General features: G+C 43.2%; 1 protein-coding gene and 1 long non-coding RNA gene across 8 annotated transcripts; one reads left to right on the top strand and one right to left on the bottom strand.

The window, feature by feature from the left end:
* Positions 1–7,785: 7,785 nt before the first annotated feature.
* LOC109934722 (zinc finger protein ZFP2-like) lies at positions 7,786–18,736 on the bottom strand. Of its 4 annotated transcripts, XR_007262472.1 has the most exons (4): positions 18,408–18,736; positions 14,883–16,615; positions 9,252–9,390; positions 7,786–8,867 (listed from the first exon to the last, which is right to left on the bottom strand). XR_007262472.1 is itself a non-coding variant. In XM_048599092.1 (2 exons), the coding sequence occupies exon 2, from the start codon at positions 16,280–16,282 to the stop codon at positions 15,236–15,238; it is 1,047 nt and encodes a 348-aa protein (XP_048455049.1). In that variant the 5' UTR covers positions 16,283–16,615; positions 18,590–18,736; the 3' UTR covers positions 14,730–15,235. The 4 variants fall into 4 exon arrangements, 2 of the variants coding, with proteins under 2 accessions (XP_048455049.1, XP_048455048.1); XR_007262471.1 differs by lacking the exon at positions 9,252–9,390; XM_048599092.1 differs by lacking the exons at positions 7,786–8,867; positions 9,252–9,390 and having other exon boundaries at positions 14,730–16,615; positions 18,590–18,736.
* A 6,947-nt stretch (positions 18,737–25,683) lies between these two features.
* Positions 25,684–59,819, top strand: LOC109934721. 4 transcript variants are annotated; one of them, XR_007262524.1, is made up of 4 exons: positions 25,684–26,773; positions 30,525–30,643; positions 34,325–34,398; positions 58,750–59,819. It is a non-coding gene; the product is annotated as an uncharacterized LOC109934721 (long non-coding RNA). The 4 variants fall into 4 exon arrangements; XR_007262523.1 differs by having other exon boundaries at positions 25,684–26,437; XR_007262526.1 differs by lacking the exon at positions 58,750–59,819 and adding an exon at positions 45,595–45,642 and having other exon boundaries at positions 25,684–26,437.
* Positions 59,820–72,089: the final 12,270 nt, after the last annotated feature.

Raw genomic sequence — 72,089 nt, forward strand, 5'->3', positions numbered from 1 at the left:
TAGTTTTAACAAAAATTTCACCATCGGAACAGGGAGAGACTTTACATGCGGTCTGTGCATGAACAAGGTTCCAACTAATCATTCAAACAGAGAAATATCAATCTACCTACACCATGGAGAAATTGTGGAAATGTGGGGACTGTGGGAATGGATTCGATTATCCATTCGAGCTGTAAATCCATCAAAGCATTCAGACTTGGGAGAAGCCATTCGTGTGCACCGTGCGTGGGAAGGGATTTATTCAGACAACCAAACTTGTGTTTACACTGAGAGAGGCCATTGCACCTACTGTGCAAAGAGGATCAGATCTTCCTCTGACCTGAATATACACCAGTGAGTTCACAATGTGGAGAAGTCATTCAACTGCTCTGAGTGTGGGAAGAGATTCCCTCATTCATCCGGCCTTTGATCACACCAGCGAATTCACACTGAGCTGAAACCATTCAGTTGCACCTCCTGTGGTCAGAGGGTCAGACATTCTTCCATCCTCACTGTGCACCAATGTTCTCACACTGGGGAGAGGCAATTCACTTTCTCCTTGTGTGGGAAGTATTCACTTAGTCATCCAAACTGCTCATACACTAGTGAGTTCACACTGGAGAGAGACCATTGGCATGCTCCTTGTGCGGCAAGGGGTTTATTCAGAAATTCCACATGCTGACACACCAGAGAGTTCACAGCAGGGAGAAGCCATTCATCTGCTCTGTATGTGGACAGGGATTCACTCGGTTAACCAGTTTGCTGAGACACCAGTGACTCCACACAGGAGAGAGACCATTCACCTGTTCTGTGTGTGGCAAGGGGTTTGCTCAGAAGATGACCCTGTTGACACACCAACAAGGTCACACTGGAGAGAAACTATTCAGCTATGTTTCCTGTGGGGAGAATTTCAGGCAGAAGTCCATCCTCATCGTACAGCAGCAAGTTCACTCTGCTGTATGATTGGGAAGGGTTTCACCCTATCATCCGCCCTTAAGCCTCACCAGCTAATTCACACAGAGGAGAAGCCATCAGTGCATTTCCTGAGGGAAGAGTTTCAGGTGTTCATCCTCTCTCCTTGCTCACCAGCGAGTTCACACCAGAGAGACGCTGTTCATCTGCTCCATGTGTGGGGAGGGATTCATTCGGTCCGTCAACCTAATGACACATAAGTGAGTTCATAAGTGAACCCCAGTACCCCATGGACTGCTGCAGTTCAAGAATACAGTTCACCATCTTCTCAAGGGCAGTGAGGGATTGACAATAAATGCTGGCCCAGTCATGAAATAATTTTAAAAGACGAGCTGCAGGGGTTGGATTCTGGACAACAAGGTGCAGAGCTGGATGAACACAGCAGGCCAAGCAGCATCATAGGAGCAGAAAGGCTGACGTTTTGAGCCTAGACCCTTCTGTTGTTTTTTCTGTTCTTGTTTCAGAATGTTTTTAACACAGAAACCATCACATTCACAAAAGCAAAGGTTACAGAGAGCATTACAACAAATGCATTGTCCGGCAAAGCTCTACAGTCTGATCTTGTCATTCTGTCATGTATTGTGAAGTCTGATGCACCACACCTGACAGTTTCAGGATTAATAATGGAGTGAAAGAGGGCTGTGTATAATCCTTCACTTTGTTTGGTATTTTCTTCTCCATTTTCCTATCCTTGGTGTCCCCTGAAGATATGAAAGGAGTTTATCTGGACACCAGGTCAGACAGTAAGGTCGACAATTGTTCCAAACTGGAAACAAAGCCAAAAATACAACTCGTCTTTAGTCAGAAAATTGATCTGCACTGAAGATGCTGCATTAGTCACTCACACAGATACTCAGCTACAAAGCCTCATGAATTGTCTCCCTCTCTCCCTGCCTATGAAGGAGACTGTGTGGGACTGGGAATTACAGCTTTTTAAGAATTAGGGAGGAAAATTGTTTCATTAAAAACTGAAATTCTCTGTTCTGAATTTCTGTCCTTGACTGACAGTGTTGACTTGAGCAAACTCCTTTACAGAATATTAGAAGGGGAGGGTTGACAGGTCAGAATCTCAAATCAAATCTCAATGTCAAATGTTAACAGAACCACTTGATCCATCAGGGCTGGAATACCATTGGTCTTTGAATGTGGAAGGAGAAATGTTTGTTCTGTCTGCAGGAGAATGGATCAAATATCAGTGAAAATTACTGAGAGACACACATAACCTGAGTTAGAGGGTTTCAGTGCAGCACTAACTGTGGAAAGAGCTTTAACCAGTTACACAGCTTGAAAAATCATCACACCATCACAGCAGGGAGACACAATCCATGTGTTCTGTGGGGGGCCGGGGCTTCAACTGAATATCCAACCTGGAGAGACAGAGATACATTGGCACCATGGAGAAACCATGGAAATGTGAGCACTGCGGTAAAGGATTCATTTCTTCATATCGGCTGGATATGAAGTCTTTGACACAGTCTCAGTGGGGAGAAGCCATTCGTCATTTCTGTCTTGAAGTGATTTACTCAGACATCTGCCTGATGTCATACCAGAGAGTTCACACTGAAGAGAGGCCCTGCAATTGCATTTAATGTGCAAAGAAATTCAACAATTCATCGATCCTCACTGCACCCCAGTGAGTTCACATGGGGGAGAGACCATTCACCTGCTCTGTGGGTAGAAAAGAATTCACTCAATCATTCGAACTGGTTGGACACCAGGGAATTCACATGGTGGGGAGACCATTCACTTTCCCTGGTTGTGGAAAGGGATTGACTCAGTTGTTCGTTCTCCCATCAAAGCGTTGAGTTCACACTAAGGCTACTCTCATCTCTTGAAACAGTTTCAGGCAGTTATCCAAATCAGAAACAGAAATTGCTGGATTAACTCAGAAGGTCTGGCAACACCTGTGGAGAGAAAACAGAGTCAGCATTTTATCTGCTGTCTCCCTTCTTCATAAATCTCTCTATACACTAACACACTCTAACTAGGGAGATACTGTTTCCCTGTTCCGTGTTTGAGAAGGCATTCACTCAGTTGTGATTCCTTCTGATATATCAGCGAGTTCATAAGTGAAGATAGGATTTTGATTTTGCTGCTATTACTTGTGTTAATCACATGCAGGATTCATCCTGTGAATGTATTTGGTTGTTTCTGTTGCCATGAGCACCCCTATAACTGTCTGGAGTTTAATATTCTGGCTAACAGTGCTGATTTTTGAAGCTGCAGTGTGTCCCACTTTAAGGCTCAGTGTGAGATCTTTCCCCTTGATTCAAGAAATCTCAAAAACTTGTTCACAGTAAAATTACAAACTTTTACTTCAATTCTAAATGGACCTTTGATGGTAGATTTACAATTTGGTGTCTGAAAGGATGCAATTATGTACAACTCCAATGAGAAAGTGCTGATTAATCCTTGCTGACAATTTTCACTGATTTGCACATTCTTGAACATGGCACATCCATTTGAAATTAAGTTATGAAGGAGCATGAAACTGAAGAAGGAAGTATTTTACAGGCACATCATTGATATTGATGATGTTTGAAAGTTTCACAGTTTGATGTTTTCTAGCTAAGCTCTAACCCTATAACACTGGCCATAGCCAAGAGAATGATGCAAAAGGCAGACCAATACTCTGCAAACAATCACTGGGTCAGCCAATTCAAACTGACTGTGACAATGGAAATGTGGTGTTGTGTAGGATGGGATCAATTAGCACTTGGTCCAACCATCACTAATGTGCCCCCTCTCCCCCCACCATGAAAATCAGCAGATAGGGCAGTTCTCACTGACACAACTGATGTTCTGTTGGGTTGAACACGACTGTGAGCTGTCCTCCCGTGAGACAGATGTCTCTTAGTTTCTCTTTGAAACTCTCCTGCAGCTTCCTGACATGGTTGAGTTGGTCGAGAAACACTAAACCATGTAAACGTCATTAATCACTTCCCAAGCAGAGAGACAAAGATGGAACTCTAGCTGAACTGCTTAAGCACAGAAAGTCCCATCTCCCTCCCTGCCCCCAACCCTCATGACCTCCCCCTCCTCTTTTGGAGGTTGGGTCTGTTGCATAGGACAAGCATGATGCAAACATCATCTCAATTTATGTAAAGAAAGGTGTGACAGGAGATCACAACTAAGGGACATCTCATACAGCATCACAAGGAAAGCCTTCATGAGAATCATGTTTAAAAGATTTCATTCATCTTCAGACCAAGTGTGGTTTCTGTGCTGACAAATCAACAGCGGGTATGATCCTCTGAAAGCTATAGAAAAAGTGCAGGAAACAGGATTTCACTCCCTACCTCACTCTTGCAGATCTGCCTAAAGCATTATGATTGACAAGATTTTGGGTAAACGTAGAAACCAAAGGTTGATGGCGTTGTGGATGGTGTGGAGGGCTGTTGTAGGTTGCAACAAGACATTGACAGGATGCAGAACTGGGCAAAGAAGTGGCAGATGGAATTCAACCTGGAAAAGTGTGAAGTGATTCATTTTGGAAGGTCGAATTTGAATGCAGTATAGAGGTTTAATGGTAGGATTCTTGGCAGTGTGGAGGAACAGAGGGATTTCGGGGTCCACGTCCATAAATTCCTCAAAGTTGCCACCCAAGTGGATAGGGTGGTTAAGAAGGCGTATGGTGTGTTGGCTTTCTTTGGCAGGGGGATTGAGTTTAAGAGCTGTGAGGTTATGCTGCAGCTCTTTAAAACCCTGGTTAGACCACACTTGGAATATTGTATTAGTTCTGGTCGCCTCATTATAGGAAGGATGTGGAAGCTTTAGAGAGGGTGCAGAGGAGGTTTACCAGGCTGCTGCCTGGACTGGAGGGCAGGTCTTATGAGGAAAGATTGAGGGAGCTAGGGCTTTTCTCATTGGAGTGAAGAAAGATGAGAGGTGACTTGATAGAGGCATACAAGATGAGGAGAAGCATTGATAAACTGGATAGCCAGAGACATTTTCCCAGGGCGGAAATAACTATTATGAGGGGCCATAATTTCAAGGTGAGTGGAGGAAGGTATAGGGGAGATGTCAAGAGGTAGGTTCTTTACACAGAGAGTGGTGGGTGCGTGGAATGCACTGCCAGCAGTGGTAGTGGAGTCAGATACATTAGGGACATTCAGGCGACTCTTGGATAGGCACATGGATGATTGTAAAATGAAGGGTATGCAGGGTAGTTTGATCTTAGACTTGGATAATAGGACGGCACAACATTGTGGGCTGAAGGGCCTGTACTGTGCCGTACTGTTCTATGTTCCTAAAATAGGTGCAGGAGTAGGCCATTCAGCCCTTGGAGTCTGCACTACCATTCAACATTATCATGGCTGATCATGCAATCTCAGTATCCCATTTCTGCTTTCTCTCCATATTCCTTGAGTCCATCTAAAATATGCTGTCCACCAAGACTCTTCAGTCTGATCTGCGTTTTATACAACCACATGCCCTGTACAGTTTGTCAGCATCACATCCGACAGTTCCAGGGTGAGGAATAGAGTGAAACAAAACACCAACACCAAATCAACAAGGGTGCCTGATAACTCATGGAGTCCACACTGAGCCTCCCACATAGGCTCACCCTCTACCCTAATCCTATAACCCTGTATTTCCCATGGCTAAACCACCTAACCTGCATATAGAAACAGACCTTTTGGTCCAACCAGTCCATGCCAAACAAAATTCCGAACTAAACTAGTCCCACCTGCCTGCTCCTGGCCCATATCATTGTGGGGGGAAACCAGAGCAGCTGGAGGAAACCCACACAGACACGGGGAGAACGTTCACACAGTCATCCAAGGGTGGAATTAAGCTGGGTGACTGGTGTTGTGAGGCAGCAGTGCTAGCCACTGTGCTGCCCGTGATTAATGATAACTTCTGTCAGGGAGATAGAACATGTGACAGTGAATGACAAAGTAAGGAATGAGATCAGTGCAATTAAAGTCTAGAAAGGGATTGTGTTAAATCACTGCTTCCCAAAATGTTTCCAGTGTGACCCCTTTTAATGCCTCAGAATCTGTGTAACCCAATAGTAAAAATTTTTTGGGAGGGGGTCTGAGAATTGCTAATCTCTGGGGGAAGGGGAGGCATGTATTTGGACTGGGGTGATCAATACAATCCAGAATATTTATCTTTTACAATCTGCAAATGACTTCAATGTAACAGGACTCTGACCATTATTGAATAGGGCTCCGATTATTCATTATAATAATTTTGTTATTTTACATGAGTGGTGAAATTATTCCCAATTATTGAAGGAGGAAGCAACTGATTGTTAATGAAACAGGAACTGTGTAAATAGTTAAATCCTGACTCATTATAAACACATGCAATAAAGCTTGAGAGTACAGAAGGTGGCCATTTGACCCATTGTCAGCATTTTCAGAGACAGTGCATGTACAATTTGTCCCACTCCCCTCCTCCTTCTCCCTTGCCCGGTAAAACTTTCCTTATTGAGGAAAATTCTAAGTCACTTTTGCACATTACTCCTGGATCTGCTTCCACCAGACTTTCAGATAATGTCCTCCAGATCATCAGAACTCACTGAGTAAGATCATCTCCCCTCATCTTTACCTGGATTTTTGCCACTTACCTTGAAGCTGTGTTCTGTGGTTACAACCATCCTGCAGTGGAAACAGTTTCTCCCCATGGAGATGAAAGCTCCTAAAATATTTCTACACCTCGATAAAATTACTCTTTAATCTCTGTGCTCAAAGGCAAATAACCTGTTTCTCTCAGTGATATGTGATCAGAAGCTCATTTTGAGGTTAAATTTAACACCAAGATTGTGTGTAGTTGAGCCTGAGACATTTCCCAGGGAGAGGAATGAACTTGGTAGCTAAAGTGACTGAAGTTAATGGCTTTGCCTTCTCCATTTTTACTTGGAGGAAATTTGTGCTCATCTGTCACTGTCTGTGCAATAGTCAGTTTGATAATTTAGTGTCAGTGGAGGAATGGAGATGGATGGTAGTGAGATGGAGCCAAACTATATCAGCATACATGTGTAAAAGAACACTGTATTCAGAAATTGCTGCCCAGTGATGAGAAATACGAGGGGCCCAGGAGAGATCCTTGGAAGATACCCTAGGAATCCACTTCAGGGACTCAGAAGTGAGTCAAATGGACAATTGAACACTGACAGGACATGTCAGGAGATAGGAGAAAAACTGGATAATAATACGAGTTGAATGTTCAAAGAACGTTAGAGGCCATTTGTCCTGGTGAGCTAGGGGAAGGGAGGAAGATGGCAGAGGCAACTGATCAGATGGTCTTACTCCTAGTGACCAAGTCTATCAGCTCCTCGCTCATTGTTGGATTTGAGATGATGGGAAAAGCCCTTCAACACAGATCGGGAGTGGACCATTTGGCCGCTGGGCCTTCCCTGCCTTTCAGTTAGATCATGGCTGATCCTTTTTCACCTGCAGTATTCCCATTTCTCATTATGTCATTTGTCTGTGGGAATCTGTTGAGTTATAACTTGAATATCTGCAATGATTGAGGTTCCATGAAGCTCTGGGTAGAGGATTCTGAAGATTCAACCCCTTCTGAATGGTCTTAAATGTCCTACGTCTTATTCTGAGACTGTGTCCCCTTGTTTTAGACTCAGTAGCCAGGGGAGAAATTTGATCTATATCCACCTGTAAGAATCTAATAAATTTCAGTCAGATCGCCACTCATTCTCCAAATGGTATGACCTCAGTTGAGGTAATACTGCACTAGCCAGATCTCTGAGTGAAGCCTGGTTTGATAGATCATATGTTTTATGTTTGCAATTTAGTTAGGATGATGGTTAATTATTGAGGCTGCCAATGTTCTTTCAATAAAACAGCACAAGTTTTTTGCATAAAATAATAAAAGGCTTTGTTTCATTACAAAGCTATTTATTTTAGTTTTATCCAGAATATTAACAATTCAAACTGAGCAGGGGTTTATTAACCAATGAACATGGTTCAGTCCTGGATATGACTAACAGCAAAGGCCAACTCCTGTAGTTACATGTGAACTCACTGGTGAATGAGGAGGGCTTTCCAAGTGAATCCCTTCCTTACTCAGTATAGGTGAACAGCCTCTACCCCTTGTGAGCTCACTGGTGTACTGTGAAGTGAAATGGTTGTTTGAATGCAGATCCACACATAGACAGCATCTGAAAGGTACTTCTTCTTTATGAACGCATTAATGGTTCATCAGATAGTCAGACTCTGAAAGCACTTCCCACACTCTGGGCAGTTAAAATGTCTCGCCTCAGTGAAGATTCGCTAGTATATTGTGAGGTGCGATGACCAAGTGAATACCTTCCCACACACACTCTGAATTCTCTGGTGTACAGTGAATTCAGATGACGTCTTGAACCCTTTCCCACAGTAAGAGGATCTGAACGGACTCTCCTCAGTGTGAACATGGTGATGGGACAGCATTTCCTTTGAAAATTTGTCACACTTCTTGCAGTCTGTGCATTTAAAAGGAATCTCCCCAGTGTAAACTCACTGGTGGGTCATAAGGTAGGAAGAGTGAATAAATCTTTTTACACACTCAGAGCACATGAATGGTGTCTCCCCATTCTGCGCCAATGGATCTCCAGCTTAGGCAGGAATGTTAATTCTTCATCACAGTCCCTACATTTCCATGGCCTGTCTGCAGTGTGGCTGCTTTGGTGAATTTCCAGCTTGGATTGGTCACTTAATTGCTTCCCACAGTGTCCACATTTCCATGGTCTCTACACACAGTAACTGCACTTGTGCCTTGACAGGCCAGACGATAGGCTTAAGCCTTGTCCACACATAGAACATATGTTGGTTTTCTCTTCACTGCATACTGTGTTCTTTCCATCCATGTTCACAATCCAATTACATTTTGGTTGTGATTAATTGGAAGCTTCCATCAGATTCTGAGGTGCTGCTGGATCTGTGATCCCTTTCTGGCACCCTCTGAAACTGTTTTAAAACAGAGAAAAAAAAGAGTATGAGAGAACACCCACAGAAAAAAAGACTGTGACACTGAACTGAATTAATATGGTCATTTCTGTTTTGAGGAAGGGTCACTGGATCCGAAATGTTCACTCTGCTTTCTCTCCACGGATGCTGCCAGACCCACTGAACTTTTCCAGCAGTTTCTGTTTTTGTTTTTGAATATAGCAATTGGTTGGATCAGCTATGAGAGAAATTCATCATGAAACTTGTCAGAATGTCCTAAAAACCTAATGCTTGCTAATGTCCATCAGGAAGGGAATCTGCCATCCAGTATGAACCTGGACAAGACTCTGGCCTCTAAGGGATGAAGCAAAGAGAGAAGTGAGAAAGACAGCTGTATGCACTTACAGCTCGACCAGCTCTTGGACAGAATCTCCTAAACTCTCAATCTTCACCATCTCGAAGGTTCAGGATAAGAGATGTGGACACCATTACCTCCATGTTCCTTCCAAATCTCTCACCCTCCTGATGTGTCCGACATCCAGCACTGGAAGAGCAGAAATATCCTCCATTGAAACACTAGGAAGTTGAAACATTCAATCTCTGTTACAAACTCTACTTCCTCCTGCACAACATCATCTCTCTCTCTTGCAACTGTGTAATGCTAAAACAGACTGGTCAGAATAACAATGTTATGCCCAGACTAAACTTTAAACATTTTATTCACATCATCAAAAAGACCTTCCATCTACTTCCACCTCAGTGATTTCGCCTATCTCCACCCTAGTCTCAGCTCATGTGGCTTTGTTTCTTCTCCATTCACTTATTATCTTTAGATTTAACCATCCTCCTGCTCTCTCAGCTGGCCTCACACAGTCAACTTCTCAGTAATTTTGAGGTGATCCAAAATTCTGCTGCTTGTGTTTTTACTCCTAATAGGTCTACCTGTGTTTCTATACTTGGTTGTAAATTTTCAGATGCTGGAAATCTAAAACAAAAAGAGAAAATAATGGGAATAATCAGCAGGTCAGGCAATATCTGTGGAGTGAAAAACAGAGTGATATTTCAGGATGTGCTGAATAAATTACAGGGAATAAAAATGCTGCAGAATTTGACTGTCTACATAAGCTCAGAAGCAGAAATGAGCTCCAGTGGAGGAAAAACAGTTGCTGATGATGGGAAAGTAAATCTGGTAAACCAGCAGCACACTGGCAGTGGAAACTTCATTTGGACACAATTTTTAGAAACAACAAAATAGTAAACACGGTTAAAGTACAAAGTTGAGTAGAGGCAGAGGAAGTTAGACAAGGGGAGAGCAGTGATCAAAAAGGACAGAGATGTTACAAAGCAATGGATAGATATGGATTTGGTTCCGCAATAATATAGCCTCATCAGCTCCAGAGCCATGGATGAGGAGCATAGAACTAAAGCTTCCAATTGCAATCGAAAGCTCAATAATTCTAACCTCCGAAATAATTTCATTATCTTCAATTTTAAAATCTCTGGCTGCATCCTGTATCTTGAAAGATATCAGAAACATGGGAGACAGAGCACAATCTCTCTGTCTTCCTTCTAACTCCCTGTAAAAGACAGCAAAAGTCATGAGTATCAATAGAAGACAGAACTTGAGAGACCTTTCTACTGATTTGAGTTTGCAAAGTGTAAATAATGCCCCTTCCCTCCCCCATGCAAGAGGGGTTTCTAAAAGCATTCTCTATCAATCCAGGATAGAAATGCACAACATGGGCTTTCTGCTTACGGGTGAGCACGTGCTCAGTTTCTGTACAGTTGGCAACCATCAAACCCCCCAGATTTCTCAATGATTTTCTCATGGTAGCAAATTAAATTAAATAAATCATTATGAGCAAAGATATAGTGTACAAACTAAGGGAACTAAATTACAAGAAACCCCTCAGATTATGGACTTCCATGACAGAATTTTCAAAAACGAGCAGCAGAGACAGTGATTCTTCTGGAGATTCACTGGGACACAATAGCCCACTGTTCCCTCACCAAGATGTCTGCTAATGTGAGCAGTATAAGCAACAAGCCCAATTAAATATGACATTCATTAGGTTACAACTTGAGTCTTGTGTGCAGGCTGATCATCTCATTACAGAATTGGACTTAATCTCAGCGATGCTTGCAACAGGGTGAAAATCCTGGAATTCCCTCCCTCATTGCATTGCGGGTCTACCTACAGCACAAGGACTGTAGTGGTTCAGGAAGGCAGCTCACACCACCTTCTCTAGGACATCTGGGGACAGGCAATAAATGGTGATGCAGCCAGCAAGGGCCACATCCACAGATTATGTTCAAATTCCATCTGCGGTGAAGTGTGTCATCTCATGTCTGGATAGAGAGATTAAAAGAAAATATGTAATTGCACTGGTGAGGGGACAGTTGGTAGGAGTGGAAAATTGCAGCTATGAGGAAGAGGTGGCTAGGCTGAAATTGCGTTCCCTGAAATAGAGGAGACTGGAAGGGAGTTTCTTTTATGTACTCATGGGATGTAAGCATCACTGGCTGGGCCAGCATTTATTGCCCATCCCTAATTGCCTAGAGGGCAGTTAAGAGTCAACCACATTGCTGTGTATCTGGAGTCACGAGTTGTTCAGACTGGGTAAGGATGTTAGTGAACCAGATAGGTTTTCTTTTCCGACAATCGACAATGGTTTAAATGTCAACATTAGATTCTTTAATTCCAGATTATTTTTACTGAATTCAAATTCAGGATTTGAACCTGGGTCCACAGAATATGAGCTGAGATTCTGGATTAATAGTCGAGTGATAATACCAGTAGGCGATTGCCACCTTTTAAGGTGTATTAGATTGAGGTGTCTCAGTCTGCGTGAGGCCTGGATGGAATGGATGAGAAGGAGCTGTTTCCCTCAGCACAGAGCTCAGTGACTTGGTGGTGGAGATTAGATTGAGGTGTCCCAGCCTGTGAGGGGCCTGGATGGAGTGGATGAGAAGGAGATGTTTCCCTCAGCACAGGGCTCGCTGCGAGGTTGAGTCCTCACCCTTTGTGCTGTCACAATAGTGGTCAGTTCCCTGGGTAACGGTACATAACCTCGAAAACCCCATCCCGACTCCATCACCTGCCCACAGGTAAACATAGGGTCACTGTGGGGCTTATATTCGGGGTTCTAAGGCCTCCCACTGGACTTTACAAACTTGCCCAGAGTCCCCTCCCGACATTTCCATTCCTAACCTGTCTCACAATCTCTTTTCGCCTTCCACATTTCTTTAGTCTATGCCATCCTGTTAGCATTGTTAGCAACCAACAGTCCCCACTAACAGCTATTCACCTTCCTAGCCAGCTGGTAATCCACTCGTTTGTCTGTCCAAGTGTTCTTCTCTCTCTTTGGGGTCTATCCCTATCTATCGTTTACTCCTTACCCCTTACCCGCTACCAAGTCTTCTGCATAAAAACTGACATTTTCCTAGCTACCATCAGTTTTGAGGAAGGGTCACTGGACCCAAAACGTTAACTGTGATTTCTCTCCACAGATGCTGCCAGACTAGCTGAGCTTTTCCAGCAATTTCTGTTTGTGTTTATGCTCAGAGCACAGCCCAGTTCTGCAACTGTGCACTGAGTTCAGGCTGAGAAGGCTGTACATCATTGGAGGTTAGTGCGCAGGCGCAGGACCAGGACCGCTGGGTGTCCCATCCTGTGACAGCAACTGAACATGGTTCATATCAAAGGATGGGGGAGAGGGGTGAATACATGAGATGATGCATCTGGGGAGGAAAACAACGAGGCCCAGATCAAGAAGCTGGCAGGTGGGAGGAGGGTGGGGTGATGGTGGTAGGGAGAGGATTCACAAACATCCCCTGGAGACCACAGATGCCGAATCAGAATCATTAATTTGATTCTCAATCTGCAGACAACATTTGGAGAACTGAAGCCAAGCAGAGGAGATGGAGGGTGGGAGCAGAGTGGGAGCGGAGAGAAGAGATGGTGGAGACGGATTTGGATTTCAAGCCAGGAGGAGGGAGAGTGTAGTACCAGGATTAACAGATTTGGGATAATAGGACAGAAAAATTTGTTAAAATGAGAGGAGAATTTCTACTAAAACAAAGTTGCTGGAAAAGCTTAGCAGGTCTGGCAGCATCTGTGAAGGAAAAAACAGAGTTAACGTTTCGGATCTGGTGACCCTTCCTCAGAACTGACTGTGGCTGGGAAAACGTCAGTTTATATGCAGAAAATAGGAAGGTGGGTGGGGTAGGGAGTAAACAATAGGATAGAGCCCAAAGAGAGAGAAAGACGGTTGGACAGACAAAGGAGTTGCTAATGATCAGGCTGGGAGGGTGAATAGTTGTTAACGGGGCCTGTTAGTGACTAATAACAGTGGGTGTGTAATGCCAGGCTATGTGGTAACAAGGCCTGGTTTATGGGTAGGGGCTGGGACATGGGAGAGTTTAGACCCTAAAATTATTGAACTCAACATTGAGTGCTGAGGGCTGTAGGGTCCCCAAGCGGAAAATGAGGTGTTGTTCCTCCAACTTGCGTTGGGCTTCGCTGGAACACTGCAGCAAGCCAGAAACAGAGATGTTGGCCAGGGAGCAGGATGGTGCGTTAAAGTGGCAGGCAACAGGTAGCTCAGGGTCTTTTTTGTGAGCAGAGCATAGATGTTCTGCCAAGTCTACACTTTGTTTCCCCAATGTAGAGGAGACCACATTGTGAGCAATGAATGCAATAGACCAGATTCTGGGAAGTGCAGGTGAAGTGTTGCTTCACCTGGAAGGTATGTTTGGGCCCTTGGATACTGGGGAGGGAGGGAGGTAAATGGGCAGGTGTTGCACCTTCGCCGGTTATAGGGGAAGGTGCCGTAGGCTGTGGGGATGAAGGAGGTGTGGACCAGGGTGTCCCAGAGGAAATGGTCCTTGCGGAAGGCGGACAAGGGAGGGGAGGGGAATATGTGTCGTGGCATCTCTCTGGAGGTGGCGGAAATGGCGTCTGTGGATGCTGGTGGGATGGTAGGTGAGGATAAGGGGAGCCCTATCGCTGTTGTGGGAGGGAAGAGAAGGGGTGAGGGCGGAAGTGCGGGAGATGGGTTGGACCTGATTGAGGGCCCTGTCGACAACGGAGGTGGGGAATCCTCGGTTGAGAAAGAAGGTGGACATTTCAGAGGCTCCCTTGTCGAAGTTGGCCTCATCTGAACATAGGCAACTGACGTTTTCCCAGGGTCACCGGACCCGAAATGTTAACTGTGTTTTTCCTTTCCAGATGCTGCCAGACCTGCTGAGCTTTTCCAGCAACTTTGTTTTAGTTCCTGATTTACAGCATGTGCAGTTCTTTCGGTTTCTATTTTGCTTTGAATTTCTATCTTGTGCTGACACTGATGAAGCTTGTGAAGTCTTACACAATTTTAGAAGAGAAGTATTTGCAGATGTTAAACACAAACCAAATTTCCTGTCAAGATCCTTGACCAAGAGCAGTTTCCTCTGTCTGGTGAGCACCCACAATTTGAGAGTCAGCCAAACACAGTCATAGCTTTCTCTGCTCTTAATGATTGGTCACAATTGCTGAGCACTTCCAGCAGGGAGTTAGTATGTCACCTTGTCCCGGAACCTCAGTTTTCCTGACACTTACAGCAAAGAAAAATACATTACAGACACTGGGGAAAGGATCACAAGTCATTGGAGAAGAGAAGGGAGGGATCATTTAGATCCCAACTTGTGTGCTCAAAGATCTGTGGTTTGAGAATTGGCTTGTTTAGTCACATGAAGACCCATAACTGAAACAAGTCATTCTCGTACTGAGGGACACTCAACATCTGGCTAAAACTGGACGAGGTCATGAACTGTAGCAGTGGCTGGGAGTTTCTGTGCTTGTGCAATTTTTCTGGATGGATTGAACTCAACGATATCCAAACTTCATCAATGTGAATGCTGATCAGTGAAGCTTTTATTGACATTGCTGTGAAATATTTCACTATTCTGTTTCATGTTTCTTGATAATTTAATTTAATTTTGAAATGCAGGTGCCACTTTAATGAATGTGCAAGTTAGCAAGAGCTAATTAGCACTTACTAATTAGGAAATGTTCATCAGCGGATCCTTTCAGATTCTGAACAGTAGACTTTGCACCAAGGGTCAATTTACAATACAAACTTTTACTTCTAAATGTTTTGAGATTGAATTCCAGATGAGAGTTCTTGAATTAACAGTAAGGATTACAGGTAGCACTTCTTTTAAAAAATGGAAATCTGCCCATAAAATTAAACTCTGGCCTGTTATAACATTGTGTAGTCAGAAGAAACATTCTTGATATTATCAGACTTCCAAACTTGAATGTGATTCACAGAATCAATAACAGTAGAATCTTCCTTCTGCAGTTATTTATGAACTCGCACATGTGCCGCTAGGTTGAAGGACCTATTGAATTATTTCCCACACATAGAGCAGGTAAATGGTCTCTCTCCAGTGTGAACTCCCTGGTGAATGAGGAGAGTAGATGAACACCTGAAACTCTTTCCACAGTAAGTGCAGCTGAATGGCTTCTCTTCTGTGTGAATTTGCTGGTGAGACTTGAGAGTTGATGATGCAGTGAATCCCTTCCCACACACAGTGCAGGTGAATGGTTTCTCCCCTGTGCGAATTTGCTGGTGAGTTACCAGATTGTGAGACTTTGTGAATGTCTTCCCACACACTGAGCAAGTGAACAGCCCCTCCCCAGTGTGAACTCGCTGGTGGTCACTGAGGCTGTGTGAATGTTTGAACCTCTTTCCACAGTGAGTGCAGCTGAACGGCCTTTCCTCAGAGTGAACACGTTGGTGAGTCACCAAGTTGGATGTCTCTGAGAATCCTTTCCCACACACAGTGCAGGTGAATGGTTTCTCCCCTGTGTGAATTCGCTGGTGAGCTGCCAGATTGAGAGGTTTTGTAAATGTCTTCCCACACATGGAGCAAGTGAACAGCCCATCCCCAGTGTGAAGTTGCTGGTGGTCACTGAGGCTGCATGAATGTTTGAATCTCTTTCCACAGTGAGTGCAGCTGAACGGCCTCTCCTCAGAGTGAACGCGTTGGTGAGTCACCAAGTTGGATGTCTTTGAGAATCCCTTCCCACACGTGGAGCAGGTGAAGGGCCTCTCCCTAGTGTGAACTCGCTGGTGTTGACTGAGGTTGGATGAAGACCTGAATGTTTTTCGACAGTGAGTACAGCTGTACGGCCTCTCCTCGGTGTGAATTCGCTGGTGTACCATGAGAGAGGATGACCGAGTAAATCCTTTCCCACATATGGGACAGGTGCATGGCTTCTCCTTGGTGTGAACTTGCTGGTGTGAACAAAGGCTAGAAGGTCGAGCGAATCCCTTCCTGCACACGGAGCAGGTGAATGGTTTCTCCCCAGTGTGACTGCGTCGATGGACTTCCAACCGAGATGGGTAACTAAATCCTTTCCCGCAGTCCGCGCATTTCCATGCTTTCTCCATGTTGTGGGCGTCCTTGTGTCTCTCCAGGGGAGATGATCAGTTGAAGCCACATCCACACACAAGACATATGTATGGGTTTTCCCCACTGTGAATGTTGTGATGTTTTTCAGATTATGTAAGTGATTAAAGCTCTTTCCATAGTCATCTTACTGGCACATTCTTACTTAGGTCTCTGTTTGTGCATCTCTGTACCTCAGTCTCACTGATGTTTGAAATCTTTTTCCAGAGACAGAACAGAGAAACACTTTTCCTTCCACATTCAGGGGCTGACGAGATTCAGCTCTTGATATTTTGTTTGAGATTCCCATCTGAAAATTTCTTACTTTCAAAAACCTGTAAATATAAAAATGTCATCACTGTCAGTACAGCATAGGATTCAGACAATTCCAGTCTGTATGGAATATTGCTTCCTCTCTGTGGCCCAAACCTGTTTATCCCAATCCCACACACTGTCCCTTCTCTCTGGGCTGAAATCCAAACTCATCTCTCTATTTACTTCTTCCACTTCCAGGTTTCCTTCTCAATCCTGAGTATGTCCAGAGCATAGTCCAATTTTGCATGATTTCCAAGTGCTGTATTGTCTGCAAACTTTGAATTATATTGTGTAATTCACAGTCTCAGTTATTAACACACATTAGGAGAAACAAGGGTCCAAACACTCACCCCGAGAATCTCCATCGCAAACTATCCTCCAACTGAAAAACATCCGTTAATCTTTGGACCAATACACTAATCACCACATTTGTTTCCTGTCACTCAGAATCCAAGTTGTTACTAAACCTTTACTTCTTTGAGCTACCACTTTTCTCACATGTCTGTTGTGCAGCACTGTATCAACCACCTTCTGGAAGTCCATGCACAAATCAACAGAACTGCCTTCATCACCTCCATTATCTCTTCAAATTACAACACATGACTTCCCTTGAAGAAATCTAAGCTGGTTTTCTTTGATTCACCTGAATATATCAATCTCATTGTTAATTTTGGTCTGAATTATTGTTTCTAATAGTTGCCCTACCACATACATTAAACTGATTATTCTGTAGTTGCTGCTGTTATCTTTACACATCTCTGAGAACAAAGGCATAACATCTCCAATTCTCCAGCACTACCCTTGAGTTCATCGAAAACAGAAGAATAATGGTAAGTGACTCTCTCTCTAATTTACACTCTCATTTCCCACAATATCCTTGGATAATCTCATTCAGCTTTGCTACCTTAATCAATTTATGCGCAGGCAGTCTATCTGATATCTTCTCCTTATTAATTTTAAACCCTTCCATGTGACTAAACTTTCTCCTCTTTCACCATGGCCTGGGCAGCATCTTATTTCTTGGTAAACACAGTTGCAAGATATTTATTTAACACTTCAGCAATAAACTCTGCCTCCATGCATGAATCCCTTTTTAGCCCCAAATCATCCCTCTCCGGAACTTACTATATTTTTATTGTTTATACCTATAGAAGACTTTAGGAATCTGTTTTACATCGGTTACCACTTTCTTTTCATTGATTTTTTTCTTTGGGTTTTTTAAATTTTCTTTTTCTTCAACCTCTGAATGTTCTATTTTCAGCATGGCTCTCAATTGTATATCCTACTTGACATCTGACATAAAAACACTTTTGTAATATAATATACTCTTCATTTTGTCAACAGGCTTTGTTGTCTACCTTTCAATTTTAAGAATGACACAGTTGACTGTGCCCATAATACCTCATGTTTAAAGGTAGCTCATTGTACAATTACTACTTTTATACCTTTTACCGATTTGCCACAAATTACTGAAGTTGGTTTACCCGAGTTAATTTTTCTTACTTCGGATTCTTTAATCTTTTTCCATAGATGGCCTAAACCACATGGTACAATGACTACCATCCTTAAATATTCCATTCTGACACACTGTCCACTTCATTTCTCAGAACAAAGTCTCACAGTGCCTCCTCTTTCACAGAACTGGAAAAATACCATTGTAAAATGTTTTCTTCAACAAACTACAGAACACTTGCACTTCACTGCATACTATTCCAGTGCAATTTCTGTAATTTGCTAGATTATGACACGCTGTGCCCCACACGCTACAACGTACAAAAAGAAGAAAGATGCACTGATGGCACGTTTCCTTACCCATCATCCCCTGCGGTGGTGACTATCACCTGTGCATGACACAGGAGAGTGGTACACAGACGCGATCCCACACAACTTCTGTAGCATGTGCAGTGACGTTGAGAACAGTGGGCAAAGACGCTTTCTGTTCTAATCTGCAGGCGGTTAGGATGCGGGACCGCGGAGAGAGTGCTGGGGCCTACCTGGGGAAGGGAAGGGTTTGTAAACACTTGTCGAATACCTCAAACCTCGATTATCGACCTACAAGTCCTGGAGTTGTGTCCCCGGGTCTTTTTCCTGGGAACTGCGCATGGTGTATTGTCGCCATCTTTGCTCCTAGTGAGCAGGGCGCCTGCGTGACTAGTTTGGTGACGCAATTTGTCCGTTTGTAACTGGGTCCGAGCGCCCTGTAAATGCGTAAAATAGTGGCAACAGTATCACATACGTTCAGGCTGCAGGTGATGTTTGCAGCTGATGGGAGTCGATGGGGCAATGTATTTATACAGTGTGAGACATTGCATCACCTGTATAGTTATCGGAAAAAGCTGCCGGTCAACACTTGGAGACATTTTAGACAATCGTACCTGGTCTTACTGTACGTTTTGGTGGTGGTCTTAGAGTAAGACGAGTAGAGGGATTGGGTTAATCAGAGGATGTTCTCTTGAACCTGGAGTAGACCATTTGACCCTGTGAGCCTGCATTGCCACTCAACATGATTCTGTCTGATCATCCAATTCAGTAATGCCTTTGTCCGAAAACCTTTGATCCTTTTCGCCCTAAAAACTATATCTATCTCTTCCTTGCCAACTTGGTGGAAGGCGGAGGGGGCTTTGGCGTTGATAGCCGAAAATAAGAAATAGGGCCAGGAGAAAACCATTTGGCCCATCGAACCTGCTCTGCCATTGAAGAAGGTCATGCCTGATTTGACAATGGACTTAACTCCAATTACTTCCTTGTCCCACGTACGATTCTGCTGGCATTTCTTCCAAGATCTTGCCCATGTCCCAATGGCCCAGGCAAGGAAACATACCGTGTCCACTGTTATTCTTGATATATTACAAAACCAGTGGGCACCCAGGGTTCAGAGTGTTTGTCGACACTGGGAGAAACTCTTTTGGGACTTCATTCCTCAATTCGGTTTCATTTAGTGTGACAGGATCATATGTTTCAGAAACATGTTCTGTAGAAATAATGTTCTGTAGAACCAAGAAATGTCTATTTGTGACTTTCTGTCCTGTGTTGATAGTGAAACTGACTCTGTCAACTCCTTTTACAGGAAATTTGAACTAAATATTTTGCAAACAGAAAACCAAGGTCAAATATTATATCTGACTGATTCAGTTAATTCATTACAACATCAATATCATTGGCCTTTGAATGTAGAAAGAGAAATGTTTCTGTCTATGGAAAAAGATTTCAAACATTATTCTAACTGGAAAAGCACCAAGTCACATCAACAAATACCTGAGTGAGAAAGTTCTAGTGAATTGAATGTGGAAAGAGTTTTAACCAGTTACACAGCCCGAAAAAATATCGATCTGTTCATAGTGGAGAAAGTATTACAGATTCACTGTTCCTTCAGTGTCACTGGGTCAAAGTCCTGGAACTGCTTCCATAACAGCAATGTGGGTACACCTTTACTAAATATTGTGCAGTGGTTCAAGAAGGCAGCTCACCACCACCTTCTCATGGTGCCCTACATCCCACTAATAAATAAATAAAAAAATATTGACAGTGTTCTACATGACTATATGTGATCAGACAACATGGTGAGACAGAAGTACCATGGAGAAAACATGGAAATGTGTGGATTGTGGGAAGGACTACACATACCCAGTCCTCCTGGAAACCCATTGATGCACTGGGGACAGACCATTCACCTGCTCCATGTATGGGCAGTGATTTACTCGGTCAACAAGCCTGGTGTCACATCAGTGGGCTCACACTGACGAGAGAGCTCTTAAATGCTCTGACTGTGGGAAAAGCTTTAAGGGCTGTAAAGGTCTAATTCAACATTGACTCCTTCACACAGAGGAGAAGTCATTCACCTGTTCCACATGTGGGAAGGAATTCACTTGGGGATCTGGCCTAATGTCACACAAATGGCTTCACCACGGGGAGGGAGCCTTTGTCTGCTATATGTGTGGGAAGGGATTCAATGATTCATCCACACATCTGATACACTAGCAAGGTCACATGTGTTTGCATTCTGCTGTTGTTGCAGCCAGAAGTGAACCGTGTTCATTATGACAGCTGGAGTTTACTTCAGTGGATGTCAATAATCTCATTAAGTGGACTGGTGTTTAATTGTCCAGGTATCAATTACTTTAAATATACAGAGTTTGCATCCTTGATTTCTCTTAGGTTAGAGAAAACTGATATATATCCCATTACTGACCTGTTCTTGTTAATGCAGGGCTTGTATTTACAAAATGACTTTCACACATTCTGGATGTTCTAATGTTATTCACAGCTCCTGAAGTCCTTATGAAGTGAAATCACTGTTGGAGGACATACAGCAGCTAGATTGCATGCAACTGACTCTCACAAACAGAAATAAGATGCTGGAAACACGAAGGATATCAGGCAGCATCTGTGAGGACAGAAACTGAGTTCTGAACAGAAACATGACTACAACAGATACTCTGTTCAGTGATGGTCACTGAGGGTTGTATATTGAGCAGTCAAACCAAAAAACCTGCCCTGTTTTTGGAAATAAATTTATGAGATCTTTTATGTCCACCTGTGAGCTCATCTGTGGCTACAGCTAAAGGTTCCCTCTGAAAGATAGGACCTCTGACAGTGCAGAGCTCCCTCAGTACTGTATCAGAATATCAGTGGAGATTTTGTGGTGAAGACTCTGGACGGCAGTTTGAACTTGCAACATTTTGACTCAGGAATGAGATTGTAATCAATGAACATTAATACCTGGTCATTACTCTGGATTATTTCAGATCTGATACTTCTGAATGACAGAATTGTTACAGTGCAAAAGGAAGCCATTTGGCTCTTTGTGTCTGCCCTGACAGTCTGAGTATTATAGCAGCTCTGACACTTTTGGTTGTTCTCATGGACATATTAACCTATTGGGCTCTTGGTCAAAGCCACGAGGATTGTGTGAGTGTCTTTTTAGACAGGTGATAATGCTTTCCAGAGCAACACAAGAGCTGATTCTGCATCAGGAATTGTGGAACTTTTTATGAAATCACAAACAAAACTACAGACATCAAACACCATAACGTGATGACAATATGCGCTAAAAAGGCTTGATTTGTCCTTAACCATTCATGCTATTTGTTATCATTGAACACAAAGTGCTTGAGAATAGAAGATTTGAAAGTTACCTCTAAATTAATGGGGCAAGCACTTCTGTCTCTGATGTGAAGTTATCGTTTAAAACAACCAAATGTGGGCATAATTGCTGTGAAATGTAAACTGATGTGAGTTTCTACCTCAACCATTCAAAGCAAAATCTATATGAAGTTTAAAGAGATAATTAAACATCACTGTTACAAATTATAAACAGTTCATGTGGTTTCTGGCTTTTAAAAAGATTTATTTATTTTGGGGAATAATTATCTACAGATTTTTTTTAAAAAAATCTTTTTTTCTTTGAGTTTGGGTTAACATTTTAAAAAATGCCCAGGCATAATTGATTAGGACACTGCCAAATCATCAATGCTACATAAAATAAACAATAAACAAACACATTATGTTAATGCTCAGAATCAGATGGTAATGTTTGAATCCTGTTTGAAAGCAGCCAATAGGGATCACTGTGCTGGGGATTGATGTCTTCGGGATCCAGGCTGCAGACCAGGTGCACGGACACGGGAGCCCGGCCCCTGTTGTTCCCCCTCCTGGAGCCAAGGTTTCCAGGGCAACCAGCTGGCAGCTTGGGCCAGAGTGAGAAGCCGCTCGGGGAATTATCCCCCTCTACCTCAACCAACCACCCCAGGTCCAGCTCAGGGCTTGGGGGAGGGGAGTGCACCATGTAAAATCTCTTCCCTTCATTCCCCTCCTCGGTCTCAGAGCTGATCTCATTGAAACCTACAAATTACTGAAAGGGATATACAGGGTGGATGCAGGGAAGACGTTTCCCCTGGTTGCTTGCATATCAAATGTACTGCACTGGGCTTTGGGCTTTTGCTTCCCAATGACAAAGGAACTGATTCTAATGTAGCAAAATTTGCCGTTGGTACTATAGATAGGAAAGCAGGTAGTAAGGATGATAGAAAGAGTCTGAAATGGGATATAAATATGATGTGGAGGTGCTGGTGTTGGACTGGGGTGGACAAGGTCAGAAGTCACACAATACCAGGTTATAGACCAACAGGTTTATTTGAAATCACAAGCTTTCTGAGCACTGCTCCTTTGTCAGGTGAAGTGAAGAGGGTTATGAATAGGTGTACATATGTGGCAGTGGGGAGACTGGCAGGCATAGGAGAATAAATAAAAGAACTGTGGATGCTGAAGATCTGGAACAAAACAGAGACTGCTGAATAAATTCAACAGCATCTGTAGATAGCAAGCAGGGCTAACATTTTGAGTCCAGTAACCCTTCTTCAGAAGGGTCTCTGAAACATAGAGAATTGGTTTACTCAGAGGCAGTGCAGTCTTTGAGAATATTTAAAGTAAAGATTGATAGATTTCTGATTACCAATGACATAAGGTTTATGGTGTTACTACTTCTAGTCTCTCCCACAACGGGAAATATCTTTCAGCATCCATGCTACCAAATCCCCTTAAGACTTTATAAGTTTCAAGACAATCAACTCACCTAAACTGCTATGGTTGCAGACCCAGACTATTCAACATCTCCCCTTAGCACTCCACTGATTGCCCCTCTCACCTCCATGGAGACAGCCATTCTCCATGGCAAATAATCTCTGGAGATTCCACCATCCCTACAAACCTCAGAGATCCCTGTACTTTGACCCTTAACTATCCACTTCAACATCACTCCAACATTGATCACTGTACTTTTAGCTACTGAATCCCATGGTCTGTAATTTCATCCCGAAACTTCTCACCTCCTTAAAATCAACCTTTTCAACTGAGATTTGGATCATCCATGAAGCACACTGGGATATTTTAATGTGAAAAATGTTTTACATTAACACAAATTGTTGTTATAGCCTTTGAATGGTTGAGGAATAACACAAAAATATTTTAAGTTAATGTACCATAATGATCAGTCATATTCAGGCAGGAAGCATAAACCTGGTGTTTTACTTTCAGTCATAAACAGATCACAGTTTAACATCACTGATTCTCAGCATGCTTCCAGCATTCACATTGTTATAAAAGATCTTCTGTTCAGTGTCTAGATCTAAACAATGGAAGACAGCAGCTGAGACACATTTCTCACGTTCCCCCAGATCTACACATGTGTTAGATCCTGGATGTGAATTCAACTACTGTAATCACTTCTCAACTCCCTTATGTCTCACACTTGCAGCAGCCTCATGAACAGCCACTCCCCAGTATGCGTGCAGGAGGGAGATCGGTTGAACCCAGTCGCACAGAGAGAGAACACCTGAATTCTCTCTCATCGATGTAAACACGATGGTGCATCAGTTTCGTGGAACTTTTAAAGCAATTCCACCGGACTGGCCATTTAAAAGATTGCTCATCAGTATGAAGTTTCTCATGTCAGCAGGTTGGACTGAGAGAAAGTAAACAGCTCCTTCCCAGTGTGAAATTGCTTGTGAGATAACAAGGTGTAGAGCTGGATGAACACAGCAGGCCATCATTTTCTGATGAAGGGTCTAGGCCCGAAACGTCAGCCTTCCTGCTCGGCCTGCTGTGTTCATCCAGCTCTACACCCTGTTATCTCAGATTCTCCAGCATCTGCAGTTCCTACTATCTGTGAAATTGCTTGTGTTCCTTTAATTTGGGCGGGTGAATGAACGGTTTCTTTCAGGTGTGTGTTCTCACTGTCTACTGTTGGAGAACCAAGTGAGTCTCTTTCCATACTCAGTGCAGGTGAATGATTTCTCCCCTGTGCGAGTTCTCTTGTCTATGTAAACTGGATAACTGAATGAATCCTGTCCCAAACTCAGGTGAGGTGAATGATTTCTCTCTTGTATGAGTTCTCGTATGTGCATGTAAGTTGGATAACTGAGTGAATCGCTTTCCCACACAAAGAGCAACTGAACAAAAGGAATATCTCAGATTTTTTTAAACTCTACCTCACAGAAGTACAAATTTACACATTTTCCCACATTACACTCCCTTTGCCAACTGATGTGCTCGGCAGCATGCACACGCAGCTGCGTAACTTAAAGGAGCTTTCTTTGTAGTTGCCTTATGTGCTCTTCATAGCTTATTTTCCTCGGTACATTGTATCATCAGCAAATTTAACAAACATACTTTCAGTGCCTTCATTTTAGTGAATTATATCAATTGATCCCTTTGCACACCATTTCTTATTGATTTGAAAATATATCGGAGGTCCTTTATCACCTCTGGGTAACTGACCCGTTTCCTTTAAGTTATGCAGCTGCGTGTGCATGGTATTAGCACATCAGTTGCATCGTGACCTTCCATTCGGAAGTCGCTGCCATGCACAACCTCAGAAGCTCACACAGCCAGGAGGAAAATCACAGAAATGGTGCTGGTGACTTATTTAAGAGTGTTGTGGGAGCACATTCACTAAACAGATTGCAGCAGTTAAAGGAGTTCAATCATTATTAGCATTGTGGTTATTTCACTGTTCTAGTGATCTGGAGGCACAGTCAAATACTCTAAGGACATGGGTTCCATTCCCAGACCAGAAACGGGTACAATTTAAATTCAGTTTAATCTGGAGTTAAAAGCATTGCCAGCAATGCCTCCATCCCATGAAAAAGAAAAAAAATCATTTTGGTGTTTGGTAATATATGATGTTGGACTTGTTAGTGATGCCCAAATCCCTAGAATTAATTTTAAAAGTTTACGTACAAAAAATACACTAAATGCATCTACTGACATACTTTTCTTCCTGAAATAAAATAGTATGCATTTAACCAATAAAATTCTCTTGAAATTCCTTGCCTTTGACATTTTGATTGTGCAAATTGCTGGGTCTCACTGATTGTGGAACTTAATTGAAAAATAGCAACTTTACAGGCCTACCCTGCCCCCACCGCCTCTTCGTCCATCTGAAATTCGACACCGCCCGTCGTTCACTCCGATTGGTTGGAGAAGCAGCCACGCCCACCTGGCCCGCCAACACCGCCCATCCTTTCTATTAGCGCTGCGCCACCATCAGTCAGCCGGGTCTCATTGTGAGGACACTCGAGGGCGGGGCTTACAGGTCACGATCGCGGCCGCGCAAACAAAGGGAAAGTGCGTCATCATTATGTGATCAGAACTGGAAGGTATTGCTAGGAGCAGAATTAAAGTTAGGAGACAGTGAGAGAAAACTGGGAGCGAAGGAAAGTAATGTTGGAGAAGGGCTTATATTCTAGATGAGAGTTGAGCTAGATTATGTGGAATTGGCATTTACAGCTTTGGAAGAAACTGAGAAGTCATGATTTCCATAGAAACTGAAATTGTCTGTTCTGGATTTCTGTCCTGTACTGGCGTCAATGACTTCTGTAAATTCGTTTTACAGAGGATTAGAAGGAAGGATTAATGAGTGTGAGACTCAAACCAAGCATCACATCAGGAGCTGATCGAGTCATTCGGTTCATCGGAACCTGAATATCATCAGTCTTTGAATGTGAAAAGAGAAATGTTTTGTCTGTGGTAAAATATTTCAAACATCAGTGTGACTGGAACAGCATTGGTACATACTCCTGAATGAGTGTATGCCAATGAACTGAATGAGCTTGAAACAACTGTGCAGCCTGAAATAAATTGCCCAGTTTGTAGTGAGGAGAGACTGTACATATGTTGTGTGTAGAGACAATTGATTATTCCAACCTGGAGAGTCACAGATGATGGAGAAACTATGCAAATGTGAAAAGCGTAGGAAGGGATTCGATTACCTTTCTGAATTGGATATTCATCAATCCAGACATACTAGAGAGAAGCCATTCAGCTGTACTCAATGTGGAAAAAAGGTTTGCTCATCCAGCCTCTATACGCACCAGACAATACACACTTTCAAGAGGCAATTCACTAATATTGATTGCTGGGAACAATTTGATACTTCCATCAAATCTCCTGATTGTTCAGGTTCATTCGGACCTGAATCCTTTGAAATGTTCCCACTGTGAGAAACGCTTTAAAAGCAAACAGGAGCTGCTCAGGCACCAATACATTCACACGGTGGTGAGACTTCCGCTAGCTCCATTTTTGAAAACGGATTCACTTTGTCATCCACCTTTTGACACACCACTTGTTCACACAGTTAAGAGACCTTTTGCGTGTTCTGACTCTTGGAAATGTCTTGATTTGTAAGTCCATAAATGCATTCATGCTGGGGCCTGGCTGTTCACCTACTGCCTGTGTGAAAGCAGATTCAGATGTTTATCCCAAATGCAGACACACCAGTGAATTTACACTGATCAAAGACTGTTTACATGTTCTGTCAGTGAGAAAGACTTTAAAAATAAATAGGATCTGTTGAGACACCAGGGTGCTCACACTGGGGAGAGACCATTCATCTGTTCCATATGTGGAAAGAAATTCATTCGTTCATCCCACTCTCTGAGACACTAGCAAGTTCATACTAGAGAGAAGCCATTCATCTGTTGAGGTTGGTTGGTTCGCCGAGCTGGTTTGTTGTTCCACAGACGTTTCGTTACCGTGCTTGGTAACAGCCTCTGATGAAGCGTCGGTGTGTTTTCCCGCCTGGCTTTTAAACTCTGGGGTCCGTTGCGATGGATTGCCTCACTTCCGGGTTTCCTCCGTAGTGGAATGTATGTGGGGTTGAGTTCAATATGTGTTCAATTGTTCACAATGACCAGCTCGGCGAACCAACCAACCAACCTCAACACCCACAACCTGAGCTACAAATCTACTCCAAAACCTTAGAAGCTATTCATCTGCTTTGTGTGTGGGAAAGGATTCTCTGATTCACCCTACCTGTGTCATAGAATCCCTACAGTGTGGAAACAGGCCATTTGGCCCAACAAGTCCACACTGCCCCTCTGAAGAGCATCCCACCCAGACCCATTCCCCTACCCCTGCATTTCCCATGTCTAACCCACCTAACCTAAACATCCCTGGGCACTATGGGCAATTTAGCATAGCCAATTCACCGACCTTGCACATCTTTGGACTGTGGGAGGAAACCCACGCAGACACGGGGAGAATGTGCAAACTCCACACAGGCAGTCGCCTGAGGCTGGAATTGAACCCGGGTCCCTGGCATTGTGAGGCAGCAGTGCTAACTACTGAGCCACCATGCTGCCCGTGCCGTACCTCCTGCTACACCAGTGAGTTCACAGTGGGGAGAGACCATTCACTTGCTCCACATGTAAGGAGGGATTCACTTAGCCATCCTAGTTCACTGACCATCAACCTGTTCGCACTGATCAGAGAATTTCAAATGTTCTGGCTGAGAAGAGCTTTAAAACCTGAAAGTAATTGTTGATGCACTGGTGAGCGGCCATCCACCTGCCTTGTGTGTGGGAAGAGATTCACTCAGTCATCCACTTTGTTGAGACATCAGCAAATTCACAAGTGACTAGCAGGGCAGATTCTGCTCTCGCAATCGTATTCAGGACCAGATCACATCCCTAACTGAACCAAGGTCATTATGATGGTGGCGTTCTGTCTTTGCTTATGTTTATATTCCTTAGGACTGGACTGGATGGATAATAAATGCTGGCCTAGCCATTAACGGCCATATCTTGTGAGTGAATTTTTAAAAATTGGCATTCTGGTTGGAGCAGACAGTTTAAAGTATAAGAGTTGAAACTGTCAAATTGTCATAATGTATGGAGTGGGTAGGATAAGGACAAAAGGCAAACAGGTAGGGTGGAAGACAGGAGAGATTGAATGACAGAAAAGCTGGTCCCTTACAGAAGAAACGAAGAAGAAAAGATGTGCCAGGAACAAATCTGCTGCCAACTGAAAGAAACAAAATGGAAAAAGCAAAGAAAAGGAAACAAAATGAGGGATATTATTTAAGCTCCAAAATTGTTGAAATCAATGCTGAGTCCAGGAGGCTGTAAAGTTTAGATGAAGGAAGCTGGGTAAGTCAGAAGATTTGTCACATGGACCTACTCTTGTCCTGGTTCAAACAGTGAATTGTAGATCTGAACGCATGTGTCCAAAGTGGAGGATATCACTACCTGTTGGCCTGTCTTCCTTGGTTATGTCTGTGCACGGGTAGCTTTGGAGAGGAACTTTCTGGGGAGCCTTTTGCTGATTTTGGCTTCTGTTAGTTTGATTTGTTCTCATATTTGGGGAAACAAGAGAGGAAAGAATATTGCATAAAAAACTCAACTCAAATTGTCTTTTGCGAACTGCTGTCCTGTGCTGCTTGTGATTTTGACACTTTCATCTCCTTTACAGATGATTAGATGTAAACGTGAACTAAATATCACATCAAAATATGACAGTGTGACTCTTCTGCAGACACTGAAAATCACTAGCCTTTGACTGTCAAGGAAGTAGTGTTCTGTCTGTGGAATACAATTATTTAAAATGTGATTGGACAAACTCGGAGACTCACGCACACACTGGGGTGGGAGTGTTCTAGTACACTGTCTATGGAAAGAACTTTAACCAGTTAGACAGCCTGAAAATACATTGTACCACTCACAGTGGGTAGAGGTTGTTCACAGGTTCTCCCTGTGATCTAACGCCAACAGATCATCCAATCTGGAGAGACACAAGGACATCGGCACCATGGAGAAACCACCAAAGTGTGAGGACTGTGGGAAGGGATTCAGTTGCAAATCAGAGAGTGATTCAGCCCCATCTGCTGCTGTACAGCTTGTGTGTGTGTCTCAGTGTCAGCTCTGAAACATTTCCAGGACAGTACCATCCTGTATTAGTGTTTTTTATCTTTATTCACTCATGGGATGAGGGCATCGCTGGCTAGGCGGCATTTATTGCCCATCCCTAATTGCTCAGAGGGCAGTTAAGAGTCAAACACATTGCTGTGGGTCTGGACTCACATGTAGGCCAGACCAGGTAAGGATGGCAGTTTCCTCCCTAAAGGACCAGATGGGTTTTTCCTGACAATCGACAATGGATTCATGTCATAATTAGACACTTAATTACAGATTTTTATTGAATTCAAATTCCACCATCTGCCATGGCAGGATTTGAACCCGGATCTCCAGAACGTTATCTGGATTCTCTGGATTAACAGTGCAGAAATAATACCATTAGGCCATTGCCTCCCCTGTGTGTCCCTGGCTCAGTATCTGTGTCTGTAACTCTCTCACCGTATCTCTGAAATTAGCTCTGAAAACTGCTCCATTCCCTGTAGACCAGATGGGGATACAGCTAAAACATGGGATGTGTTCTGTAAATGTCCATCTATCGGACTTTGAGGTTTTGTAGTGTCAGGGTGTGATTTGGGTTAAATACAGGCCAGGCCTCTTCTTCAAAGCACATTGCGTGATCATTTTGTTCTTTATCACAAACAGAAAGCTTTTATCTCTCTCATATCTATTTTACTGAAATTCTGTGCTTCATATAAATTGGCCATCAAGAGTAAGGAAGTCTTGCTGTGACTGTTGTCCTGAGACCACATCAGGAATCCTGTGGGCCACTTTCATCCTCAGGCGAAGTGTAAACAGCTTCTGTCTGTATCCTCCTAATGTTTGCTACTGTTCTCTTCCCTGATTACTCCATTGTCCAATTATGTGCCATCTTCAAATTCTGAAGATATGTCCTGTTTTATGGAGTTAGATACAGAGTAAAGCTCCCTCTACAAAGTTCGCGACAAACACTCCCAGGACAGGGACAGCACGGGGTGGTCTCTTGATGATGTCACAGTCAAATGTTTGAAAAACAGGCATAATCTAAGCAGAGATGCAGAGTTAAACTCAATCTAAACAGTCTCCAACACACCCTACCCCCAAAAACAGGTAGAGACATACAAAGTCACAATTCTGAATTCTCAACTTAGAAACAATGGGGTCAATATGTCGCTGGCTCAACATTCTCAGCAGGAACTGAACTCGTCCACAAAACAGTGTTTTTTTGTTTGATTCTCTCTGTTCTATTCTGATTCTCTGCTAGATTCCTGGTTTTGAACATCCACATGAACAGTCCGAATCCCATGCGCCATGTCCTGTTCCCAAACACAGCATCTGATTCCATCCGGTGTGTGATACAGGAGCGTCTCAGTGTCAGGGGAGGTGAGTCTTGAGCTTGACCTAGGTGTGTGAATGTCCTGTGTTAGTCTGACAGCCAGGGATTGTTTCATGGTGCTTTAATATTAAGGAACCCTGATATTATTTTGTCATTCCATGTTGCACTCTGTGTGTGTGTGTGTATGCGCGCGCGCGCGAGAGAGCGTGTTAACGTCAGTGACCTGGGCCGTGTTTCACTGGGGCACATACCTCTTTAATCTAGTGCTTGTTCGGTTATTAGACATTATTGACCAGATCCTTGTACACAAATCACAGAAAACTCATGTGATTGTCTCGCCAAATATTAGGTGGATAGCTGATAGGTTGCCAGTTATTACCAGGTGTCAGGACTAGGTAAAGTGAGGACGTCTTGCTGTGGTTGTACAGGGTACACGGGCACCATGAACCAACTCAAAAAGGCTAACAGATGAATGTAGCAATTTACAGATATTTCAGGAGTGAGGAGAGAGAAACAGACAGACACACACTGACCAAGGGACAGAGAACGACGGGAGGATATTTGGATTTCCAAAAGCATCATATCAGGCCAGTCTTTGATTTAAAATTGAACATGTTATTAGTGAGAATAGTTTAGAATGTAATTATGAAGAGGATGTAAAGGGTATTCAAATTGAGCGATGTAGAGATGGTCAGTGAGTGGGTGAAACATTGTCTGATGCAGTATAAAGTGAAGAGTGTGATATTTGTCAGGAATAATCGATAAAGACTCTTTAATTTAACTGGGGAGATGTTGCAGGATTCTAAGTACAGAGGGACCTGGGCGTACTGGGATATCACTTACATTGAGTTTGTCTGCAGGGGCAGCAAGTGATTGGGAAGGCAAAGAGATTTCTTTTTTAATTCATTGATGGGATGTGAGCATCACTGGCTGGGCCAGCATTTATCCCGCATTCCTAACAGCACTTGAGAAGGTGGTGGTGACCTGCCTTATTGAACTGATGCACTCCATAAAACTAATTTTTTTGGAGAAACGGAATGTGGCAGAAATTAAAGTGCAGCTTTCTCTGTCCCTGCTCCCAGTTTAACATTCAACCGCTTAGTTTGTATTGGGTTAGAGACTGGAATCTCATTGATGTTCTCAGCAAGTTTAAATATAGCATAAAAAAAGGGAGTGAGATACAGACAGTAATCTGATTGATGGCATTGAGGGTTTTAGATATAGCATAACACATTCCAGGGAGTGACTTACGGTCTGAAATCTAATGGAGGTGTTTGGGGTGGTTTATATACAGAGTAACTGATACCAAGGAGTGAGTTACAGACCGAATCTAGTCGAGAGGATCAGGGATGGTTTATATAGAGAATAATAAGTACCCAGGAATGAGTTACACATGGAAATCGAGGGACAGATGTGCTCATGGGCCAGGGAGTGACAGACGGAATTTAATTGAGCTAAATGTGAGGTGTTGTGTTTTGGTAAGACAAATCAGGGCAGGACTTAGAGTTAATGGTAGGCGCTGAGGAGTATTGTCGAACAAAGTGATCCTACTGGTGCAGGTGCATACTTCCTTGACAGTGGAGTCGCAGGTAGACAGGATGGTGAAGACAGCGTTTGGTATGCTTGCCTTCATTGGTTAGTGCATTGAGTATCGGAGTTGGGAGGTCATGGTGCAGCTGTCTAGGACATTGACTGGGCTACTTTTGGAGTACTGCATTCAATTCTGATCTCCTTGCTATAGGAAGGATGTTGTTAAAGTTGAAATGCTTCAGAAAATAATTTAGAAAGATGTTACTGGGATTGGATGGTTTGAGCTACAGGGACAGGCTGAATAGGCTGGGGCTTTTCTCCCTGGAGTGTGGAGGCTGAGACGTGACCTTGTAGAGGTTTATAAAACCATGAGGTGCATGGATAAGCTGAATAGGTAAGGTCTTTTTCCAAGGGCTGGAGAGTCCAAAACTGGAGTTCATAGGTTTAAGTGAGAGGGAAAAGATTTAAAAGGGACCCAAGGGGCAGACTTTTCACGCAGAGGGTGGTGTATGTATGGAATGAGCTGCCAGAGGAAGTGGTGGAGGATGGTACAATTACTTATTTAAAAAGCATCTGTATGGGTATGTGAATAGGAAGGGTTTGGGAGGATAGGAAGGATATGGGCCAAATGCTAGCAAATGGGACTAGATCAGTTCAGCATATATGGTTGCCTGGACAAGTTGGATTGAAGCGTCTATTTCCATGTGTATGTCTGTATTTATTGAATAACAGATATCAGGAGTGAGATACAGACTGGGATTTAATTGAGGGGTTCGGTTAATATAAAGAATAACAGATACATGTGAGTGAACTAGAGACTGGAATTCAATTGAGGAGTTTTGGGGTAATTCATGTACAGAGTAACAGGTACTAGGGAATGAGTTACATATAGGACTATAGTTGAGGGGTTTGATGTGGTTTACATATAGAATAAACATTAATGGGGCATGAGTTATAGACAGGAATCTAATTGAGGTCTTTGGGGTAAGTATATATATAGAATAGCAGACACCTGGGAGTCAGTTACAGGCTGGAATCTAATTGACGGGTTTGGGTGCTTTATATATAGAATAACAGATGGCCGGGAGTGAGTTACAGACTGGAATATAATCAAAGGGTTTGAGTGGTTTTCAAACAGAATTACAGATACACGTGAGTGAGTTTACAGGATGGAATATAATGGAGGGCTTCATTGTGGTTTATATATAGAATAACAGATACCCGCAAGTGACTTACAAACTGGAATCTAATCGAGCAGATAATGTTGTTTTATATATAGAATAAAAGATGCCCAGGAGAGAATTACAGACTGGAATCTGATCAAGGGGTTCGGTGTGGTTTCTCTACAGAGTCACAGATACATGGGAGTAAGTTACAAACTGGAATCCTATCAAGGCGTTCAGGGTAGTTTATATATAGAATAACAAATGTGTGGAAGTGAGTTACTAATTGGAATCTAATTGAGAAGTTTGGGGTGGTTTATGTTCAGAGTGACAGATATGTGGGAGTGAGTTACAGTTCTCCCTGCCAATCGCTGTCTGTCATTATCTGTGTCCCTTCTCTCTCTGTGCTTGTCTCTCTGCTTCTCCCACCGTCCCCATCTCTGACAGTTCTCTGACTGTATATTATAACATTGTAATGTTGAGGCAGACTGCATACAGAGTGTAACAGTGTTTGCTGTGTCCTGGAGGGTATAGGATTGGTGGGTGGACAGTAAACAGGGTCATTTCCAGCTTGGTGAGCTGGTACTAGTGGGGGTACCAGAAGGGTCACTGCTAAAGCTACAGCCATTTACAATCGATATCAATGATTTAGATGAAGGGCACAAGTGTAATGTCTCCAGGTTCACTGTTAAGACCACGTTGGATGGGAGAAAAAGCTTTGGGGACGATCAAAGAGGCTGTAAATAAATATGGACAGGTTCACTGAGCGGGTATGTAATTGGCAGATGGGAAATAATGTGGAGAAATGTCCATATGCAGCAGAGATTTCCACACTAACATATTAAAATCCCCGTTTCCTGCCCAGTAAGTTAGTAAACCCACACTTGCAGACCCAATGAGGATTATCTCTGTGGGAGGGTAGTTTTCTGACTGGATATTATAACATTGCAATATAAGGTACTGAGTCTAACCAGGTTCGCTACATCCGACCATATCGTTTACTTTGCTGTCGGTACTTATGAATTATATTGACAGACGGAAGATGATGTGGTGAAATACGATTCACTTGTTGGAAGAATGGAAAACACAGAGTGTTCCAGTTTGAAATGGTGAGAAATTATTAAAACATTATTATCCAGGGGTTTCGGCTGATCTTGTCACAAACATCAGGAAGTTAACATGATGTTCGAACCAACAAATAGGAGAACAAATGATGCGTTGCTAATTGTTGCCAGGAGATTGTAAGAGGAAAGTGAGAAAATCGTGCTGTGAATGTCTCTAGGTCAGATTTTTCCTTTCACTGAAATTATTAATATCCTTTTTGGAGTTTCTCCTTCACATACAGTAACACTTTGGCACATAGACACACGCACAGGCTCAAACACAGAGACACACATGCACACAGACGGACACGCTCACACAGACACACACGTGTGCACAGACACTGAAATTCTCACAAAAGGTCAATCACTAACACAAAAACACTAAATCTGAAACACTCTCACACCCATGAACACACACAGCCACGCATTCACGCACATACACTCACATATTCAACACTGATTTATTCACATCCACACAAATCTATACTAACACTCAAATATTTTTCTGTGAATCCATGTTAAAGAAGAATCTCTCTCTCTCCTTACTCACACACACACACACACACACACACACACACATTCCCTCTCTCATACACAGACATACAAGTTTATGGAGTGAATTATTCCATTCAGGAGGAGTAAATTACTGCAGACACTGGAATCTGTACTGAAAACAACAAATGCTAGAAATCAAAGTGGGTTAGGTAGCATCTGTGGAGAGAGAGCAAGCTAACATCGAGTCTTGATAACTCTTCATCAGAGGTGATGAAACATCATCTAGACTCGAAACATTAGCTTGCTGTCTCTCCACGGATGCTGCCTAACCCACTTTGATTTCCAGTATTCGGCTGTTTCCAGATCATTCCATTCAGGAGGTTTGTTTTATTGCTAATGTTTTGTTTATTTTTAGAGAGCACACAACTTGAAGCCACCATAGGACAGTGTTACAGGAATTTAGAAAGTGTTTTTAGGACAAAACAAACCTGACTCCTAGCAAAAAGGGTAAATAGGAGGGTCAACAAGGCTTTAAAGTAGAAAGGGCGGGTGGGGAAGGGTAAAACTCCAAAAAGTATAATTACCAATGGGAAACAAAGCAGCAGATTGACACCCGTGGGGCTGGATTCAACTGCACAGAAAAGTATACAAAAAATGGAAAGAAAGGAGAAGTCAGGAAAAGTCATTCAAGTCTCCAGCACACAAAAAAGGACAGTTTGGAAAGGGCTAGGAATCTAATTTCAAGTGCTTCGGATAAAGGGATGATAAATACAGGACTGAAAGTTTTGTATCTGAATGCACACAGTATACAAAATAAGGTAAATGAGCTTGTGGCACAGATTGAAATTGGCAGGTATGATGTGGTGGGCTTCACAGAGACATGGCTGCAAGGGAATCAGGACTGGGACCTAAATATCCAAGGATATATATCCCATTGAAAAGACAGGCAGGTGGGCAGAGGGGGTGGGACTGCCTTATTAGTAAGAAATTAAATCGATAGCAAGAAACAACATAGAATCGGATGATATAGAATCTGTGTGGGTAGATTTGAGCCTCCAAACAGTAGTCACTATGTGGGGCACAAGATACACCAAGAGATAGAAAAAGCGTGTAAGGAAGACAAGGTTACGGTGATCATGGGTAATCCCAATATGCAGGAGGACTGGGAAAATAAGGCTGGTAGTGGAACGCATGAAAAGGAATGTGTGAAATGCCTGTGAGATGGGTTTTTGGAACAGCGTGTGGTGGAACCCATGAGGGAACAGGTAATTCTGGATTTAGTGTTGTGCAATGAGGCACACTAAATAAGGGAGCTTCAGCTGAAGGAACCCTTAGGACGGTGACTATAGTATGATAGAATTTACTCTGCAATTTGAGAGGGAAAAGCTGGAATCAGATGTAACGGTATTATAGTTGAATAAAGGCAACTACAGAGGCATGAGGGAGGAATTGACTGGGAGAGGAGCCTAGCAGGAAAGACAGTGGAACAGCAATGGTAGGAATTTCCAGGAATAATTTGGGAGACGCAGCAAAAATTCATCCGCTAGGAAAAAGAAGCATACTAAAGGGAGGATGAGGCAATGGTGGCTGACAAAGGAAATCAGGGATAGCATAAAAGCAGCACAGAAAGCATATAATGTGGTGAAGGGCAGTGGGAAGCCTGGGGATTGGGAAGCCTACAAAGACCAACAAAGAACAACTACAAATAAGGAAGTAGAAGATTAAATATGAGGATAAGGTAGCCAGTAGTATAAAAGAAGATTGCAAGAGTTTCTTTAGATATATAGAGAGCAAAAGAGAGACAAAATTGGACATTGGGCTGCTGGGAAATGACACTGGAGAAGTAGTAATGGGGAGAAAAGAAATGGCAGAAGAACTGAATAAGAACTTTGCATTAGTCTTCAGCTTGGAAGACACGAGTAATATCCCAAAAATTCAAGAGAGTCAGGGGGCAGAGGTGAGTGTAGTGGCCATCACCAAGGAGAAGGTGCTACAAAAATGGAAAGGTCTGAAGGTGGATAAATCACTTGGACCAGATGACTTCACCCCAGAGTCCTCAACAGATAGTGGAGGCGTTAGTGGTGATCTTCCAGGAATCACTGGAGTCACGGAGGGTCCCAGAGGACAGGAAAATTGCTAATGTAAACCCCTGTTTAAGAAGGGAGTAAGGCGAAAGATTGGAAATTACAGGCCAATTAGCCTGACCTTGGTCATTGGTAAGATTTTGGAGTTAGAATGTGAAGGATGAGATTTCTGAATACTTGGAAGTGTATGGTAAAATAGGGCAGAGTCAGCATGGTTTCATCAAGGTGTGGTCATGCCTGACAAATCTGTTAGAATTCTCTGAGGAGGTAATAAGCAGGTTAGATGAAGGAGAGCCAATGGATGTTATCTACTGGAAGTTCCAGAAGACCTTTGACAAGGTGCCGCGCAGGAGGCTGCTGATTAAGATAAGGGCCCATGGTGTTAGAGGCAAGGTACCAGTGTGGATAGTATGGATTTGCTGTCTGGCAAAAAAAGAGAGAGTGGGGTATTGAGTACAAGAGTTGGCAGGTCACGTTACAGTTGTATAGGACTTTGGTTCGACCACATTTGGAATACTGCGTACAGTTCTGGTCGCCACATTACCAAAAGGATGTGGATGCTTTGGAGAGGGTGCAGAGGAAGTTCACCAGGATGTTGCCTGGTATGGAGGACGCTAGCTATGAAGAGAGGTTGAGTAGATTAGGATTATTTACATTAGAAAGACGGAGGTTGAGGGGGAACCTGATTGAGGTCTACAAAATCATGAGAGGTATAGACAAGGTGGAAAGCAAGAAGCTTTTTCCCAGAGTGCGGGACTCAATTACTAGGGGTCACGATTTCAAGGTGAGAGGGGAAAAGTTTAAGGGAGATATGCGTGGAAAGTTCTTTACGCAGAGGGTGGTGGGTGCCTGGAACGCATTGCCAGCGGAGGTGGTAGAGGCGGGCACGACAGCGTCATTTAAGATGTATCTAGACAGATACATGAATGGGCAGGGAGCAGAGGGATACAGATCCTTGGAAAATAGGTGACAGGTTTAGATAGAGGATCTGGATTGGCGCAGGCTTGGAGGGCTGAAGGGCCTGTTCCTGTGCTGTAATTTTTTTTGTTCTTTGTTCTTAGTCCCTCTCAGGATGGCAGCTGGTAACTAGTGGTGCTCCGCAAGGGTCAGTGTTAGGACAACATCTTTTCATTTTAAACATTAATGATCTAGATGAAGGAACTGACAGCATTCTGGCTAAGTTTGCAGATGATACAAAGATAGGTCAAGTGACGGTCGTATTGAAGCAGCAGGGAGCCTGCAAAAGGATTTAGACAAGTTAGGAAAGTGGGCAAAAATGTGGCAAATGGAATAATACGTGGGAAGGCGTGAGGTCATCCACTTTGGTAGGAAGATTAGAGGCATAGATTATTTTCTAAGTGGGGAGAAAAAACAGAAATCTGAAGTGCAAAGGGACTTGGGAGTCCTGGGCCAGGATTCTCTTAAGGTAAACTTGCAAGTTGAGTCGGTAGTTATGAAGACAAATACAATGTTGGCATTTATTTGGAAAATATAAAAGCAGGGATGTACTTCTGAGGCCTTAAAAGGCTCTGGTCAGAACACATTTAGAGTATTGTGAGCAATTTTGGAACCCATACCTCAGGAAAGATGTACTGGCCCTGGAGCGGGTCCATAGGAGGTTCACAAGAATGATCCCAGGAATGAAAGGTGTAAGGGCGGCCCATGTTTGTAAAACACAAAATGGCCACCAAGGGTTAACCAGAATGAAACAGCATGCTCCAGCATTTAAGTGAAATATAATGGTATCTTTGATCAGGGCTACTCCAAGGTGAACAGGGGGCCCTGCAAGCAACCATCCAAGACAGTTTGATAAGAGGATGCCCGAGGATCGACAAACGATTAATTCCAGCCTCATTTATGAAAGGATGCTGTCCCATTAAGTGAGCAGCATCAGTTAGAACAAGGGGTGTAAATCTCAGCCCACGAACAAGCCAGCCTAACTCATTAAGCAGCTGTGAAAACAACAGCTAAAAGTTATTTTGTAGTAGTTAGTTGTTTCTTTGAAATTGTTCACAACATTAAGAAATAGGTTGTCGTCACAGATTCTTCAGATAATCATAGATTTCAACCTAAGTGTAGATACACGTATAACACAAGTATAATGAAAGCTTTCGGGGAAAAACATTTATACCCAGATGTGAAAGATAATTAGTCTGTAGGAAACACTTCCTTATCTCTAGTATGTCCTGAATGAAATAGATTGTTCACAACTTGAAGTCATGAAGTGCTAACAATGGAAGTATCTGTGTAACTTCACACTTTATAACTAACCTTAGAACAGAAATTAATATTACGAATCTTATAGCAGTTAAGTTAAAACCAACTGTCTTTTGTGTATTTTATATACATAATTGGGACAGTGGAAAATATAAGAGGAATAACTGAATTTGATAGAGATAGTACATGGAATACAATGAATAACAGAATTCAGGCTGTCCTTAGAGATAAGCAAGTCTGGGACAGACCCGAAGGAGTATAACTAGTAACTTTGGAATGCGAATTAATAGGATGCATAGAAAGATCCCAAGGCCTGGAGCTTACAATGTCTGCTAAACACCTTGAGATCATGAGAACCTGGGGCTGTCCCTAGGAATGCCCATCATTGATTAGGTGTTTCACAGGATTGGGTGCATGGAATACGGGGGAAGGACACAATGACCATGCTGTATGTGACTTCTGTAATACATGTATAAAAATGCTGTATTTCACTGTAAAAATCAGTGTATCACTGATCCTTCTTCTGATCTGAGCTGCAGATTAAGGGAACAATTGTGTTCTCATGTCAAAGCCAGATTCATGGAAGATACTTTGGCCCTCTCCCTGCATTAACCGATTATTGCTTGAATAAAAAGTCTGCCACTGCCTGAATCCTGCCTGCTTCCTTAGTCTTTGTCCCTGGTCAAGGGGGTAATGCTCCTAGAAAAGGCTTAACATATGAGGAACGTTTGAGGACTCTGGATCTACACTTGACAGAGTTTAGAAAGATTGGGGAGATCTAATTGAACCTTACAGAATACTGAATGGCCTGAACAGAGTGGATGTCGGGAAGATGTTCCCATTGGCAGGAGAGACGAGGACCTGAGGGCACAGCCTAAGAGTAAAGAGAAGACTCTTTAGAATGGAGATGAGGAGGAATTTATTCAGCCAGAGAGTGCTGAATCTATGGAATTCATTGTCACAGAAGGTGGTAGAGACCAGGTCATTGAGTATATTTAAGATAGAGATAGATAGGTTCTTGATTGTCAAGGGGCCTGTTGCTTGTAGTATATATAAATGATCTGGAGGAAAACGTGGGTGGTCTGATTAGCAAATTTGCAGATGACACAAAGATTGGTGGAGTTGCTGATAGTGCCAATGATTGTGAAAGGATACAACAGGATATAGATAGATTGGCGACTTTGGCACAGAATCTGCAGTTGGAGTTTAATCCAGACAAATGTGAGGTGATGCATTTTGGAGGATCAAATTTAGGTGTGAATTATACTATAAATGGCAGAACCCCTAGGAACGTTAACATTCAGACGGATCTGGGCATGCAGGTCCACAGTTCCCTAAAAGTGGCAACACTGGTGGCCAAGGTGATCAAGAAGGCTTATGGCCTGCTTGCCTCCATCGGCCGGGGTATGGAGTACAAGAGATTACAAAACATGTTGCAGCTATCTTAAACCCTTGTTAGGCCATATTTGGAGTACTGTGTGGAGTTTTTTTGGAAAGAGTACAGAGAAGGTTCACCAGGATGTTGCCTGGTCTTGCGGGCATCGGCTTTGGAGGAAAGGTTAAAAATACTCAGATTATTTTCATTAGAAAGACGGCGGCTGAGAGAAGACCTGATAGAGGTCTAGAAGATTATGAGAGGCATAGACAGGGTGGATAGACAGAGGATTTTTCCCAGGGTTGAAGTTTCAATTATAAGGGAGCACAGGTTCAAGGTGATGGGGGGAAAATTTAAGGGAGATGTGCAAAGGAAGTTTTTCATACAGAGAATGGTAGGAGCCTGGAACGCACAGCCAGAAGAGGTGGTGGAAGCAGGCACATTGGGGATATTTAAGAGGCACGTGGATGGTTACGTGAATAGGGAGGGAATAGAGGGATACGGACCGAACAACGGCAGAAGGTTTGTTATTTAGATTAGTTAGGGCGTGATGATCGGCACAGGCTTGGAGGGCCGAAGAGCCTGTTCCTGTGCTGCACTTCTCTTTCATTCTTTTGTTTGACCTCAGTTTCACAGGATATTAGAGGGTAAGATTTACAAACCAACCATCACACCATGTTCTGATAGAGTCCGCCCATTTTATCACAGATGGAATGTGATCAGATTTTGAACATGGAAGAAAAAAAGCTCCATTCACAGTGGAGAGAAATGGTACGTGTGTGTGTGGACAAGGCTTCAGCCAGTCACCAGAGCTCACAAACCACAAACGCAGTCACACTGGGGAGAAACTATGGAAATGTGGGGATTATGAGGAGGAATTCATTTCCCCAGCTGAGATTCAGGATGAGTTTGCCAATTGGATACAAAATTGACATAACGGCAGGAGATAGAGACTGGTAGTGGAGGGTTGTTTTTCAGACTGGAGGCCTGTTACCACAGGGATCTGTGCTGGGTCCAATTTTGTTTGTCATTTATATAAATGATTTAGATGAAAATATAGAAGGCATGGTTAGTAAATTTGTGGATGGTGCCAAAATTGGTGGCTTAGTGAATAGTGAAGGCCATCTAAGATTACAACGAGATCTTGATCAGTTGGGTCAATGGGTGAAGGAATGGCATATGCAAGGTGTTGCATTTTGGTAAAACAAACTACGGCAGGTCTTACATAATTAAAAGTTGGCCGTTGGGTAGTGTTATAGAACAGAATGTCCTAGGGCTCAGTTACATAATTTTTTGATGTTTGCGTCACGTATACAGCATGGTTAAGAAGACATTTAGTACACTTGCCTTCGTTGCTCACTCCTTTGAGTATAGGAGTTGGGACATCATGTTGAGGTTGTACAGGACGTTGGTGAGAACATTTCTGGAGTACAGTGTCCAGTTCTGGTCATCTTGTTATAGGAAAGATATTTTTAAGCTGGAGAGTTCAGAAAAGATTTACCAGGATGTTGCCAGGGATGGAGGGTTTGAGTTGTAAGGAGAGGCTGAATAGGTTGGGATTTTTTCCACTGGAGCATAGGAGGAGGACGTGTGACCTTAAAATCTTTAGGAGTATAGATAAAGTGAATGGCAGGTGTCTCTTTCCGTAGTGTGAGGGATTTCAAGACTAAGGGCATATATTTAAGGTGAGTGGAGAGAAATTTAAAAAAGACATGAGGGGCAATTTTTTTTAAACACAGAAAATGGTGCGTGTATGGAATGAACTTCCAGAGGAAGTAGTGGATGCAAGTACAGTTGCAACATTTAAAATACATTTGGATAAGTACTTGAAGAAGAAATGCTTGGGAGGGATATGGGCCAAGCGCAGGCAGGTGGGACGAGTTTAGTTTGGGATCATGTTCAGTATGGACAGGTTGGATTTTAGTGTTTGTTGCTATGCTGTATGACTCCACAACTCTATCTATGTCTGCTTGCAACCTCATGTCTTCATCACAACAGTTTTCTACGCATCTTTAGCTACCTTCACCCTCCATCTAAATGGATTATCTAAGTTGTGAAAGGTTAGGTAGTGTATTCGGCCCGACCATCTCCAACATATGCAAGAGACAACAAAGAATCCCTACAGTGCACAAAGAGGCACCGACCCTCCAAAGGCATACCATTCGGACACCCTCTGCCGCTCCCCCCATAACCCCGCATGGGGTTTTTAACCAGGGCTAACCCACCTAACCTACACATTTCTGGACACTATGGGTCAATTTTTCGCACAGCCAATCCACATCTTTGCACCATGGGAAGAAATCTGAGCACCCAGAGGAAACCCACAGTGTCATAGGGAGAACATGAAAACCCGCACAGACATTTGCCTAGGCTGGAATCAAACCCTGGCGCTATGAGGCAGCAGTGCGAAGCACTCTGCTAACTGCCCAAAATTGACTGGTGAAACCTGAGATTGAACAAGGAACGTTAATATCTTCAGGCTACCATATTCCCAACTGAGCTATTCCAGCAACAACAGATACGGGGTGAATAAAACTTCTTTTTTCCCCCCAGAATTGGTGGTACAATACAGTCCTCTCTGCTTACAGGTTGAAATGAACCGAATAAATGATTTAAAAAGGAAATTAAATAAGCATTTAAGGGAATTAAACTTGCATGACTTTGGGGAGGGAGCAGGGGAATTAAAGAGAATGCATTTCTCTACACAAAGTTGGCATTGATGAAATAAGCTAAATTAGTTCTTTCTGTGCCACAGTTAATCAAAGACTGACTTTTACAACCTCTACTCGTAATATAACCCTTGAGTCCAGGAATCATTGGGGTAAATCTGCACGCTCCCCTTCCTCAACTGTGGTGCCCAGACACATTCTCAGGGCTGTACTGCATACGATCTCAAATTTCTCAGAGCTTTTCCGATGACACTGATCTCAGAAATCTTTTTGCAGAGACACAATTGACAAACCTTTTACCTTGCATAGTGAAAGGCCAATGATAGTGAGGTGCTGGTGATTGGAGTGACTCTGCCAGATCTTGCTGTGATATCTGGTTGGAATTGATAATTTGGAAATACTTCCCATTGCAAGTGCTGTAAATAGAGCAGGCAGAAAGCAGTCCTCCCCTCAGTCCAGAGCACAACCCTCCATCCAATATGACGGCAGAGAAGGGCTCCATACCAAATCTCATCCTCTCCAACTGTTTTTCTTTCTTCTTTCGTGTTTCTTTCTTTTGATTCTTTGGAGCTTGGTCGGTGAGATGGCAGCAGCTAGGAGAGTTTGGTGGTCGTCCATGAGGCGGCTGATCATGATTGGAGACATCATTGCTTCAATGTCCAGACTGGTGCTGGAGCTGGACTCTGCAGTGAGATGGCTGATGCAGCAATGGAGCATGACAGTGGATAGGACCCAGGTGGTGGTAAAGGATGGCAGCACAACCAAAGCCTTGCGTGTGGCGGTGAGGCCTGGCATGTCCAATGAAGGTTGGCAGCAGTAGTCAGCAGTGAAAGCAGCTGGCAAAAACAGGTGGATACATGCCCAGTGCAGGGGAGTATGAGCCCTCTTGAAGAAAGCCCTGCTTGGATTGTCTGTAGGCCCATGGATTAAGGAAGGACTGTATCGTTTGACTTTTTCACTTTTTTTTAAAAACTCATTTCAACTTATATAACTAAGATTTTGTACGTAGGTACTTTGTAGCTAAGATGCCACTGTGTGCGGGGACATTGTCCACTTCTCACTGTCTCTCGTAGCTGGTACCTGAGAACACGTGACATTAAAACCTCAAACTTCTAGCAAGATAGCGGGCAGAGGAAGACGCCCCATGCGGAGCTCCTCTGCTCTGCCTGTTTTCTTGTTTCTGTTCTTTTTTCCCTCTCTCTTTTTAGCAGTCCCAGAGCAGCGCGAGGGGAAGAGGTTCCCAGTGCACTGTGAGAGGAACTCTTGTACTTCTGTACTGGAGTACAAGTGACAGCAAAGGATATTCAATATTCAATACTCATGAATCTTGACCCATGCGGCACAAAGCAGACCCATTCGTGGCACCTCATTAATCAACTTCATCTTTCACTCACTTCATTCGTAACTCCTGACAATAAAGAACACTCTATTCTATATTCTATTCTCTCCAAAACAATGTTCTGGCTCCAGCGAGCCGCCCACTCACTCTAATAGTGGCTGAAGGTCAGCCCGCCTCCGTTAGGTCAGGAAGTCCGCTCCGCTCCACCTCCTCCTCTCTGATTGGTTGGAGAGCCAGCAGGTCCAGATTGAACCTCCAGCCCTGCGTCTTGTTTGCTTTTGGTCATCAATCGGGCGGGCAGCTGTTTGAGAATGCAGAGTTAATTGGGATTGTGAGCATGTGTGCCGCAGGTGATGGCCGGAAGGAAATGTGCGTTTATCATATGTGAGTGAAGGTTAAAGAGGAGGGCAGCGTTCGGAGCAATATTATGGCAAGAGATTTCAGTGATTGCCCAGTTTGAGTCTCAATGCCCCAAACACGAGTTTTTCGGTGCCGCAATTTAAGCCGCAGAGCGCCTCAGAAAGTGGCCCCGTTCAACGGACCCTATCTTAGTTTAGATGTAGTAAGAACTGCAAATGCTGGAATGCAGTGGTTTGTGTCGAGGTTCGTCCCGAGCAGCTCCGTGACACGGGACTCCGTGCCCTACGGGCTGTTTCCCGGGACGCACACCGAGACCAACATCAACTGCGCCTGGAGGACCATCAATGCAGTGAAAGACGCTCTTTGGTCTGCCCGCAACTTGCTGGTCTTCCAGTTGAAAGAACTAACCCCGACCAAGTGTTGCAGACTGGCGCACTCCAGGGTTCGGGACTACGTGTTGAGGGACGCACTAAAGCTTGGGGCAGCCGCCGCCAAGGCACGGTGGGGAAAGACCACCGTGTAAGACCCCTCGGCCGTACCGTATCAGGGCCCTGTTCAGAAACTGGGCCCAGCTGGCGCCTCCTCCAACTGGTCGGGGGCCAACTATGACTACGGTAGAGATGACCACCGGAGTTTTTCCTTTTCCTTTGTTTTTTCCTTTAGTTGGTGTACGTACCCCCAGGGTAAACCGGGACGGCTAGCATGACCGGGTAGGTGAAAGTGTGTTTATTTTTTGTATTTTGTACGAATAAAGTATATTTTTTTAAATAAAAAAAAAAGAACTGCAAATGCTGGAGTCAGAGATAACAGTGTGGAGCTGGAGGAACGCATAGGCCATTTCTGAAGAAGGATCACTTTCACTACCCGAAACGTCAACTTTTCTGCTCCTCTAATGCTACCTGGCCTGCGGTGTTCCTCCAGCTCCACACTGTCTTATCCCATCTTGGTTAAGCTGGAGGGATAATATGCAGGGGATAATATCTTGGCTGAATGTTCAGATAAATTTTAATCCAATGGACAGAACACCTATGTAGTTTCTCTTAACATTATGCAGTGCAACTTTATTTCAGTGTAAGTTAAAGCACAGTCACAGTAAATTCATTGGAGCACTCTCACGAGTGCTGTGCAACTATTACCATATGTAGCACATGTAATAGGAACAGGAGTATGCCATTTGGCACCTCAAGCCTGTTCTGCTATTCAGTAGAATTGTGGCTGATCTGACATTCCTTGTGTCCATTTTCCAGTGCTTTTCTCACAAACCTTGAAGACTCTATCCCAGCCTTAACTGTACACAAGGACTCTGCTCCCTTTGTGGCAAGAAGTTCCAAAGAGCCTCAACCTTCTGAGAAGACAGTCCTCTTCTTCTCAGCTTTAAATTGGTGCCCAATGAGACTATGCTTTCTGGTCCTGGACTCTCAAATGACAGAAAACATCATCTCAGCATTTAGCCTCTCAAAGCCCCTTCAGAATCTGATTTGCTTCAATGAGATCGCCTCTCATTTTTCCAAATTCCAATGAGTAGTGTCCCACTCACTCCATCTGTGTCACTGGTTAAAACTCTTTCTACTGTGTTAGAACTCTTACTAATTATTTAAAATCACTTTTGGTTTGATTCTGACAGCTGAATGGTGACCTCTGGACTGTGAGCAGCAGCTTGTGTTAAAAAGAATAAACAACCTGTTTTTGATTTTTGTGTCCAGACCTGGAAGTTAATTGCTGGTTGGGTCTTGATCAAAAACTCTGTAGATTCTTCTGGCTATTAATGAGGTAAATATCTGCAAACTGGTGCCAGCAAATCTGGGAGAGAATGTGATCAAACAGAAGAAAGGGCTGGACCTTTTTGAATGGGATTTCTGAGAAAAGGAGTTTGGCTGTTTATGTGACAGCATGAAGATTTGACAATCCTATGTACCTGTGAAATAATACATCATGGAAACTGCTTAAGTAATATGGTCAGTTTTTTTTTTGTTTTATAATTTATCCCTTAACTGTTTGTATATCTGTCTTCAGTGTGAATTGGGCTGGAAACAAAGGTTATTGGGTGAAGTCATTGCATGTTCACTAACGAGTATGTGCACTGTGCTGTTGGGCGATGCTTGTGCATGTGCTAGTGACTGAGATTGATGGAAAAGTGTTCACGTGCATATCTTTGTTCCTGAGCTGGCTATCAATGTGAAAGAAGTTGAGAGAATGGAGTAAGGAGTGGAGGGAGGAAACCAAGCAGGGTGGGGGCGTTTGGAAATTGGAGTCGTTCTTCGCCCACCACCCCACCACAAAACCCAGCTCATCGTTTCTCTCATTGCTCCCCTTCATCACCTGTACTCCCTCCCTTCCTCAGTATCAGCAAACTTCCAAAGATATTTTCTTATTTCCTACATACTATGTTGCTTTTCTAAGAACATTCAACAATAGAAAAGGACAGACAGAGCAGCCAGTCCAGAAGCTTCCAAAATCACTCTGCACCTCCTTGACCTTCTTGAACTGCTACATTCTGCGTGATGAAGCTGCTCCCAGATTGCTGTTCTGTAAGGAGGTTACAGGATTTTCATCCGGTGGTGATAAGGTAGTGCTGATGTCTGTGTCAGTTACAATCATTTTGTTCCATATCCTGCCTTTAACAGAATAGCAACATAGAAAATAGGAACAGAAGGAGGCCATTGTGCTGTTTGATCATGGCTGGTCATCCTACTCAGTAGCCTGTTTCCACTTTAGACCTATACCTTTTGATCCCTTTAGCCCTCAGAACTATATTTATCATCTTCTTGGAAATATTCAGTGTTTTTTCCTTAAAAGCTTTCTGTGGCAGTGAATTCCACAGGCTCCCAGTCTCTGAGTAAAGAAGTATTTTCTCCCCTCAGTCTGAATCTGCCTCCCAATATCTGTAAACTGTGACTCCCTGGTCATTGAGAGCATCCTTCCTGCATTTATCTTGTTAGTCTGTTGGAATTTGATTGGTTTCTGTGAGATCCTCCCTCCTTCTTCTAAACTCCAGTGAATTTTGTCCTAACCAATTCATCTGCCCTTGTACGTCAGCCCTGCCATCCCAGGAATCAGTCTGGAAAACCTTTGTTATGCAGCCTCCAGAGCCAGAACATCCTTCATCAGATAAGTATTCCAAATCTGCACACAATACTCCGGTGTGGTCTCACCAAGACCATGTACAGTTTCAGCAAGACATCCCTGTTCCTTTACTCAAACCTTCTCGCTTTGAAGGCCAACATCCCATTTTGCCTTCTTCACCTATTGCTGCACCTGCATGCTTACTTTTAGCAACCTGTATACTGGGACACTAGGTCTTGTTTCTCATTTCCCTTTCATAAATCCATGCTGACTGACTCTGTCCAACCGTGTCATTGTTTTCCAGTGTTAGGCTAACTGGTCCACAATTCGATGTTTTCTCTCTACCTACTTTATTAAATAGTGGGGTTACACTAGCTACCCTCCAATCCATAGGAACTGTTACAGAGTCTAGAATTTTGAAAGATGACCATCAATTTCCTGTATTTAGATTCAAGACCCTACTTTCAGAATGCATCCAATCTGTCTTGGGCCACTTTGTTAAGTACTCTGGAGTGCAGATTACCAGGTGCTAGAGATTTGTTGGTGTTTAATCCCAACACCATTACCCCATTGATACTAATTTCCATCGGTTCCTCCCCCTCGTGTGTTCCCCCAGCAATCCAACATATGTAGTTAATTGGTCTGTCTATGTCTTTATTCCACATTATAACTTCTGTTTCTGACTGTAAGGGATTTGTTTTCACTAATCTTTATGTTTTCTCTCTTCATCATATCTTTAGGAGCTTTTACAATTAGTTGGTATGTTTCCCACAAGCTTACTCTTGCGCTTAACTTTCCCCCTCTTAATCAATCCCTTAGTGCTCTTTTGCTGAAATCTGAACTGCTCCCAGACTTCAGGTCTGCTGCTCTTTTTAACCAATTTGTACCCCTCTTCCTTTGGCTCCCGTACTAGCCCTAATATCCCTGGTTAGCAATGGCAGGGCCACCTTTCCTGCTTTATTTTGTGCCCATCAGGAATGAACAACAGTTGCAGTTCCGCTAAATGCTCTTTAAATGTTTGTCATCCCTTGAAGTTATGTTCCCCAATTTACTGTAGCCTGCCTGTATCTCAAACCATCTTTATTTCCTCTATTTGGATTTTGGCCCCAAGTCTCATAATCACCTCTGTTATTCTCCATCTTAATGAAGAGTTCTATCACTGAGTTCTTCACTCACCCATAAGGGGCCTCACACAGCTAGATTACTAATTATTCCCTTCTCATTACACAATTAAAAATTTTAAATTAAAGCTATCCCAGAAGACCATAGGACTGCTGACTCACTTGGAACAGAGAGAGAGCAAGTGAGAGAAACCAGCCATTCAGCCAACTGAGCTAACCCACCCCTGGCCATTACACAGTATGCAGTCGAGGATGGCCTGCCTCCTTTTGGGTTCTCAGTATATCAATCCAGAAAACCATCTAATACATGCTCCAGGAATTTCTCCTCTATGGTATTGTTACTGATTTGGTTTGCTCAGTCTATGTGCAGAATGAAGTCTCCCATAATAACCATAAGACCACAAGATATAGGAGCAAAAGGAAGCTTTTTAGCCCATGGAGTCTGCTCCACCAATTGATCATGACTGCTATGTTTCTTAACCCCATTCTCTAGCCTTCTCCCATAATCGTTGATCCCCTTACCAATCAAGAACCTATCTGTCTTTGTCATAAATACACTCAATGTCTTGGCCTCCACAGTCCTTTACAACAATGAGTTCCACAGAATCACCACCTTATGGCTGAAGGAATTCCTCATCATCTCCATTCAAAAGGGTCATCCCTTCACTCTGAGGCTGTGCCCTCGGGTCCTAGTCTCTGCTACTCGTTAAAACCTCTTTTCTGTATCCACCTATCCAGGCCTCTCGGTATTCTGTAAGTTTCAATCACATAGAGTCAGACAACATGAAACAGACCCCTCAGTCCCACCCGTCCATGCTGACCATTTTCCAAAACTAAAGCAGTCTCGCCTGCCTGCGCTTGGCCCGTATCTCTCCAAACATTTCTTATTCATGCACTTATCCAAATGTCTTTTAAACATTGTAACTGTAATTTTAGCCACATCCAGCACTTCCTCTGGAAGTTAGTTCTACGCACAAACCACTCTCTTGTGTAAAAAAAAAGAAAAGTTGCTGCTCATGTCTTTCTTAAATCTTTCTCCTCTTGCCTTAAAAATATGCCCCCTAGTCTTGAAATACCCCACTGTAAGGAAAAGACACCTGCCATTCACTTATCTATACCGCTCAGAATTTTATAAACTTCTAAAAGGTCAACCTGAACCTCCTAAGTTCCTGTGAAAGAAGTCCCAGGCTATCCAGCCTCTCCTTATAACTCAATCCCTCCATTCCCAGCAATATCCTGGTAAATCTTTTCTGAACCCTTGCCAGCTTACTAATATACCTTCCATAACAGGGCAACCAGAACTGAACCAGTACTCCAGAAGAGGCCTCACCAACATCATATACAATCTCACATGACATCCCAACTCCTGTACGCAAAAGGTCTGAGCAATGAAGTGATGCAAACTTCAAATATTAGGTAACTGAACCCCAAAGTGTCTCTGTTCTACAGTATTACCCAAGGCCCTACTTTTAATTGTATAAGTCCTGTCCCCTTGTTTGTTTTATGCAAATTAAACTCCCGCTGCCACCCTTCAGCCTATAAACCCAATTGATCAAGATCTCTTTGTAACCTTAGATAACCTTCATTGTCCACTGTACCCTCAATTTTGGTGTCATCCTCAAAATTACTAACCATGCCTTCTATCTTCTCATCTAAATCATTTATTAAACGACAAACAAAAGTGGATTCAACACCAATCCCTGTGGAACACTGCTGGTCACAGGCCTCCAGTCCAAAAACAACCCTCCACCACCACACTGTCTCTTGTCATTTAGTAAATTTTGTATCCAATTGGCAAGCTCACCCTGAATCCCATGTGAGCTAACTTTACTAATTAGTCTACCAAGCGGAACCTTGTCAAAGGCTTTACGAAAGTCCAAGTAAACAATGTCCATTGTTCTGGCCTCATCAAACTTCTTGGTAACTTCATCAAACAACTCAATCAAATTTGTGAGATACAATTTCCTTTGCACAAAACCATGCTGACTTGCCCTAATCATTTCTTGCCTCTCCAAATGCTATCTTTCAGAATCACCTCCAACAACTTTTCCACTCCTGAAGCCAGACTCTCAGGTCTGCAGTTCCCAGGCTCCTCCATACATCCCCTCTTAAAAGAAGGCCTTAAGTTAGCCACTCTCCAGTCATCTGGCACCTCACCTGTGTTATAGATAGTAAAAATATTTCTACAAGGAGCCCAGCAATTTCCTCCCTAACTTCCCACAATGACCTGGGATACACTAGATCAGGTACCGGAGATTTATCCACTTTTATATTTTCTAAGACCTTCAACACTTCCTCTCCTGTAATGTGAACTGTTTTCAAAACATCAATATTTATTTCCCCGAGTTCTCTAGCCTCCTTTGGTCCAACTCGTCCATGCTGACCAGATTTCCCAAACTGAACTAGTCCCACTTGCTCGCGTTTGGTCCTTATCCCTCTTAAACCTTTCCTGTTCATGTACCTGTCAAAATGCCTTTTAAATGTTGTAACTGTACCTGCATCTACCACTTGCTCTGGCAGTTCATTCCGTATACAAACAACTCTCTGTTTGAAAACGTTGCCCCTTGGTTCTCTTTTAAATGTTTCTTTTCTCACCTTCAAAATATACTCTCTAGTTTTGGACTCTTCTATCCAAGGGAAAAGAACTTTGCTTTTCACCTTATTTATATCTCTGATAATTTTATAAACTTCTATTAAGTCACCCCTCAACCTCCAGTGGAAAAAGTTCCATCCTATACAGTTTCTCCTCATAATTCAAACCCTCCAGTCCCAGTAACATAAAGACTCATGAAGCCACACAGAGTAGGAAGACAATCCAGCCGCTAGAAACATCACCTAGTCTCCATTTCTTTGGCCCTTGGTCAAATTGTTCGGCAACAGGAACTGTCCAGTTTCATACGTGGAGAGTGAAGGTTTGGGCTAGCTTTCTCCACAGTAAAAACTGACGTGAAATATTCATTTAATATCTCTCCCGTCTCCTGAGTTTCAACACAAAAGACCACCTCCTTGATCTTTAAGGTGCCCAACTGTCTCTCTCTAGTTGCCCTTTTGCTCTTTGTGTACTTGTAGAATCTCCTTGAATTATCCTTAGCCTTGACAGATAACCTAATCTCATATCCCTCTCTGCCTTCCTGATCTCCCTCTTAAGAATGCCCCTCCACGAAATTCATTTGAACCCAGTTGTCTATATCTAATATATGATTACTTTTCATTCTTGAATACAGCCTCAATGTCTCTATTCATCCATTGTCCTCTAATCATACTAGCCTTACCTTTCACTCTAACAGGAATATAATGGCTCTGAGCTCTTGTTATTCACCCCTTTGAAAGCCTCCCACTTATCAGATATCTGTTTACCTGTAAACAATCTACTCTAATCAACTTTTTAAAGTTCTTGTCTCATACCATTAAAATTGGTCTCACTCCAAATAAAAATGTTAACTTTTATGGAAGGCTTATCCTTTTCCATAATTATTTTAAAACTGATAATAATTCTGTCACTAGACCCAAAGTGTTCCCCTACTGCCACTTCAGTCACTTGCCCTGCCTTATTACACAAGAGAAGGTCAGGCTTTTCTCCTTCTCTAATTGGAATATTTATATATTCAACAAATTCTTCAACATCCAAACCTTTAACACTATGGTAGTCCCAGTCAATGTTTGTAAAATTAAAATCACCTGCTATTACAATCTTATTCTTACATCTATGACATCTCCCTTCATATTTGTTCCTCAGTTTCCCTCTCACTATTGGGAGACCTATAGTACAATCACATCAAGGTGATAATTCCTTTCTTAATTCTAATTTCAACCCATATATACTCATTGGATTATTTTTCAGAAATGTTTTCTCCAGTTGTGGCAGTAATGTTTTCCTTTATTGAAAATGCCACTCCTCCTCCTCTTTTGCCTCCCTTTCTATCCTTCATATATCCCCCTCATTCTTCTAAACTACATTGAATACAGACCCAGACTCCTCAACTGCTATTTTTATAACCAGTGTTTCATCCTTGGATTGTTCTTGTAAACCTTCTCTGGACCCCCTCCAACACCAGCACATTCTTCCTTAGACATAGGGCTCAAAACTGCTCACAGTATTCCAAATGCTCAGCCTCAGTACATCTGTGCTCTTGTATTACAGACCCCTTGAAAGAAATGTGAAAGTGGCATTTGCCTTCCTAACTGTCAACTGAACCTGCATGTTAACCTTAACAGAATTCCTGAACTAGGACTCCCAGAGTCCCTTTGCCCTACAGATTTCTGAAGCCTTTTCCTGTTTAGAACATAGTCTGTGCCCGTGTTCTTTCTGCCAAATTGCGTAACCGCACACTTTTCCACATTGTATTCTGTCTGCGACTTTTTTGTTTGCTCTCCTAGTCTGTCCAAATCCTTCTGCAGCCTCCCTGCTTCCTCAACACTACCTATATTATTGTTATCTGCAAATGTGGCAACAATGCCCTCAGTTCCTTAGTCCAGATCATAAATGCCTAATGTGAATAGTTATGGTCCCAACACTGACCCCTGTGGAACTCATCAGGTTACCAGCTGCCATCCTATGAAAGACCTCTTTATCCTGACTGTCTGCCTTCTGCCAGTCAGCCAATCCTCTATCTTGCCACTAACACCAGGCTCTTGTCTAATTTAGCAGCCTTTGTGCGGTACTTTGACAACAGTCTTCTGGAAATCCAAATAGATCATGTCCAATGGCTGTCCTTTGTCTAACCTGTTTGTTACCTCCTCAAAGAATTCAAACAGATTTGTCAGGCATGACCTCCATTTGACGAGGCCTTGCTGACTCTGCCCTATTTTACCAAGCACTTTCAAGTACTCTGTCGTCTCAGTCTTAACAAGGGACTTTAAAATCTTGCCAACAACCGAGGTCAGGCTAATCTGATAGTTTCCTGCCTCTGTCTTCCTCCTTTCTTAAACAGGGATGTTGCATTAACCATTTTCCAACCATCTGGGACCCTCCCTGACTCCAGGGATTCCTGAAAGATCATCACCAATTCCTCTACAACCTCCTCCGCTATCTTCGTAAATACTCTTGGGTGTAGTCTTGATGATTTATCCACCTTCAGACCTTTCAGCTTCCCAGCACCTTCTCCTTAGTGATGGCCAGTGCACTCACTCCTGCCCCATGTCTCTCTTGAAGTTCTGGTATGCGGCTGGTGTCTTCCACTTTGAAAACTGATGCAAAGGCCTGTTCAGTTCCTCTATCATTTCTTTGTTCCCTATTACTGGAATTTCATAATCTTAACAATAAATTTCCCATTCTCAAATACCTGCAAACTTCCCTTTTAAAATTACTTAAGGGCTTGAATTCTTTTCAGGTGGAACGTTTCAGATCCTGACAACTCTCTGTTGATTCACAAACTGCTGAAGCCTATGTTGAGTCTGGAGGTTATAAAGGGCTTAAGTGAAAGGTGCTGTTCCCCGAGTTCTCATTGAGCTGCATTGGAACAGTACAGGAGGCTGAGGTCAGTGTAGGTGTGAGCAGACAGTGAAAATGACAAGGTTGCACTGTGAGTGCTGCTTGGCTAAATGAGTGCTTTGAAGATGGGTGAAAACTGAGAGGAAGGTGAGATAGGGAGAACGTGAAGTTGAAAGATTGAGTGTGGTGCCTCAATTCCATCTCAGTTTGGGCCGTTCAGAAAGTCACACAGTCCCAATGGCAACTGCCAATTTGTAAGTGATACCTGTGGAGTTTTTTTTCCCACAGTTTTTAAAGTACAATATATCAGTTTCTATAAAGGTAGGGGCCTTCGATTATAACAAAAATGTTTGAAATGAAGGAAACTCACTAGCTTTTAAATTCCCTTAATGAAAGTAACTAGCTGAATCGAGACTGAAGTCATGACAGGAGACCTCAGACCCGTGATGTGCTGCTGTTTGCACAATGTGGGAAATAAGGGACGCTTCCAGTGTCCCTAATGGCTACGTGTGCGGGAAATATGTCCACCTGCAGATACTGGGTAACTGATTTTTGGATCTGGAGCTGTGGGTGGACTCATTGTGGAGCATTCACAATACTGCAAATGTTCATGAACAGCACATTTAGAGGGTCAGCAATACCACAGGAGAGGATTACACAGGCAGAAAGGGTGACCATAAGATAAAATAAAAGGCTCAGGAAGGAAGTGCAGGAGTCCCTAGTGGATATCCACCTCTCAAACAGATATACCACTTTGCATTTTGCTGGAGGGGGGAATGGGTGGAGTGGCCTCTCCAGGGAACTCAGCAGCAGCCAGGCTCATGACACCACAGATAGCTCTGCTGCACAGAATGGGGAAGAAAGAGAGTGGCAGGGCTATAATGACAGGAGATTTAATAGTCAGGGGCACAGACAGGCACTTCTGTGGCCGCAGACATTAAACCAGGACAGATTGTTACCTCCCTTGTGCCAGGATCTGCAATATCATAGAGTGGTTGCCGGACATTCTCAAGCTAGAGGGTAAACAGCCAGTGGTCATGGGACACATAGATACCATAGCTTAACAAAGGAATGAGTGCCTGAAATCTGAATATAGGAAGATAGAAGATACATTAAAATACAGGACATCAAATGTAATAATGTCAGACTTACTCCCAGTGCTACATGCTAGTGAGAGCAGGAATAATAGGATAGATCAGATGAATAGGAGGCTGGAGAAATGGTGTACCGAGAAGGGTTTAGATTCTTCAGGCATTAGGACTGTTTCTGGGTTATTTGCGACTTGTACAAGCCTGACCAATTGCCCCTGGGCAGAGCTGGGACAAATCTTCTTGTGGGAGTTTGCCAGTTGCGTTGGTGACTTTTAAAATAGTATGGCAGGGGGATGGAAACCAAAGTGTAGGTATAAATGGGTCAGATTCAGATGAAGAACTGGGAGGTAGAATATTAGTTAGTGAAGCAGTCAACGGCTCAGAAAGACAAAAGGAAGGATAATTAAATGAGGATAGAGTCTCTCTTCATACATCAGTCCTGAGATCCCAGAAATCAATCTGGTGAACCACTCTCTCAATAGTCAGGCCATCCTTCCTTGGGAAAGGAGAACAAAGGTACACATTGTACTTCAGGTATGGTCTTACGAAAGCCCTTGCAGAAAGATATCTTTGTTTCTGTACTCGAATCCTCTTACTATGAAGGCCAACATATCAGTTTCTTTCTTTATTCATTCATGGGATGAGGACGTCGCTGGCCAGGCAGCATTTATTGCCCATCCCTAATAGCCCAGAGGGCAGTTAGGAGTCAACCACATTGCTGTGGGTCTGGAGTCACATGTAGGCCAGACCAGGTAAGGTTGGCAGTTTCCTTCCCTAAAGGATATTAGTGAATCAGATGGGTTTTTCAGACAATTAACAATGGATTCACAGTCATCATTAGATTCTTAATTCCAGGTATTTATAGGGTTCAAATTCCACCATCTGCCATGGTGGGATTCAAACCCAGGTCCCCAGAACCTTATCTGGGTCTCTGGATTAACAGTCCAGTGATAATACCACGAGGCCATCACCTCCCATTTGCTTTCTTTACTGCTTGCCGCCCCTGCCTGATTCCCAAAAAAGAGAATCACAGAAAAACACAACACAAAATGGTGTCAGAGACGCTGATATAAAATTGTAGATGACAATGTCCCCATCATATCCATGCTGGTCATCAAGCACCTACCTACTCTAGTCCCATTTTCCGGCATCCAGCGTGTAACCTATATTGTAGTGCCTTGTATAATCAACTAAACATTTCTTCAAGGTTGCAATGGTTCCTGTTTCTGTCACCATTTCAGATGCTGCCACACCTGTGTATCTCCAGCATTTTTGATTTTTATTTCAGATTTCCACCATTTTGCTTAAGCCTTAGAGTCATAGAGTTATACAGCATGGAAACAGACCCTTCAGTCTAACTTGTTCATATCGACCAGATATCCTAAACTGATCCAATCCCATTTGTGAGCATTTGGCCCGCATCCCTCTGAATATTTCCTATTCGTGTACCCATCGGGATGCATTTTAAATGTTGTAATTGTACCTGCATCGGCTACCTCCTCTGGCAGTTTGTTCCATAAACGCACCAACTCCTGTGTGGAAAGATTCCCCTTAGGCCCCTTTTAAATTTTCCCCTCTCACCTTAAACTAATGCCTCTAGTTTTGAACTCCCTGACCCAGGGGAGAAAAAGACCTTGGCTTTTCACACTATCCATGCTCCTCTGCAAGGTAATCCCTCAGCTTCCAACACTGCAGGGAAAAAGCCCCAGACTATTCAGCCTCTTCCTTTAGCTCAAACTTTTCAATCCTAGCAATAACCTTGTAGATCTCTTCTGAAATCTTTCAAGTTTAACAATGTAGAATCATAGAGATGTACAGCATGGAAACAGATCGTTCATACCAACTCGTCAATGCCGACCAGCTCATTGTATACATGCACCACCCTCTGCGTAAAGAAAGTTGCCCCTTAGGTCCCTTTTAAGTCTTTCCCCTCTCATGTTAAACCTATGCCATCTAGTTTTGGATTCCCCTACCTTGGGAAAAAGACCTTGACTATTCACCCAATCAGTGCTCCTCACGATTTTATAAACCTCTATAAGGTCGCCTTCAATGCTCCAGGAAAAATAGCCCCAACATATTCAGCCTCTACCTATAGTTCAAACGCTCCAACCCGAGCAACATCCTTGTAAATCTTTTCTGAACTCTTTCAAGTTGCACAACATCTTTCCAATAGCAGGGAGACCAGAATTGAAAGTAGTATTCCAGAAGTGGCCTAACCAATGTCCTGTAAAGCCACAACATGACCTCCCAACTCCTCTACTCAATGCACTGACCAATAACAGCTAGCATACCAAACACCACCACCTCTACCTATCTACTGCAACTCCACATTCAAGGAACTATGAACCTGCACTCCAAGGTCTGTTTGTTCAATAACACTTCCCAGGGCTTGCTGTTAAGTGTATAAGTCCTACTCTGGTAACATCTTTCTGAAAATAGGAGGACTAGAATTGAACGCAGTATTCCAAAATTGGCCTCAGCAATGTCCTATACCCTGCAACATGCCCTCCCAACTCCTAAATTCAATCATAGAATTCCTACATTTGGGCACGTGCCCGCACCAATCATCTGAAGAGCATCCCCACCCTATCCATTTAACACTGCATTTCCCATGGCTAATCCATCTAACCTGTACATCTTTGGACTATGGGAGGAAGCCGGAGTATCCGCAGGAAGCCCACACAGACACAGAGAATGTGCAAACTCCATACAGATAGTGGAATCGAACTCAGGTCCCTTTATTGATCAGCGCACTGATAAATGCAAGCGTGCCAAATGCCTTCATCAGCACCTAATCTACGTGAAATTCCACTTCCCAGGAACTATGCATTTGTTCTTAGCCCTTCAGAGGGATTGAGGGTATGAGGAGAAAAATAACAGAATTTAGTTGTAGATCTATAAAATGCCTTCCTTCATGCCTCTATTTCTCACTATGGTTTTGTGTCAACATTGACTCGTTCCATTCCCTGAAGGGCATTTATGAACCAGTTCAGTTTAAGTGTTAATTCAGCAGTTTCCCCAAGTGTCATCTCCACAAGTGACCAGATTACTTTCTCTCAATTTCACAACTTTCTTCTGGTTTCTCCTAATAAATTTGTTTTCTGTTTGAAAGGTTGATTTGCAAATGAAACTACATCCAGATCTGACAATTGCTCTGTTTGTAATAACCTAATCAGGATTTTGAACATTGAAGGAAAAAGCACCGTTCACAATGGGGAGAAACACATATCATCTGTGTGGAAGAGTGTGAAGATTCATCTGAAATGTCCAAACGCCAGTACAGTCACACTGGGAAAAGACTATGGGAATGTGGGGGTGGTGGGAAGGGATTTCTTTACCCATCTCAGCTGGAAATGCACCAATGCAGTCACACTGGGGAGAAGCCATTCACCTGCCCTCATTGTGGGATGAGATTCACTCTGTCGTCCCACCTGCAGATACACCAGCGAGTTCACACAGGGGAGAGACCATTCACCTGCTTCCTGTGTGAGATTCAGTCAGTCATCCAAACTGCTTATACACCAGCAAGTTCACACTGGCAAGAAACCATTCACTTGCTCCCAGTGTGGGAAAGGATTCAGTCAGTCATTCAGCCTGTGGATACACCAATGCAGTCACACTAGGGAGAGACCATTCGCTGGGGAAAAATATTCACTCATTCAACTCACCTGCTGATACATCAGTGTGTTCACTCTGGGGAGAGACCATTTACTTGTTCCGTATGTGGGAAGGGATTCACTCTGTCATCCAAACTGTTAACTCACCAGTGAAATGAGACTGGGTGGATCCTGTTCACCTGCTCTGTTGTGTAAAATGATTTGCTGTTTGCAAACACAACAGCAAATTCTCAAAAAACTACAGGTGAAAGATTTTGCTTTTACTTACACCTAGGAATGAACCTTGGTCATTGGGCCATCTGTATTGATATTATTAAACCCTGCTCCATTAAAGGTCCTGCTATTGTTGGTAAAATGTTGATACGATTGTATATCTGTATGATAAGTTTTGAAATGATCACAATTTCACTGTACATCAACACATTTAAATTGGGTAAAGACTGTCCACCTGCAAGTTGATTGCAAAGTGATTTTGTGGTTCATCAGGGCTGTTTAAACAGTGGTGAGCTCCCTAGTAACTCCGTGTTGGATTTTGATGTTGTTTTTGTCTATATGCAAACCCATTTTCTGGACCTGTTTCTGAAGATGTTTGTAAACACCACAGGTTCAGTGACTTATTTGGGATAAACATAATACAAATCATCTTTTCATTAAAACTATGTTGCATTAATTCTGCCTCATTCTGAGTGCCTTAGAAATAAAATAATCATGTGTACTCTTCATATGAGCAGTTAGAAGAAGGCACATCCAGAGTGAGATATAGCCTGTAATGCTGGAAATTTAGTTACAAGTGCTGTTGGGCCATGTGTACCTAACTTGGCAAAGGGATGGGATGCAGAGTGAATGTCCAAAAGGGTAAGAAGAAAAGAGAAGAATCAACAAGTGAGTCAGGAACGTATCGACATTACAGGCCAGTTAAGGCCTGAGAGTTTGACATGGTTGAATGGCATTGATTTAAATGCTACTAGCTTGATGAACAAGGTAGATGAGTTGAGGATACAAATTAAAACATGGGAGTATGATGACATTGCTGTCGCTGAGATATGGTTGAGAGAGAGGCAGGATTGGAGGCTTAATGCTCCAGGATACAGGGTCTTCATATGAGACAACGAAGGGGGCAGAAGAGGAGGATATCATAATTATGTTCAGGTAATTTATTACAGCTTAAAAAAACTCCCTAAATAAAGCCACTTGGATGGAACTAGAAAAGCAGGTAAGGAGGTAAATTTCAGGTAAGTGTAAAAGTAATAGGGTCATGATAGCAGGGAATTTCAACTTTCCCCAACATTGGTCGTCATAGTGTGAAAGGTTTAGAGGAATAGATCCGTTACAGCTTTTGAAACCAGGATGTAGAAGTCCCAACAAGGAAGGGGAAGGTCCTGGACTTAACTTGACGTAACCAAGGTGGACAAGTGCTTGAAATATTTGTGGAGGATCATTTTGTTGACAGTTATCAGAACACTTTCGAAAAGATTCCGGATTGTTATGGTAAAGAACAATGATGGACCTGCAATCAAAGTTCTAAATTGGTTGATTTTAATAAGATATGATTTGACCTGAATGCACAGGGAGCCGATACTATCGGGTAAATGTGCAAGAGGAACGTAAATAAGGAGATCAGGAGAGCTCTAAGGGGAACAAGAATTGATACTGCCAGGTGAAACAAAGGAACATGCTCTGTTGTTTTACAGGTACTTGAATGGTTAAAAGATAAGGGGGAACGAGTAAGGCCCATTAAGGACCTTAATGGTAGTGTAGAACTAGAGAATGTAGGCCTGGTTCTAAATGAATACTTTGTGTCAACACTCACTAATGAGAGAGATGAAACAGGAAGAAGGTCTGTGACAGGATGTAAGAAAATTAGCACAGAGAGAGAGATAGAGAGGGGAAAGACTAGTCTGGCAGGTTTAAATGCAGATCATTAGCCAGGGTCAGATGAAATGTATCCTACATTGTTGGGATGAAATAGCTGGGCACTTGCAAAAATTTTCAATACCTCTCTGACCACAGGAAAGGTACTAGAGGACTGAAGGACAGTCAAAGTGGCACTTCCATTCAAGAAGGGAGCAAGGGATAAACCAAGAGGGTGGTGCATCTATGGAACGAGCTGCCACAGGAAGTGGTGGAGACTGGTACAATTACATCATTTAACAGGCACCTGCATGCGTACGTGAATAGGAAGGGTTTAGAGGAATATGGCCTCCTGAAAAGAAGGATCACTGTCTTCTCTCGGCCTCTGGGGGTCAGTGGTCACTGTCTTCAGTTGGCCTCCGGTGGAGAATGGTTGTTGTTTTGTATTGATGCCTGGGGGAGAATGGTCACTGTTTTATCTTGTGTCAGCTAAAAGCACTGAACAGCCATTTTTATGTCAACTTTATCCATGCGCTGCTACAAAAACTCCCCCCTCTAGGCACTTGGCTTAAACACCACGTAGGCCAATGTAACTAATAGGATATATTCACAATCTCTACTATCATACCTAATTGGAGGAATCCTTCATTTCCCATATTTCCCCGTGTTCTGGCTCTTTGATACATCATTTGTTTTGACATACTAGTGTTGTTAATACAATCAAAATAATGAATTTTATTCCTGCTAGCACATGGGATATGATCCGGATCCAGGAGGGTGTATTTGGGTAATTAGTCCCCAGTCCCAAATTTGATTTAGCCAGCTTGGTTGTTTTAATTAGAGATAACAAGGTGTAGAGCTGGATGAACACAGCAGGCCAAGCAGCATCACAGCAGCAGGAAGGCTGACGTTTCGGGCCTAGACCCTTCATCAGAACCGAAATGTCAGCCTTCCTGCTCCTGTGACGCTGCTTGGCCTGCTGTGTTCATCCAGCTCTACGCCTTGTTATCTCAGATTTTCCAGCATCTGCAGTTCCTACTATCTCTGGTTGCTTTAATTCCCTGTCCACTTGCTGTGCATGAGTTTTAATCTCTGTTGTATGTTCAGACCATCGATGAATAACTTCTTTGGATATTTCCATTATCTTTACACAATCTGCAGTCACATGATGAATCAATGGTAATGCCATTGCTATGCATTGTAATAGTTCTCAATCTGTATCAGGTTGTTGGACGGCGAGATAGGCAGGGTCTGTCCATTGGTAGTAATGCTGTGGATCTGGCTGCAGTCTAAGAATAAGGGTAAGCCATTCAGGACTGAGATGAGGAAGAATTTCTTCACTCAGAGTTCTGAACTTATGGAATTCTCTCCCACAGGAAGCTGTTGGGGCCAGTTCATTAGATATACTCACGAGGTAGTTGGACGTGGCCCTTGTGGCTAAACAGATCAAGGGGTATGGGGAGAGGGTGGGAATGGGACACTGAGATTGCATGATCAGCCATGATCATATTGAATTGTGGTGCAGGCTCAAAGGGTCGAAAGGCCTACTCCTGCACCTATTTTCTCTGTTTCTATCTATTGTGATCATTCAGTATTTATTTTTCTGAGATTGAGGTAGGGGTCCTGTAAAATCCATCTGCAATTGTTCCCATGAGCCGCTGGGTGTCAGCTGCTGGCTCCATTTTATCTTGATTTGCTTTCCCTGGCTCGCACTGTGTGCAGACTACACATCTTTGCCAACATTTTATTATATCGCTCCCTATTCCAGGTCACCATCAGCAGCGGGTCATCTCAAATTGCATTTTGTCCCAGCTGATATGGGCCAGACTATGATATGTTTTTCTTAATGTTGGTCTTATACAGTGCAGTGCCAGTGCCCGATCCTGCATCTTCCAGACTCTGTCTTGCCCTCTCATTACCCCACCCTTTTCCCATTCCTGTTTCTCCTGTTGTGGGGCTACTTCTTGGAGTGTCCTTAAACTTGCCTCTCTTACTCCTGTAACTACTGCCACTGCCATTTCCTTAAATGTCTGCACTGTTTCAGTAGGCATTTTAGTTGCCTTACCCACAAAGTCGTTGTCCCATTGTTGCTGTGTTTGCATTTTGCTATGAGCAGTAATCTTAATTACTGCTGGGTCACAAGGAAAGTGAGCTACTTCCACCAACTCTTTAACCTATTGTTTGTGCTCTATGGGCCCCCAGATATGGTGATGTACCCTCACCGAACACAGCTCAACATATGGTTATGAATGATACCAAAGGCGTATCAACGGTCTGTGTATATGTAAATTCTCTGGGCCCTGGCTGATTTCAGTGTTTCTGTCAAGGCTATTAATTTTGCTACTTGGACTGAGTACCTCCCAGGACTCTGCTGTCCTGCTATCAAATTTACCTCTACATCTACCACTGCCCAAGCAGGGTGTTCCCTCACAGTATTTCCTTGATCCATCTACAAAAAGCTCCAACACTCCATCTCCTTCTAATGGTTCCTCAGCAATTCCACCACTCACTCCATCATCAACTTCTCTCACACACTCCTGTTCATCTCCTTCGTTCACCATCAGTCCTGCTGGGTTTACTATACTATCCCTGACTACTTTTATATGTTTATCTGCAGGCAGTAACACAGATTCCTGTTTGGCTCTATGACTATATGATACTGCCCTTAATTTTCCTGACTGTAACGGAGTCACCAGACTATGGGGTGTGTGTAGGACAACTTGTCCCATCAGGATATTAGGTTCGGACAGTGCGACTGCTCATGTGCACAATCCAAGGCCTGTGCCCACTGGTGAAGTCCGGCCACCACTGTTCTTCTTTAAGCAGTAAAGGCTTAAACCAAGCAAGGCTTGGTTTAACCTGGTAAAGGCTTCCTCTGACTGAGGGTCCCACTGCAGTCTTTCCCTAGACTGTACCCCCCCACCCTGCCAATAGGGCTTGTAATGGTTCTGCCAATTCTGGATAATTCTCTATGAAATTCCTACAATAATTAAACAATCCTGAAGTTTGTCTTACCCCCTTCACAGTGTGTGAGTGGGTAGTTTTAAAATCCTGATCTTTCATTCCGCTGGGAGTGTCTTCTCTCCCTTCCTGATTTATGTCCCCAATACGTCACTTGTCAATCAGGTGGGTAGGGTGCTGGTGCATACGCACAATTAATTGTTACTCATACTGTCACATATTCCCCACACTGAGACTCTCATCTTGACCGACAATAAGTCAGACTGTCACATCATCCCCACAGTGAGAACACTTATCCTGACAGACGATAACACATCTTGAGTCCTGCCATCCCAGGAATCAGACTGGTAAACCTTTGTTGTGTAGCCTCCATAACCAGAAGATGCTTCATCAGATAAGTATTCCAAACCTGCACACGATATTCAGGTATGGTCTCACCCAAGAGCCTGTGCAATTTCAGCAAGATATCCCTGCTCCTATACTGAAATCCTGTCACTGTAAAGACCAACATAATATTTGCCTTGTTCACCTCCTGCTGTACCTGTATGCTTACTTTCAGTGACTTGTGTACAAGGACACGGAGGTTTGTTTCACCTCTGCGTTTCCCAACCTGTTACCATTCAGATCTTAATCATCTTCCTGATTTTGTGAACAGAGTGGATATCTATTTATCCACATTATCCTTCATCTGCCTGACACTTTTGCCCACCCACTCAACTCCAAATCACACTGAAGTTAAACTGCATCCTCCTCACAGTTCACTGTCTCAGCCAGCTCATGTCAGTGTCATAGAGATGTACAGCCTGGAAATGGACCCCTCAGTGCAACTGGTCCATGCCTACCAGTTATTGTATATAAATCTAGTCCCATTTGTCAGCATCTGGCCCATATCCCTCTAAACCCATCCTATTCATATACCCATCTAAATGCCTTTTAAATGTTGTATCGTAGCAGCCTCCACAACTTCCTCTGGCAGCTCATTCCATACACGCAGCACCCTTGGCATGGAATAGTTGCCCCCTAGGTCCCTTTTAAATCTTTGCTCTCTCATCTTAAATGTATGCTGTTTAGTTTTGGACTCTATTTACCCTATCCATGCCCCTCATGATTTTATAAACCTCTATAGGGTCATCCCTCAGCTTCCAATGCTTCAGGAAAAATAGCCCAAACCTATTCAGGCTCTCTCCCTATAGCTCAAACCCATCAATCCTGGCAAAATTCTTGTGAATCTTTTGTGAAACCTTTCAAGTTTCACAATATCCTTCTTACAGGAGGGAGACGAGAAATACATGCATTATTCCAAACGTGGCTGAACCAACGTCCTGTACATCCACAACATGACCTTCCAACTCCTATACTGAATGCACTGACCAATGAAGGCAAGCATACCAAATGCCTTCTTCACTGTACTATCTACCTGTGACTTCACTTTCAAGGAACTATGAACCTGCACTCCAAGGTCTCTTTGTTCAGCAACACTTCCCAGGATTTTGCCATTAAGTGTATCAGCCATGTCCTGATTATGCCCTCCCAAAATCAGCACCTCACATTTGTCTAAATTCAACTCCATCTGCCACTCCTCCGTCCATCTGAACAGGATCCCGTTCTACCGAGGTAACCTTCTTCGCTGTCCACTACACCACCAATTTTGGTGTCATCTGCTAACTAACCATTACTAACCTTACTAACCATTCTTACTAACCATTCCTCCTATGTTCATATCAAATGATTTATATTAATGATAAAAAGCAGTGGACCCAGCATCGATTCTTGCGGCACACCATTGGTCTCCATTCCAAAAAGCAACCCTCCTTCACCACCCGCTGCCTCCAACCTTTGAGCCAGTTAGGTATCCAAATGGCTACTTCACCCTCTATTCCATGTGATCTAACCTTGCCAACCAGTCTACCATGTGGAATTTTGTTGAATATTTTACTTAAGTCAATATAGACTATGTCCACCACTCTGCTTTCATCAATCCTCTGTCATTTTTCTGAAGAAGGGTCTTGACCCGAAACGTCAGCTTTCCTGCTTCTCTGATGCTGCTTGGCCTGCTGTGTTCATCCAGCTCTACACCTTGTTATCTCAGATTCTCCAGCATCGGCAGTTCCTATTATCTCTGTAATGTTTTAGGGACCTGGGTTCAAAGCCCACCATGGCTGATGATGGAATTTGAGTTAAATTTTTAAAAAATCTGGAATTAAGAGTCTAATAATGACCATGGATCCATTGCTGATAGTTGGAAAAAACCCATCTGGTTCACTTTTGTCCATTAGGGAAAGAAACTGCCATCCTTACCTGGTCTGGCCTACATGTTGACTCTTAACTGAATGAATAAAGAATAGCTGGAGTCCAAGCACTGATCCATGCAGTACCACACTGGCCACTGGTTGTCACTCAATCAAAATGACCTGTTTATTCTTACTCTTTGTGTCCTGTCTGCCAGCCAGTTCTGTATCCGCATCAATACATTACCTCCAATCCCATACGGTTTAATTTGACATGCTAATCTCTTTTGTGGGACATTTTGAATGCCTTCTGAAAGCCCAAGGAAACCACATGCACTGCCTCCTTTTCAACTCTAAACATTGCATTCTCGAAAATTTCAGCAGATTTGTCAAGCATGATTTCCCTTTCGTAAATCCATGCTGTCTGACTCTGTCCAATCCTGTCACTGTTTTCCAGTGTTAGGCTAACGGGTTTATAATTCCATATTTTCTCTCCGTCTCCTTTTTTTTAAATAGTGGAGTTACATTAGTGACCCTCCAATCCATAGGAATTGTTCCAGAGTCGATAGAATCTTGAAAGATGACGATCAATTTCCTATATTTAGATTTAAACTCCTAGGTTCAGAATGTACCCACTATATCTTGGGCCACTTTAAGTATTATAGGGTGTAGATTACCAGAACATGGGGATTTGTTTGCTTTTAATCCGATCATTTTTCCCAACACCATTTCCCCACTAATACTGATTTCCTTCAGTTCCTCCCTCTCATGTGTTTCCCAGCATTTTAGGGATATTGGTCTGATGTCTCTTTTTATCCCACATTATAACTTCCCCTGTTTCTGATGATAATGATTTGTTTTCATTATTTTTTTCTCTTCATATATCTTGACGAGCTTTTACAGTTAGTTTGTATGTTGCCCACAAGCTTACTCTTAGATTTTATTTTTCCCCTCTTAATCAGTCCCTTCGTCCTCTTTTGTTGAAATCTTAACTGCTCCCAGACTGACATTGTCCCAGAAGATCATAGGACTGCTCTCTCATTAGAGAGATGATGAATGGTTCTTTAACCTGAGGGTCAAATGCCTCAGGCAAGGGGCAAGGTTAAGGAGGTGGGACCTTCATGGTGACCTCAACCAGTACATGAATTGAGCATGTGCTGTCTCTGTATCACACAGCAGCCATCCACCCAACTGAGCGAATCCACCTCCAGTATTACACAAATACACAGTCTGTAATGGCCTTTCCTCCATTTGGGTCCTTAATGTATCGATCCAGAAAACCATATCGTACACACTCCAGGAATTTCTCCTCTATGATATTGTTACTGATTTGATTTGCTCAAGCTATGTTTAGATTGAAATCACCCACAATAACCATAAGTCCACAAGATATAGGAGGAGAATTAGGCCATTCAGCCCATCAAGTCTGCTCTGCCATTTGATCATTGCTGATATGTTTCTCAACCCCATTCTCCTGCCTTCTCCCATTATCCTCGATCCTCTCACCAATCAAGAATCTATCTATCTCTGTCTTGAACATATTAAATGACTTGGCCTCCATAGCTATCTTAGGCAATGAGTTCCATAGGTACACAATCTCCAGTTGAAGAAACTCCTCCCTATCTCAGTTCTAAAGGGTTGGCCCTTCACTCTGAGGCTGTACCCTTGGGTCCTAGTCTCTCCTGCTAGTTGAAATATATCCTCCACATGCAACCTGTCCAGGCCTCTCAGTATTCTGTAAATTTCAATCATTTCCCCTCATACTTCTAAACTCTATTGAACATAGATCCAGAGTCCTCAACTGCTGCTTATATGACAAGCACTTAATCCCTGGGATCAATCTTGTAAACCACCTCTGGATCCCTTTCAATGCCAGCACAACCTTCCTTAGACAGGGGGCCCAAAACTGCTCACAATACTCCAAATGCAGTCTGACATACAGCCTGCGCAAGACATCTCTTGTTCTTGTTTTCTCGGCCTCTTGAAATAAATGTCAAAATGGTATCTGCCTTCGTCACTGCTAACTGAACCTCCACGTTAACTTTAGGAGAATCCTGAAGTGGGACTCATGTCCCTTTGTGCTTCAGATTCCTGAAGCCCTTCCCTATTTGGAATATAGTCTACACCTCTATTCTTCCTCCCAAAATGCATAGTCTCACACTTTCATATATCGTATTCGATTTTCACTTTGCCCACTCACTGCATGTCCAACTCCTTCTGTAGCCTCCCCACTTCAAGAACACCACCTGTCCCTCCACTTATCTTTGTGTCAGCAGCAAGCTGAGCAACAGTAGCCCTCAGTTCCTTCATCCAGATCATTAATGTATAACCTGAATACTTTTGGCCCCAACGCTGACCCTTGCATAACTCCATGTGTCACTGGTCATCATCCTGAAAAAGACTCCTTTATGCCTTCTCTCTGCCTTCTGCCAGTCAGCCAATCCTCCATCCATGCCAGTACCTTGGCACTAACACTGTGGGATCTTATCTAATTTAGCAGTCTCCTGTGTGGCACCTTGTCAAAGGCCTTCTGGAAATCCAAACAGGGATCACATCTAGTGGCTCTCCTTTATCTAACTTGCTCATTACCTTCTCAAAGAATTCTAACAGACTTGTTAGACATGAACTCCCCTTGACAAAGCCATGCTGACTCTGCCCTATTTTACCATGCATCTCCAAGTCCTCTGCATCAAGCTTATGTAGACCTTCAGTATGCAAACACCAACTGTCACTATTTACTTAGGTTCTACCTGTCCATGTTGTTACAAAGCGTAGGTCAGGCCTCGTTGCTGCAGAACGCTTCAAGTAGTTGTACTGGCCCGTATCACCTGTCCCTCACGGAGAAATTTGTGAAGAAAAACACCTTTGACCACAAGTCCATCAGACAGTGGTCAGCACGTTGCGTCTTCAAGACCCTACGGGAAATGGAGAGGGGTGATCTTGTTGGGTGGTTCCCTGAGCACACTGTCAAAGTCATTTGGCAGAATGCCTCATTGCCTGGTCCAATGAGCACCAGGATGTTGCTTTGCTGGTGCTGAGAAGGGCACTACCTGTGAGATGTTTCACGCATGCCTGGACTTGGCTCCACCACATACTGCCATCGAAGCAGCTATGAGGGTGAGGGTGGAATGAGACTGTCACACATCTGCTGCTGGAATGTCTTTTTCCAAAGGAAGTCTGGAGACAGATGAGATGGCTTTTATGTAGGTTTGTCCTGAGCAGCTCCGTGATGGAGGACTCTGTGCTCTAGGGTCCCTTTCCTAGGATGGACACTAAGACAAATATCAACTGAGTCTGGAGGACCATCAACTCAGTGAAAGATGCCCTTTGGTCTGCCTGAAAGCTGCTGGTCTTCCAGGTGAAAAAGGTGACCCTGCCCAAGTGTTACAGACTGGCACATTCCAAGGTCCAATTCTATGTGCTGAGGGACGCACTAAAGCCTGCAGCAGCTGCCACCAAGGCGCACTGGGGAAATACCACTTCTGCCAAAGTACAACAAGGGCCTGTTCAGTTATTGGATCCTCCCGATGCCTCAGTTACATGTAAATAGGTCCTAGTATCCAGCATAATTCAGAAATCCATTTAGATTAGTTGTAACTGTCGAGAAATTCCAAGCCCAATGTTTGTTTTCTTCTCTGTACATAAAGACTGTATAGATTGGAACTGCTTTACTAACTATGTATGTATTTGAAGATTTCCTTTTTTATGAATAAAGTATGTTTTTGCAAAAAAAATCTCAACAAATATTCTAATCCAATTTAGATAGAATTTTATGACTGGGACATGAGCAAGGCTAAAGAGGCCAGGATTCACTGCTGTGCTGCAAAGACAGTTCTCCCACAGTGCTGTTCAGTGAGGGGTTACAGGGTTGTCAGGCAGCAGCCATAAACAAACAGTGACTCGTACGAGAGGACAGTGTGTGCCTGGGAGGGAAGTTTATAGGTGATGGTTCCCCATACACATTGGTCATAACTTGGTTGGAGGGAGGAGCTGTCAATGTTATACCTGTGATGTCGATGGAGGAAACCATGTCCTTAAGTATCCCAGCGCTCTCAAAGTCTCTCCTCCCATTGAGGGCAAAATCTTGTGGAGGCCCAGGACAGGCAGTGGGTCCCTTCCTTGAAGGACATTCGTGAACCCATTGAGCTTTTATGAAAATCCAGTAGCTTTTCATTGTCACTATTTCTGAGTGTCTTTTGCACATATTACCGGATTCAATGAACTCCATTTCACAATCTCCTTTAGTGTCATAAACAGTTCTTTTTTTCATGCTCAACTTTTCCTGATTTAAAATTATTTTACATAGAATCACAGAGGCATATTTATCACCAAGAATTCCAAGTAAAACATCTGATCAACATCTGAAAGTGAGTCAATTCATCAGGACGTGAAAACCATTGGATTTTCAACGTTTGTGTATTCTGTCTGTTGGAAAAAGTTTCAAACATCAGTGTGACTGGAAATGCACCAAGACATACACACCCAAGTGAGTGTTCCAATGAACTGACTGTGGAGACAGCTCTAGCCAGTTACACAGTCTGAATAATATCTTTACACAGAGAGTGGTGGGCGTGTGGAATGTGCTGCCAGCAGTGGTAGTGGAGTCAGATACTTTAGAGGCTTTTATGCGACTCTTGGATAGGCACATGGAGGATAGTAAAATTTAGTGTATGCAGGGTAGTTTGATCTTAGTAGGATAATAGGTCGGCACAACATTGTGGGCCAAAGGGCCTGTACTATGCTGCACTATGTTCGATGTAATATCACACCAATCACAGCAGGGAGACACTGTATCCGTGTCGTATGTATGTGTGAGGAGTCAGCTGATCATTCAATATGGACAGACATGAGGACACTGTACCACAGCGAAATTATGGAAATGTGCAGGCTGTGGGAAGGGATTCAAACACCCACCCCAGCTGGAAACTTATCAATGCACTTACAGTGGGGAGAGGCCATTCATCTGCTCTGTTTGTGGGAAGGGATTCAGTGACTCATTCAGCCTGTGGAGAATCAGCGAGTTCACATTGGGGAGAGGCCATTCATCTGCCCTGAGAGGATTCACTTGGTCATCTGAACTTCTGAAATACAAACACACTCACACTGGAGAGAGGGGTTATTCATCTGCCCCGATTGTGGGAAGGTATTCAGGGACGCATCCAACCTTCTGACACACCAGCGAATTCACACTGGGGAGAGGCCATTCATCTGCTCTGTTGGTAGGAAGGGATTCAGTGACTCATCCAGCCTGTGGAGATACCAGCGAGTTCACACTGGGGATATATCATTCATCTGCCCCAAGTGTGGGAAGGGATTCATTCAACCTGCTGACACACCGGTGAATTCACACTGGAGACAGGCGATTCATCTACCGCGTGTGTGAGAAGGGATTCATGGCATCATCCAATCTGCTGAAACAACAGTGAATTCACAATGGGGAAAGGCCATTTATCTGCCTTGAGTGTGGGAAGAGTTTCGCTCAGTTATCTTATTTGCTGACACACCAACATATTCACACTGAGACCATCCCCCTGCTCTGAGTGTGGCAAGGTATCCTCAGATATCCCGCCTTCAAGCACATCAGCTGGTTCACAGTGATGAGAGGCCTTTGAAGTGTTTTCAATGTGAGAAGAGGTTTATATGCAGACGTGAAGTGCTGACACACCAACGCATTCACACTGGGGAGAAACCATTTCCCTGCACTGACTGTGGGAAATGATTTGTTCATTCAAAAAGCCTTCTGAGACACCAGCAAATACACACTGGTGAGGAGTTGTTTACCTGCTCTGTTTGGG

The sequence above is a fragment of the Rhincodon typus genome, chromosome 7, assembly GCF_021869965.1.
Source record: "Rhincodon typus isolate 14 chromosome 7, sRhiTyp1.1, whole genome shotgun sequence".
Lineage (NCBI taxonomy): Eukaryota > Metazoa > Chordata > Chondrichthyes > Orectolobiformes > Rhincodontidae > Rhincodon > Rhincodon typus.

Coding starts and splice junctions, on each gene's coding strand:
- LOC109934722 (XM_048599092.1), bottom strand. CDS start 16,282: ATGGAGAAAGCATGGAAATGCGCGGACTGCGGGAAAGGATTTAGTTAC.